Below are 67468 nucleotides of genomic sequence, written 5' to 3' on the forward strand. Positions count from 1 at the left end.
AATTGATCAAAAACTCACATCTGTTCTGAGTTATTAGTAATAGCTGACTGTAACTGACCTAAAGATCTGCTGGATGGTGATATTCCAGGACTGGATGAAGTTAGCCAGCAAATAAATATGCATTCATTTTCATGGAATACGTTTTTAAAAATATCAATTACAGTGTCAGCTCTCTACTGTTTGCAAACAACAGAAGTATTCAAACTACATTCTCTCGCATCTCAGTGAAGTAATAATAAAACAAACTAAAATTATTCCAGAAAAGAGCTTTGCCTATGACATGAGATGGCAGAACAACTTATCTAACATTGCATTTTTTTCTCCTTAACAGGATAAAGATGTTTTGAAGAAAATAAAAGAGAATGCAAAGACCTCAAAAAAGATCTCAGATCTTTTAACCCTACATACCATTCAGCCTCCGGCCCAAACTACCCAATATAAAGAGAGGGTTCAAGTGAGTCTGAGCCAGGAAGCAAGGTCCTGTCCTACTTCAGGGCAGGAAGTAGGGGGCAGCTCCTTTCTAGACTCCTACTCTCAACCTCCATCTACCTGTGTCCAAAAGACCTGCACCCTCTCCCTAAGCACGATCTTCTCAAGTAGTGAGGGATTTACACAGGGAGTGAGAGATGGCATCAAGAGGATTCCTCCACTTCTAGTTCAGGAAAGGAGCCTCGTGCCTTTGGAAAAAACATATGATGGCACATTTTCAGCAGGAAGACAAACAAACTGGAATATGGCATCTAGAAAACATCCGTCTGTGAATGAAGGTGAAGGCATCTCTTCCAAGAACAGCCTGTGCTTTTTCCAGTCAATTCAGGCTAGCGCAGCGGAGGTCAAAGATGTCCGTCAAATCAATTCAAATGAAGATCCACTTCATTCTAAACTAAGCTTGAAAGCAGCAGGACATTCATGCTTGGTTGGAGATGTAGGGCACTTACATTCAAATAGCAACATAGCCAGATGCTCTTTGTGCGAGGACAACCTTTCTGTCAGATCTGAGGACCTTCATGAAACTGAGACCCCTACCAGAGTTGTGCAGGTCACCCTGGAGGAGACAGACACAAGCAGCAGTGATGATGAAGGAAAGCTGGTCATTGAGCTCTAGCGGAGAAGAAGCTCTGGACGTCCACAACATCATCACAATTTAGGTTATGAGCTGGGGTTTAATTAAGGAGATATGGAAATGTTCAGGTTCTGAAACGCCTGGTACTACTGCAGTACTCTGATACTTCAGCTCTTTAAATGTCTGACTAATTATAAATTCATTCAGTTTTATAAGAAAGGACTTGGCTGTGCCAAAGCCCTGAACTTGAGTGGACTGCAATGCCTGGTAACTACTCTTGGGTGTAAAGACATAAACAGTGTTGTAAAAATGGCACTTCAAAAATTCAGAGAATAACCCAGCCAGTGACTGAAGCCCAGGGAGAACAGGTGGTGTGCACTGAAAGCAAAATGATAAGTGTCTATAGATAAGACAGCAGTGTTAACTTTCTTTTTTGTCAAATAAACCTCTGATCTGTTTGATATCAGTTCTGCTAAGCTGAATGTAAACAATATATCAAAGTCACATATTAATGTTTTTGTGGCCTTCCATTCTTTTTGAACTGTGGGATGTTTTCTTATGTTGTCAATAAAGAATTTTATAAAATGCATTTGTAAATCTGCATATACTATCCTAAAGCAGTACTGCCATCCTGCTGAAAACAGCCTTTTTTGTGTGTTGTCAATTCAAACATCATTCTTCCATGGTTTATAATTAAATTGCGGGAACATATCCACAAAATCAAATCTAATTTTAGCAAATAACATCCATTAAGAATTTTCAACATCTGTTTTTTGCATTTAACAGTACCCAGTTTTAAATCTTTTTTCAATTATCAAAATGAAATCAGAACACAAGAAAAAGCTGCAGTCATACAGCTCGTATACTAGTTTTATGTCTATATACAACAATCTCCAAAATATGAATACACAAGTTACTCCAGAGTTGCAGACTCTTTTAATAAACAAATATTTCCTGGAACTGACAAGGACAATAAAATCATTATTTCCTAATGGTTTTGCCTGTAAGAAAACTGCGATTTTTAAAATTAATATTGCCACAAAGAAATTCCCAAACCTGACTCATTCATTTTCATCACTCCAATTGTTGCTTTGCAGTTGTTTTCTTTGTCTTCCTTTTTGGTTTTAATCTTCATTTTGCCTCCCAGCAATTATTCTAACATTATTAAATTTCCTAAATCTCAATCAATACATTTTAAAGACAACTTGATCCTACACGTTATTTTCAAATTATCGGTGGAAATAGATTGTAAGAAGTCCTTTAGGGCTTTCCATATGCATTTAACATACTCATCAACTGTAGTATGCAGTAAATTATTCAGAAAGGAATCACTCGGAGATCATTTTGTCAAAGCACTGGTGGGTTTCATATTTGTTGAGAAATGCATGGTATTTCTTGGCATGGAAAAAGATGACAGATATTGAGTCAAGTGCAAGTGATTACCCTTAACAACAAGATAAAATAACAGAACCAAGGTAAAACATCATACTGTTACTCAAACTTTGGCAACTCTAATGCAATAAACGTGTTTTTTTCACATGCAATTCATATAACATAAGAATGCATATTTTCCAAAAAAACACCAAAGAGGAGCCAAAATTATTTTGGTGCTTCAGGAATCTCCAGCATAATGGGACAGATCACCCTCTGTGGCTGACATTAGAGGCCTTAGATCCACGTGTCCTTGTGCCTGATTAACGCTGTCACCTTGACAACTTTAGAGTTACAATGTGATTGATAACTCCTTGAGAAATTAAATGATCAATAACAAGCAACTGACCCTTTAGCAAGCATAATTTTACATAGTAAAAAACGTTCAAACCTTTGGTACCTCCTTTGTGTTATTGGTAACATCTGTGCTACTGTGAGTTAAATTACAACCTAACTTTACACGCGTCCTGCTTCTAGTTTGAGTTGTTGCCAGTTAATTGGGAAATAAAGAAATCTCATTAATACAGTGAACAATGCTGAACACAAGCCATTCTTCAATCAAGCCAATCCAAGTCAACAACTGAATACAAAGCCAGTGCATTACAGATTCTATAGGCCAAAACACATCTTGAATGTTTTCATAAGAAACTATGTATATCAATGAAGTTGTTAGTGTCTTTTAACAGAATGTACAGTGCCTTGCGAAAGTATTCGGCCCCCTTGAACTTTTCAACCTTTTGCCACATTTCAGGCTTCAAACATAAAGATATAAATTTTTTATTTTATGTGAAGAATCACCAACAAGTGGGACACAATTGTGAAGTGGAACGAAATCTATTGGATTTTTGAAACTTTTTTAACTAATAAAAAAATGAAAAGTGGGCCGTGCAAAATTATTCGGCCCCTTTACTTTCAGTGCAGCAAACTCACACCAGAAGTTCAGCGAGGATCTCTGAATGATCCAATGTTGTCCTAAATGACTGATGGTGATAAATAGAATCCACCTGTGTGTAATCAAGTCTCTGTATAAATGCACCTGCTCTGTGATAGTCTCAAGGTTCTGTTGAAAGCGCAGAGAGCATCATGAAGACCAAGGAACACACCAGGCAGGTCCGTAATACTGTTGTGGAGAAGTTTAAAACCGGATTTGGATACAAAAAGATTTCCCAAGCTTCAAACATCCCAAGGAGCACTGTGCAAGCGATCATCTTGAAATGGAAGGAGTATCAGACCACTACAAATCTACCAAGACCTGGCCGTCCCTCTAAACTTTCAGCTCAGACAAGGAGAAGACTGATCAGAGATGCAGCCAAGAGGCCCATGATCACTCTGGATGAACTGCAGAGAACTACAGCTGAGGTGGGAGAGTCTGTCCATAGGACAACAATCAGTCTTACACTGCACAAATCTGGCCTTTATGGAAGAGTGGCAAGAAGAAAGCCATTTCTCAAAGATATCCATAAAAAGTCTCGTCTAAAGTTTGCCACAAGCCACCTGGGAGACACCCCAAACATGTGGAAGAAGGTGCTCTGGTCAGATGAAACCAAAATCGAACTTTTTGGCCACAATGCAAAACGATATGTTTGGCGTAAAAGCAACACAGCTCATCACCCTCAACACACCATCCCCACTGTCAAACATGGTGGTGGCAGCATCATGGTTTGGGCCTGCTTTTCTTCAGCAGGGACAGGGAAGATGGCTAAAATTGAGGGGAAGATGGATGCAGCCAAATACAGGACCATTCTGGATGAAAACCTGTTGGAGTCTGCAAAAGACCTGAAACTGGGACGGAGATTTATCTTCCAACAAGACAATGATCCCAAACATACAGCAAAATCTACAAAGGAATGGTTCACAAATAAACGTATCCAGGTGTTTGAATGGCCAAGTCAAAGTCCAGACCTGAATCCAATCGAGAATCTGTGGAAAGAGCTGAAAACTGCTGTTCACAAACGCTCTCCATCCAACCTCACTGAGCTCGAGCTGTTTTGCAAGGAAGAATGGGCAAGAATTTCAGTCTCTCGATGTGCAAAACTGATAGAGACATACCCCAAGCGACTTGCAGCTGTAATCGCAGCAAAAGGTGGCTCTACAAAGTATTAACGCAAGGGGGCCGAATAATTTTGCACGCCCCACTTTTCATTTTTTTATTAGTTAAAAAAGTTTCAAAAATCCAATAGATTTCGTTCCACTTCACAATTGTGTCCCACTTGTTGGTGATTCTTCACATAAAATAAAAAAATTATATCTTTATGTTTGAAGCCTGAAATGTGGCAAAAGGTTGAAAAGTTCAAGGGGGCCGAATACTTTCGCAAGGCACTGTAATGTCTGATTTTTCACAGCCAGTCTCACGTGTCTGCTGTGCCCTTGTCCATGTGATTTTATGGTAATCTTTTCCCTTGACGTGATATAACCCTAAGGCAATTGCAGAGAATTGTGAAAGGCAGACAAAAGAAGTCACCTGCAATGTTTTTCTCTGTTTTCCAGACACACATTGTCTGAACACCAGGCACAGGCTTGACCCCCACTGAGAGCGACTGAGATCTGCCAGCCCCATCCAGCTGCATGAGCTCTTCTTTCCCTGAACCTGGGTTTAGGACAAAATTAAAATTGCTGTCTATTGGCAAATGCAATGCACAAGGAAAGCTTTTGATTCCTGAGGCAGGATATTCTTTGTTGTGGGCAAGGTTGCTATATAATATGCATATTCAATATTCAATAAAAAACATGCCCTAATTAAAAACAAGGCACAGGCTCTCTATGATGCCATAAAGGCATTTATTATTTGCACGAATTTAGACCATGTGCTTTTGCCTGTTGTTTTGTTGTTTCAATGCTTCTAATTCCAAGCTTGGAAAGGCAGAGAAAATAACCACGTATACTGTCAACAGAGCCATGGTACACAGCACAGTGCACGAGCGAGCAAAGACATTACTGGCTTTCAGTACAACTGTTAAATGAAGACTAAAAGCTACAGCCAGAGTGAATGTTATCATTAGCACTTCTGTAGGACTACATGACTCCCTGACTTTTCGTTCTGTTAACAACACATACCAGGCAGGACTCGGCCAAAAGGGACAAGTCTGGGGATTTGCAGGGATTGTAAAGGATTAAGGTGGAATTGAATACAGGTGGCAAATGAAATGATGTTGGTGGTGCAGCACCTCTGAAGGTACAACATGGCAAGGGTTATTGTAATAGGTTGGATATCATTTCTGTGGGTGGTCCTGTATTTTTATTATAGGCATTGACGGACTTTGCTCTTGAGGATCATATCAGTTTCACATGGAATAATAAATCCACTTATTAAAAATTTACAGGTTTGATGGGATTTTATGCCTTTAACCTTAGAAAACTGTTTAGTCGCTTCGGAAGGTAGCAGAGTGCACCAGTGGCTGAGGATCTGGAGACTCTGGAAGGCTGTGGATTTAATAATGAACTTGTATTTATACAGAGCTTTTCCTTGAGAAGGCTGAAAGGCGAGAACTCACTGCATCAATAATAATATAATGGTCCTGAGGAAAGAGTACTAATGATGCAGTAGCCCAAATTTACTGCATAATCTACCTAGAAAAAGAACTGCAGGCCAACAAAATTTTTAAATTTCACAAAGAAATGACTTATTAAAATTGTCATTAGACATTTTTCCCCATTATCAAAGACCTTTATTGAAATTAACACATGGACTGTAGATGAAGATAAAAGGTTATATATATATTATTTTATCTGAAATATTTAATTTTATATTAAGCCATGTCCTACTTTGTTCTACTTTGTTATGAGTCCAAGGCCAAAACAAGCAGTGTAGCAGACAGCTGATGGGTCTGATGATGGATTATCGATTGTATCACCAACCCATTTTCTTACCTCTTTATCCAATGCAGGTCGTGGGGAAGCCAAAGCATATCCCAGCAATCAACAGGCTGGAGGCGAGGGTACAACCTGGACGGTATACCACTCAGTCTGCTTATTGTGAATTAGACTCTGCATTATCAAAGTCATTCAGGAAGTACCCACACCAGAGCCTGTTTTCCCCAAAGCCAAACAATCTACCTCCATGTCTTTGAACAGTGGGAGTGAACCAGAGCACCTGGCAGAAACCCAGGCACACATGGGGAGAACATACAAACTCCACACAAATGGCTCTCCAGGAAATGAACCAGCCCAATGCCAACCACTGCACCGCTGTGCTGGCCTATCAATTGTATAATGTTTTCAAATATTCAGCCTAATGTCTCCTGTACACAGAATTCAAGACAAACCTCCTCCTCACAAATAATTACACTTGACATCCCATCTATTAATGCAAGTTTATATTGGCAACATTTGTTTTCTTGTGCTCTATAGCATTTGGAAAATTTGATTTTTTTTCATAAATTTGTATATGCATTTTTGTTGCAAGTGATAATGTGACACAGAATAGAACTTTGCACCTGTTACACTTTTCTGACTTTTAATTCTGTTCATCTTGCTTCTGAAGTGCAAAGAAAAAAGTAACTTCACTAGCAATCATGAGAACTAGCCAAGCCTTAAGGCTTACGCATGCAGGTCTGGAGCTTGGTTTTTGAACATTTTTCATAAAAAATTCTTTACTTTGACAATATTGCTTTGCGGAGGTAAGCATAAAGGATTACAGAAAACATTTGTGACAACTGAATATACTAGACAAATGATTTACAGAGTCTCAAAACTTGAAAAATAATTTGATTTTCAAAGTAACCACCTAGACATCCCGGCATCCTTATGAAAAATATGAAATGCGAGCCCTCAGTTCCTGGCATGTATGATCTCTTGACAACCCTAATCACAGAACATGATTTGTGAACCCTCCCAGGAAAACATGAAACAATGCTCTGTACATTAAACTTCAGCTGCAGCCAGTGTACATTAATGTGGCTCATTAATGGGATCTAATACGAGAGTTCAAAAAGGGGGGAAATGGGCTATTATAGTTGAGCATACACATACAGATTTTTCAACTTTTTAAAAATGTATTTATTTTTCTCATTTGGGTGCATTTTATTGGGTCATGGGGTTCACAGTCTTTTAAATGTTTGAAGGTACCATATACTCATAGCTCCTCATAGGTCTCAAATGTCATAGGTCCCTTAGGAGTTTTTGAGGTCTTGTTGAAAAAGAAAGCAACTGACACAAAAATGTCCATTTAACACAAACCAAACACACAGCAGAGGGCAGGAGCTTTCACAAGGGGTGTCTTTCCTTCCTTAGGGGAAACACATCAAAAAGAGATGGGATCTCAGAGGTCCTGCCCTGCAGTGGCGCAGCAGTCCAGATCAAAATGAGAAACACCCAAGCCTTGGTAGTGTTGCTTTTACCTTACTAGGCTGAATGAGGTTTCATCTAAAATGCCTGGTTTGAGACAGATTATTTAAATTTTTTCAATATCCTTTAAGATTCAGGTATCCAGTACATATTACGTTTCACGATCCACTTTTTCAGATCCCATTTTCAGGAAACTGACGCACAGATCCCATCCAATGAAAACACAGATTTCATCATCAAAATTCAAAAACTTTAAAATCAATGCTAGAAAGACCTTTTCATCCATATAAAGTATAGAGATAGATTCAATAGTCAAAATCTGAGGATCACCCACTAAGTACAGTAGTATGTTAGGCCATTGCACACTAAGAACACCTTGAACACAAAGAGCATATTTCACATGGTTCTGAAATAATTGCAGTGCAATCCCAATCCTTCTAGTAGAGCCAGTTTTCCAGTGTGGTGGTGATAAGGGAAAGTTTGTGAAACTGAACAGCATGCTCCACCAGTGCATGCTGGTAAAATTCACAATTACCAGTTCCAAGTTGGCCAGTGAATCTATTATATGTAAATTGTGTTTAAAGTATCCAGTGGCGACATACAGTACGTGCTCATGGCATTTAGTTACAACTGTCTGAATGCCCAAGAACACTTTTGGAACAAACAAAACAGTCTGAGAAAGGACTTTAGTGGTTGAAACTGCTTGCCACTGGGAGCACAGGCCATAGTGTTATATATTATGTATTAATATATTATTATTATGGTATTATGGTTAATACAAGTCAGTATTTAAGTTGTTCTACCATATGATATTCTCTTCAAGAGAGAATTTTAAGCTAAAGTGAAACGGCAGCTTCTGGGACTGTGTGGGTCTTTCTGAATGATTGACCCGTTGCCTGTACAGTACCTCGCCTGGTCTGGTTAAGCCCTCATCTCTTGCTCATGTCCCCCTTAGCAGATGTGGTGAAAGTAGCCAATATACACATAAGGGAGCCAAGGATAGCAGAGCTGGAATGTGCCTGGTGTCACTCCAGTCCAGAGGGTCTGCGTTCTTGCTTGTCTTGAAAGTGTGTTCAAGGAAACTCTCATTGGAGGAGGCAGATCTTTTAATAAAATATCTAGATCTTTTTTTGATTAGACAGATTATCTGGGCTCACATTCAAATGCAGCACAAAACAAGTGTGTTTTCTGCGAGAAGATCAGTCACCGGTTCTCATACATACTGTACATCTCTATATCATGTGTAATCTTATCCTACCCTTTTTAATCGGAACCAAAACAAACAAACAAACCTGAAATCTTGTGCTATTTTATCTTAAACACACATCAATATTTAAGCTTTTCTACTGTATGCTATTGAAATCATCTTCACCTAAATAAAGTGGAAAAGTATTGTATTGCCAGGTAGCTAGGCAAAACATTAGATCTATTTTATTTAAATATTTAATAAGCAAGATAGGTTATGAACAAGAGGGGTCTATTCAGCCTTTCTTATGTACTTAACAAAATAATCCCACTGAAACACAGATTCAGAACAGGAATAAGAATTAAGTCAACCTAATATATGTTATGTCAGTTCAGCTGTATTTAAACCTACACTTTTTTCTCTATGTAAGCAAGACAGGGAGGTCACTTTCCATGAATAATAAGCTATGATTTACAGTACAAAATACCAGTTGATGGACAGATGCTGATATACTCTATGTGATTGACACAAAGATGGTCAAAACACAAAGATTCAACAAAGTGTTGAAATTTCGTGCTGACAGATGACTGGGTGAGAGAAATGAAAAGCAGGAGCTTGGATTGGGGGGAACCTGCATTTTTAACATTCAACACAAACCTCTCCCTCCCCCTGAACACAGAAAGGGTTTTGGACACTGGAGAGGAAGAGGCAAATTTAAAAGTATAGCAAGACTGATCGCAACAGTTACTTTCGGAAATCCTTTCCTTGCCACAAGAGTGCAGGTTATCACTTGAGGAGTGGTGATGCAGGATCTAAGTCCAATTTCAATGCAGCATGAAAGTGTTTGAATGTCCTCTGTTGTATTTCATACCTAGATGTAAAAGAGCTCCCTGTCCAAACCATCATTTTGCCTGATATATGGGCCTCAGACATCTAAACAGAGGGCCGTGGAACATTCAAGAACAGAAGACTGAAAAGGCTGCATACTTAATCAAAAGAGTGAGAAAAAACATACCATAAACGTCAAAGCCAAATGAGGATTCCTGCAGTAAAATCCAGGATGCCTCAGCTAGAGACCTTCAGAGATGAGAGAAGATATATGGCTAAATGGAAACAGGAGCATTTCCATTCTGAGGAATCTGTATATATTCGTGTTAGATACAGTATCCAAACCAAAAAAGTTCAGTTTCGGTGCTTCTGCAAGGATAGGATTATGTCATAAATATAGTGTTCATGTTCTCAGCTGCTTAACATACAAATAATTTAACACATGATGTGTGCACTGGATAGCTTAAGTTTGGTACAATTATTTTAACAGAGCAAAGATTCTTCTGGATTCCATCTCCTACAACGTTCAACATGATCACATTTGTTGTGATTTCTGCCATCTATTATACATTTTAAAGGTGAGTATTATGAGAAATTAAATTACAAGACTGCATATGTACATTATTACAGCAAACATGGCCAAGACGATGTTCTAACAGTGGTGGTTAAAACCTTAATAGTCTAACATGACCGATAAACAAACGCCAAATTAGTCTATAAATCCCTTAGTAAGTCAAACACTATTATTCAAAATAGTGCATTACGCCAACAATGGTTAACATGCTTAGCATAATTTTCCATCTGTTTTTTTTTACCTTTTGTTTTCTACCCAGCACTGATTGCCAAGACTGCAGATCTAACGGAGAGAGAAGGAACAGCTGGAACTCATTTTATGTGTGTGCCACTCTGACACACAAGAAAGAACGTAAACAAAGACAGAAAGCATTGAAACCAAGAATGCACAAGAGTGAGGATGTGCTCTTTGTATACCAATATCCCGCACCCTAAACCTGTAATTATAATACTAAACGTAGGAAGCTAGATCTTTCATCAATGAACTTTTCCTACTTCTATTCTAAACTAACAACAGTTCTTTAAAGGGCTGTGGGAGTACTGAACAAACTACCTAGTCAATGGCTAGATGAGTTTCTTGAGTCAGTGACCTACAAATGGGCTAGATGGCCTCCTCTCTTTTGTATCCTATCTCATGTTCTTGTATCAAAAAGGTATTGGCTTAATGTGAATTCCCCAGACTTCTGCAATATGGAATTGATTTTTTTTTCAAAAGAATGTTAATGTGGTGCTGACTAAGATAAGGATGGAGGGTTACTATATTTGTCTGCTCTGCCCCTTTGAGATCAGAGTGAATAAGGCATTTCTGCCCTTAGAAGAGATCCTGTTCACAGTGAAAAGAGAAGACAACCAACTCTCTATCCAAAATTTGTCTTCCATATATTCTTTTAAGACTTGTTACCAGGTTGTCATTTTCAACTTTTCTGTGACCCATGAACGGACCAGTGTTGCCCTGTCCTCCTGAGATCTACCCCTCAGAGCTATCAGAAGATAAGCTGAGGCCTGGCTGTCACTGGTATTGGAGAAAGAATTCTGGCACTTGTCACAGGGCCAAATTGGTACTTTTGGATCTCAGCCAGATGCATACTCAGCTGAATCCCATCTCGGCTATCAGACTGCAGAGACATCAAGGTACTGTACACACTTCCAAAGGAATGTCCTCTAAGAAATCTTGGGTTTTATTTTTTTCCTGTTATTCAGTGCCAATTCTCTCGTCTGAAGTGGAGCATGTAAGTGTGTCTGTTATACTGAATTTATCATGCATCTCAGCACTTCCCTGGAGATGTGTCCCTCCTCACAAAGCACACTTTTACCTTTCAATAATGGCAAAAGCAGACCGGTTCTGCGTTCCCAATCTTTTGTGTCTCCCATAGGAGGATATCCACAGGAAGCCTTGTAGTCCAGAAGAAATAAGGCAACAATGTTACTTATTTTGCTCCTTGCATCACACCTCAGGGATATATGGCAGTAAATGCCTGTCACATTAGAATTTCCATCCGGTTTGGTCCTGAGGAAGACTGGGAATGATTTGACACTTTTCTGTAGTATGTCACGATACAATGACAAATCCCATAGTTTCAGCAGGTTTCAAGCAGTTTACTGTACACAGATCTGACTACAATAGGGCACAGTGTGTGTCACTTTGTTAACCTGAGAACAGACAATGAAGGGAATGTCACAGCACAGAACGAAAACACTCTAATCTCATCCATTCCCTCACAGTAACCAGACACTTTGAATAGCTCCTATTTATCCCATTTTCCTAAATACTATAACCTAGTACAATCTTCAATGTATTAGGTTATAGTACTGTGATCCAATATAACCTGCCATCCTGGTTTACCTCATGAATACAGGATTAGGGGCTTCAATTTTTGTTGGGTGTCTAATCATTGCTTTTTACCATCCAATAATCAATAAATGCAGGTAACACCCATGAAACACAGTAGTCTTGGCATGTCAGATTTACACATAATCCCACAATTGGGGTGCTATTGTTTTCTTGCAATACTGCAGACATATGTCACTTACATTTAGTTTTGCTGCATTCACATTAATGATTCAGACTGATGAAGTTTGCTTGCATATTTATTGTCTTACACACCTCTTCCACCAGCTGCATAAGACCAATATGGATCGATTTATTTTATTTCCACAACACAGACTACATAAAGCAATCAGTTGTTTTTTGTCTATTTCATTAGCACCGTCTATTTTTTATTATGCCTGTCTAGGAGAAATTGCCTATTCTTTTCACAAGTTCATCCATCCATCCATTTTAAACCACTTTATCCACTCAGGATCACAGGGGACCAGGAGCCTATCCTGGCAAGCAGGTGGACACCAGTCCATCACAGGGCTCACACTCAGACACTCAGACACTGACATCAGGGCTAATCTTTCAAGGAGCCAATTAATCTGCCAGTATGTGTTTAGACTGTGGGAGGAAACCAGAGCACCTGAAGAAAACCTACAGTATAAGTCATAAGAACATACACAACTCTACACAGATAACAGCCAATGAATTGAACCCAGGACCCCAGTGCTAAGAGGCAGCAATACTAACCTACATAGGTCCAGCTGAGAATAAATATCCACGATAAAAAAATAAATACATAAATATAGCAGATGATAGACTGAAAGCATGCTATTGATTATATATGCTCTTGAGTGTACATATATTTGACATATAAAATGCATATTGGGGTGAAGATTGACTCGTGTCCAATCTTCCATCACTTTTACAAATCCCTGCAATCTTTTCCTCTATAGTGTGCAGACTGATGGGACTTGATGAACTTTACACAACCTATATCAGAAGAGCTGTTTCCACAAGACCACAAGGAAAGGCACTGGGAACAAACCAGACACCCCCATCTCAGTGTGCATCCACAGTGTTGCAAAGGGTCAGGCAGTCAGCCTTTCTGAGAGCTGTGGAGTGTCAGACTGGGCCTTTGCCAGGTTCTGCATTCCTCTGTTCATTCTCAAAGGCAACAGTGCGGAACTCTTCCAAACAATACCTTCTTGAATTAATTAGACAAGCTGCTTTCCTGAGATGACCCTCAGGGGACAGCCTTGTTATTGCAGGTGTCTGTATTCTTCGTTGCCATCGTGCACCTTGCAAAAGGCTACTTTCATAGCACACAGACAAGCAGGAAAGGGGATCCATTGATTATATATGTCAGACTTCACAATGAAGTGATGAAGCCTAATTATACCAGGACAGACTCTGAACCTTTTTGTCTATTGTGTGTCTGTGTCTCTTATTCTTTTAATCTGTTCTGCTTAAAAATAAAGACTTGCTGTATTTACAGAGACACATCTGAACTGACAATCATTCTTAATTAAAAAGGTGTTAGTATAAAGTTAGAATCATCTAAGTCTGTATTCTGTATGTATGGTTTCTAGTTGACTATTGGTCTACTTTGAATTTGATCATCTCCATGATTTGAGGAAACATGATGCATTCAACTCTTGTCAGAAGACAGAAGTAGTTGTAATGATATAAGACATCCCATAAGGCTTATACAGACATGGAACAAAACTGTATCTTTTAAGAAAGGAAAATAGCTTAGCTGGTATTTTGAAGCATTTGTTCACACACTGTATAAACATTCTCTTCAATGGCACATGCAAGACTTGGTATAAAAATGAATTATAATAATGGATAAAAAGAGTTTATTCTTTAATTTCTGGTCCCATTGGAATGAATTTTCTTTTATCTAATGAAACAATTAAAGATGTGCCTCTAATAAAGAACTTCAACTAAAAGTCCATATCTATTTCCCCAGCCTGGAGGCCTGCTCTTTTGGCATAGCAAAGGGGACACAAATTCAAATCCTGGCAGCTCATCTGAGTGTATTTTGAGCTAAAATAATGTCCAGAAAAAAAGAATCAACGCATCCAAAAATTAACACTGATCTTCGTGAAATACTCAATTACTCAATTAGAAACAAGGGATGATCCCAAAAAGAAAACAAATCACACAAAACCTACTTATTTTATGAGTATCTTTCTCCATAACATCACTCACTCATTGTCATACCCCAGCACATCAGTCATTGTCCAGTAGGCAAAGATTAAATACTGCAGTTTTAGTGTCATGCACGACCTCAAGTTCTTCAGGCTCAAACCATGTCATTTCCCTGCGAAGCCATCTGTTACCAAAACTGTAATGCATTGCAAAAGTGCTTTGCTTTTTCCTGTGCCCGAACAAGGTGGAGGAAGAAATGTCTTTGACTTTTGTATTTGAATACTGCTGTATTACCTCTGGCATCTCACATCAGCATTAGCATGAAGTGCAGAAAATGTGCAAGAGTAATAGAGTATAGCACCCCAGGTATGAAACCAAAATACTGCTTCTGGCTTTCCATTAACACGTAATTCTCTACCTGACCAATCCAGCACCAGAGGGTGCAACATGTATCAAATCTCTCTTTCTGGCTTGTATCCCATATGTTGTCTGGCAATTGAGATATACTTTAATCTATGTTTTCGATTACACTAAAAATACCATGGCTCTAAACAAGTACCTCCGATTTACATTCCCAAAGAAGAATGTCTGGACTGCTTTGAGTAGTTCAAAGTAGTGGTCTCTTGAATGGAGTGCCTTCAGAGCTGGGCTACAGCAGGGGAACAATGGCAATTTTTCAGATTAATTTTTTAACATACTCTAAAAGAAAAAAAGTGGACATTGCAAAACTAGTGAACCTGCAATAAGACTAGATAAAAACTCCGACCTGCAATAAAAGTTGAATGATGTTTTTAGTTGCTCTGGATGTTAATCACTCAGATCAGTGAAAGCTGCTCATTAAAGTAATAACATGTTCTCAAATATCTGTGACAGGATATTTAAAATGGCACTCAAGCTTCTTCAAGCAATAAAGCAATCTGTTACAAAGGAACCTGGCTGTTCTGCTATTATAGCCTCAAGATCCGTGTAGCAACTGCTCTGCACTATTTTTGTATTATGTAAATGGCTCTTTAATTTACTGTACAAATCTACTTAACCTTTTACATTTAGTGATTACATTTATTTTTCTGACAGAACCTTATGTTATCTAATATTTATAAACATATTATTCGTGGTTTGATCCACCTCATGCAATTACTTTTAATTTTTCCTAAAGTTGAGAAAGATGACATACTTCAGTTTTAAAGAGCTCAAGATGTGTAGCTTTAGACAGGGCGAACCTCTTGAGAACTAGTGTCCCTAAGTGGATTGCATTAATCTTTCCAGAGCCTTCTGGAATTTTTCTCTTTACAGTCGAACTTTAGCTCTCTCTGTTTTCATTGCTGTAAAAACTGCACTTCATCTCAAGAACATATAGATCAGAGAGCGCAATGCGCTATAAACTGGAGAAGAAAAGTTAATGGGCAGTTTGCCATCATCTGCAAGTAATTACAAAGTTTACGACAACTTGACTGCTGCCAGTGATTAGCTTAATTTAAACAGGGAACAGGAAAGAGGGGCAATGAAATCAGACTTCATGATTTTAACAACTCTTGTGGAAGACTAGAGCAAATTTCACAATGAAAAGATGAGACCCAGGTTCTCCACCATGAACGATCAGCTCCAAACATCGGACGAACTGAAGCCCCGACATACTAGCCTAAGTGTGCCATTCAAGCACTTCCATTCCCAACTGTTCGGATGGAAAAAACGAAAAAGGTCTTTCTTCCACTTGCCACAAATCAAATCAAATCAAAAAATCAAATCAAATCAAATCAAATCCTGTAACTCTAAGCGGAGCTCTGGCATGAGATCAACAGCCCACTAGAAAATGTAGACCTGAAAATACATCACATTCTCCCCACAGTTCTAGAAATATTGCAAACTGTACACAGGAGAATGTTTGAATATGCATTTGAAAATGATTGCTTGAAATACTTAAACAGCTATTATTTCAGGACCTGTCAAGAATGTATAATGTTGCTTAATTGAAAGCACACTCAGAGTGGTATGTCTAGATACTAGCTATATGACATGTACTGTAGATGATTTGTAGATTATTTATTAGTGTTCTGGGTATCGTTTCAGTACTAAAATCCAATGTTAGGAAGACCATTTGTCCTACAACTATTTGACCATTGATTAGTATGTAGAAAGTAAAAAAAAGGATAATTTATCTTCAAAACACACCCATATCCACAGATCCTTTAAATGAATTTCAACATATATGTTGGCCAAAGCTGCATTTTTTAAAATGTACCCCACCCAGTTTGGTTTCTGTGATTGCTCGGGAGAAAATAAGATACATGCACATATTCCTCCAACACACACACCTGCACAACCATTCATCATCTAACACATTGCAAGGTTCTGATGAGAGAGATAGTGAGTGGCACATCTCTCACTAGTGTCAATAGAAGCCTTAAGACTCCTAGTAAGTCACAGGAGGGTTTTGCAGAAAGGCATGGAAACTTTACTTGGAGTATCCAAACCCTAACCAACCTGCTGGTTGATAAATCCTGGTTAGAGTCATCTACATCCCCCAGGATTCACAATACCTTGGTCACAGTACTCAACTCAAGTTAGAAATGTTTGCAGATTGTGAGAAATATCGAAATATTTTGGGATTCTTTTACGAGAGGGCCTGAAATGTGATTCTCGTCAAGAACTGCACACATTAAAATTACAGTCCTTGAAACTGCTGGCAAAAAATGAGTCACATTCCTTTGGGACCTGTCACATATGATTCATCAACAGGGAACTATAATCCCGCAAATGATTCAAACAAGTATAAAAATTAAAACTGCAGACAGTGTCAATCTTCTGGAACATGAGAAAGTTGTTGCTTTCCAGCATCTAAGTTTGGCAAATTGCTTTCATATGATCTTGTGATCTGAATTGACATGGTGTATGCCATGGTCTGTTCTTTGTCAAAGTAGTTAGCAAATCGTCTGTGCTAGAAATACCGTATGTTTTAATTCTTCATTTCTTATTATGTGGGAATATGCTTAAAGAATCCATAAAAAATGTCTTTTGATTATTCTAACTCCACTGAGAATATTTGCTGGGTCACAGAGTCACAAAGGCAATGGCACAGAAATTTAAGGCAGCTTTTCTGCTCTTAACAATTCAGACAGGAAACAAAGCAAATCTGGGACTAATGCATTTCCCTGTCTACATTGTATAATGTTTAGCTTTATGATTGATCTTATGTGTGTCAGCTGAGTCAATATGAATGTCTTATTGGAACAATCCACCCATCTGTTATCCAAAGTCATCTGTCCATAGATGGTCACAATTAATTGGAGTCTAACCTAACCAACACAGGGCGCAAAGTATCACAGGACACATACAATGCCAATTGAGAGTTGTCAATTAACGAACACCAGCAATGCACCTGAGAACACCCATTCAGACAACATGCAAACTCTGCACAGAAGGTTTTACTGCTTGGAACTGAGCCCAGATGCCAAGAACTTTGAAGCAGCAGTGTAAAACACCAAACTACTATCCTGATCAAACAGTAACAATAAAACATTTATTTCTATTTTATTTCTATTTCACAGCTAAAAGTGTAACAAGACAAGATCGAGCTTGAGGCAGCCATGCAACATGACCATGTCTTGATGTAAATATGTCTGATCTTTTCCTTTACTTCATTATCTTTATGACTGGATCGGAATGTTCTACCTGGATAATACAGGCAAAAATCTTTCACTCCTTCACAAGAAAAACACCCAGAGGAAAAGGCTTAGCTTTTTGGAAGTTACACTACTAGCTCCGATAACATTTCCCATTTTTAGCCAATAAATGTCATTATCCTTTCTCTCCTTTTTTTTCTAAGGCACCTTTCTTTTCAGCTCTGGCTGAAACTAGTCTCAACCTGCCTGAAAAAGGATATGAGCACATTTCTTGAAAATGCTTGATCAATAGTTCCCAAAGCAGCTACCGACCTTCATAACCATTTGAAATATCTAAATAACTTTAAAAAGAAATTTCTCAGAGATTGGAATATGTGATTCAAATTCTTCATTTGAAACTAAAAACTCCATTTCAAGATTTCATCTTCTGGTGGATAAATGCTTAGCAACAAAATGTGGTCTTCTTCAAGGTGAGCAATTACTCAATAATCCTGTACTGTTCCACCTCTGACTTCATCATTTACTGTACACTTCCAGCAGTTGTTCCCAGCAGTTCTATTACGGACAGGAATTTTGCACTTATATTTATATAAAAATGTAAGTTGGAAACATAAGGGATGGTGCATTGGCTCTGTGGTTAAGGATCTGCGCCTGTGGCTGGAAGGTTCATATGCTGTGGCCGGCAGAGGACTCCTACTCCATTGGGCCCCTGAGCAAGGCACTTAACCCCAACTGCACCAGGGGTGCTGTATAACCGGCTGACCCTACTCTCTCACCCCAAGCTTCTCTCCCTGTCTTTGTGACTCATGGAGAGCAAGTTGGGATATGTGGAAAGATAAATCCCTAATACAATAAATTGTTATATGGCCAATAAAGCGATCTTATCTTAAATAAAAAATATTTGTTTTGGATTTTAGTCTGGACTGCTTGCTATCACTGTTGAAAATGATTTTAGTCTGGAGTTATATTTTGTGCTCTTCTTTGTGTCACTTGACAATATTTTTAAAGCATCTTGAGAGGGGAATGGTCCTCAAGACACTAAGAACTGTAAAAAAAAACATCTCAAAGAATGGCTTAAGTTTATTTAAAAGACACCGATGAAAAAGTAACAATTTTGAATGCTAATCTGACACTCACTGTTTCCAGTTGAACCAGAAATACTGAATCGACAGAATGCAAGATCAGATAAGAGTATATGGTGTTAGCAAATCAACTATAAAGGTCAGAGCTAAGATAACTAACATTTTGTATATTAATGAAATAAACCAAAATGGCAGAAGTTTAAAAATTGGAGGAATATAGTCTCCAGCTATTTAACATGTATTAAATCTGCAATAAGCCTTGTTTTTGAAATATGAAATCAAACAGAATCTGTTCGGTGAGTTTTTGGGTGTCATCTTTATAAAGAGGAAAATTAAAACCATATCCACAAATGTACCTTATAGAAGGCACATTTTAGCATTAAAAAACAATTTTAGCAGTCTCAAAAATAATTATCAACTTTGGATTTAAGTTTTTATATTAAACTTATGACATGATTTAAAATAGTCAAAATGTGATAGACAAATCTTTTGTCTACACAAGACTCAAAGTGATTGTTGTTGGCTTACACATCACTTTATCTTTAAAATATTTGAATACATTTATCATCTAATGGCTTTTCCCGTAAAATGCCAACTCTAGGATGATTCCTACACTTAATAAGATCTTTTTGATAAACAAATAGTAAACTAAAGTAAACTCCTCATTTAGCAGGTACCATCCATGCACAGCAAGAATCAAATATTCAACACCTGTGTCCCTGTGTAACGAATGGTTGAGCTGAAACTAAAAATGAAGCATCAATATTAAGCTGCTGTAGCTCAAAAATCATTTACCTAATTAACCCCAAATTCAATTTCCAGATTAAAAACTCACAGCGATAGTTCAGCATGACATTAATTCTATTACATACCCTCCATTCCATACCCTACTACCTTTGCCACCTTCTTTTACTTATTATTTCATAATAGAATAATTTGTTTGTGGTGCATGGTTTTCACAATAATAAAATATATACATTATTAAGTAAATATACGTCTTACTGATTATTTCTTCACACCTGTTCTACTTTACACAGGCACTCAAAACTGCCTGCTGTTTTAATTTTTTTAATTAAAAGTAACCGGAAGGAAAAGCACAAGGTGAATTTACACTGCAAAACAAATAATCAAGACTCTATTACAAGTGCACATTCCCACAGATAAAAACTGCCAAACAAAAAAAAAGCATGTTTTTGGCAGGTGGTTGACTAATACACTTGCACAAAAAGTCTGAAGACAAAACCAAGAGCTGTCTTAGCAGTTTCATTTCCTCAGATTGGCTTTTCCTAGACTCTTCTACTGCACTCATGTCTTCGTTCAGAAAATAGAAGAGATTAATGTTTTATGAAGTGCTGCTGCTAAATTATTAAGGGAGAAGTACAATGGTCTTTTGATACTGTTGTCATACTTCAGTGTTATTCAAAATAAACATGGCCTGTGCCATCATCTTTTTAACACATCTTAAAAACTGACCCATAATCCTCTGATAACAAGATCAGAAAAGCCAGTTTTTCTTCACACAGATGTGGCACCATGGACCTGATTTTATCAGTCAATTGAAATAATGTCTCGTTGAAAATTGCACCCAGGGCAGGCAGAGAAACAAAGGAAGCATTTCACAAAGTATAATCTCTGTAAAGTAATAGACTTATGTTTTGACGTTTAAATGTAGTATTGTGTCAAAACAAAGTCTCTTCTCCCATGCTGTAGAGTACCACCAAACTTATTTGGAAAAGAAAAGATTCTTTAGGGTCTAAACAGTGAGAGATACTTAGTTCAAAGAAATTAGGTTTTGAATTTCTTTCATACCAGATATAGTACATGAAAAGCTGTTGTAAAACCAAAATCCAAAATAAAAATGCGAGGCATCACAAATGAGTACGTGATCTGCCCACAGGAAAATTACTGGTCTATATAAACCTCTCAAAGGGTAATATACTGTATAATATATGATGTTTCACAAGAGCATAAAAAGGTTACGACTGAGATGTGGCCATACATATATCTGTTTTTCAGAATGATTTTATGCATATGACTAGTGCTCAGTGAGACCATGACCCCATAAACATTGTTTAGTTTGGATTAATTTCTTTTCTGGATCAACATTGAATGGGATTTTAAATCCAAGCCTCCTGTTCCCATGCTATACAAGGTGACTCCTGAAGCTGCTCCCTCAATGTGAAACCAGGGTGGTGCGTGCAAAGGCCACTGTTTGTTTTCCTGAACTGTTTTCTTTTAAAATAAAGGAAGTGCCAGCAATACCAGTGTTAGGTAAAACAGGATCACTGCTACAATACATATCAATGGGATCTTTGAAGATCAGCTATTTTTCCCAAACCGTCCTCGAGTTTAATTCACACTCCCGATAGAAACAGACAAAAACATAACTTAAAGAGGGGTTATGGATTAGATCTTGTGCCTTGCTTAAAAAATGTTGAACAGCAATCATGATTCATTTGAACAGAGCAAAATCATATTTGTCAATAACAATTAATTCCCCAGCACGACCCTTGTAATGAATAAATATAAGGAAATATGGACAGCTTTATCAGTAATGAGTTAGAAAGTTAAAACAACATGGTACAGTAAGACTCTAAAATGTAAAAAGTTACATTTCCAGAAAGCATAAAACTACATCGTTCAATTCAAGGACACTGGTTTATTCCTTCGTCAATTACTTGGGAGGAAAACAATATCTGACATCTGCGGACGAAAATGACTAATTTTATTTCAAAGGAGACGTGTCCAGAAAAGCACATCTTGATTTAACAAACAAATATGTGCTTTTCTCCATGGCCAGTAAACTGATAGCATCTCTATGCATGAGGTTGTAATTCTGTGTATGGAGGACTAGGGCTGAACGAATAAATTACATCAGGCAAGAGTTTTTTTTTTCCTTTCTGTTTCCTCTGTGTGAGGTTGATGAAGCCCAGGCGACTCTTGCAGTTCCGTTGGCTTTCTATTTCTTCAGCTTGGTCACATACAGTAATACATCAATGCAATTTGTGTTGTGTTTAACTTTCACTGTGCGGGATTACTCAAGAAAACCAACAGCCAAATCATCTGTACCGGAACATCCCAAAGCTATACAGTTTCAAATTTTCATATGAACTCGGCATCTGTGACCTTTTTACCTCTTACTCCCTTCAGGTCTCTTCTCCACTTAACTGTTTTCGTAATTCCCTGCTGTTTCAGGGAAACAAAATACATGCAACACAAGAACCCCGAATATTTTTATTAGAGGCCCTTGCAATAAACTAAACCGAAAACAGAGAACCTGTTGCACTTTAACATTGACAGAAGCAGCAGAACTTATTACTGGATCAGAGTCACGCCTCAACAAGGAAATCAGTGAAAACCATTCTAATTATTCTAATTGCTGAAAGCTAATAAATATCTGTGGCCAAAAACTTCAAACGTTAGCATTGGTCTTAGGCAAGTGTCTAGCATGAACACCAAGAATGCAAATTCTCGGCATTTAGATGATCTGAGACATACTTTATATTGCATGCTTTTGTTCTGTTTTAATAAAGAAGAAAAACTCTCTGTCTGCTTTCAATCTCTCTAAAATACTTTTTCAAAAACAATAGTTTGGCAATACTTCTAGCACACTCTAACAGTACTGCTGACAAGACATGTTCTGTTGTCTTTCTGTGTGTAGGGTTTTTAATTAGACAGACAAGTGCTTTCTATCCCTTTGAAAACAAATACACACACTAATACATCGATACACAGATTAATCACAAGCTTATTAGTATTAGAGTAAGTGGAGAGTATTAGAGTAAGGCTTCTTTAACAAAGTTTAAAGCAGTTATTTTTTACTTTATATTTTATTATAGTGTCTTCAAAGTGGCTTTTCCAAGTGCTTTACAGTAAGATAAAAAAGAAAATAATGAGAGGAAACAGCAGAATTATACAATTAAAATAAGGGTATGGAATACACTAGGAAAGCAATTGGGCAAACAAAGAAACCAGCTAAATTAAAGCTCTTCTGGGGAACAAGTGTTTGAGTCTCGATTTGAAAGTGGTCAGGGAAGGTGACTATCTGATATCCCTTTGTAATAGAATTCCAAGGCTTTGGGGAAGAGCAGGAGAAGGCCCTGTCTAATATAAAATTTAGACGGTTTTGTGTGACAGGCGGGACACTAGAATTAGATGAGTGAAGGTTGCAAAAAGGGGAGAAGGTAAGTCAGAAAGTCAGAAAGCTACTCATGTGCCAAGCCATGTAGAGCCTTATAGATGAGCATTAGGATTTTGAAGTTGATACAAAAATCTGCCAGGAAGCCAGTGCAAGGACATCAGGATAGGAGTAATGTGATCACGTTAATGTGAACAGCTATTGTTAAAGACAACATTCAGGTATTGCTTGACAAGAAAAATACCAAAGATATTACAGTAAGTTATGAAGGTAGGTTGGAAAATGCTAAAGCTAAATTTACTGAGTCTAAAAGCCCCTTCCTTTCATGACAATTCAGGGTCCCTCTTCATAACTGAAGTCAATTCACAAGCACCAGAGACCACTTTCATTTCCAATTAAACCTACAGTATGAACATTACTACTTAAGAGATGGGCCAGGCAGGTGGCATAATTAGCAGGCTAGGTTTCTTTTTTGCCTGTTTTTATTCCAGAGCAAAATGTTTTGGGAAGTCAAATATGACTTTTCCTCTGAAAGTTTAGATATATTGTCAAGTTCCCCCATTCTTGCTGTTTTGTGACAAAACCTGAATTGCCCGGAGCAAGGAAGGACTGTACAGTCCCCCTCAGATCATTTGATTTGATCTTGTACTAATCCATCAGCACTCAGGGGAAGGACCTATACTATCCAAAAGGCAGTAAGAGCAAGTACTGGGAATATAGAGAAGGCAAGGACGAAATGGTACATGTGTGAAGTCTTGTCAGCCCAAGCGAACTATGGCCCTGCTCTTAGGTCCTGCAATGAAGGGAAGTAAAGTTCAGAGTGTTATATCACTATTATGGTTAACCACGCTCCAAATACCGGCAATGTTTATGCCCCAGTCCAGCAAAGACACAACTGAGAATCAATCACCTTTGATCTAAAATCCTAGGTCAAGAGGGGTGAGCCAGCAGTTCCAAAATGATTCTCTATCAAGATCTTTTGCTGAGACACTGAGGATCTGAGGAAAATGCGTACGCAACAGAGCTGCCATAGACCAGGACAACAGCAATTTTAGTCTTTAATGAAACAATTGGGGGAAATTGCTCCTTTGGTACATCATTCAGTGGGGTTAATGCAGCATACTCCTGGCACATTATTCTCTTCAAATATCTCTGGTATTCAACAGATGGGGAAATGACACTCACAAGGAGAAGAGATGGGAATATTTGAATGTTTACTGTTAGAACAGACAAAAACAATGATCTTATGCTGCACTGTGGAAGCAAAATATTTTGGTATAACTTTAGGAAAAACAGAACAACTATGGCTGAAAAGTCCTATATAAAAAAGGAGCATAATTTAATGTAAAGAAAAAAATCCACTACTGTGGCAACAACTTAAATGTATTTTTTTTTTCAGAACTATTTTCTAGAGAACTGGTTTTAAAATATCGCTCCCCAGTAATTCATTAGTAATGTCCTAACTATGTTTTATAACGGTATAAGACTAAATAAAAGAAGGGACCATTGGCTATACCATCAATGGGAACCAGGGGCAGCAACGGATCCTGACAAGAGAAATGCTTTCTGAACGTTTGTTTTTGTTGTTGTTCTGCCTTATGAGGTGAGAGGTAAGACAGGAATGAAGACCTCGGCCTTCACATCCGACCACACCACAGAAGGGAGTTCTCCCTTGCTCTTTCACAGGATGCTGAGGAATTTCGGTTAAGACAGCAGCAGCCAGGGCAATCACTCTCGCGTGTCACACCAAGTAGCAGAAGGCAGCAGCAGTCACAACCAGCCTCGGAGTCATATTCTCTGTTTGAGTTAATTAACTTCTTCACCTTTCGGATTCCATGGTCTTCATTCCAGGCCTGGCAGCCCAACAAACGGTGGGGCTGAGATTCCTGTCTTGCTGTTATTGCGGGACTCACAACCCTCCAGCTCTTTTCTGTGAGGAGGCACACAGGGAGACTCGCACCTCGTCTCAGGCTGAACACAATTCACTGAACACCGGCACCCCCTGAACTCCCTTGGACTATTCCTATCACTTTTACACACCAGACAGCAGTACTTATCCCAACTGCGGTTCTTATGAAATTCCATCCAAAATATCACCTTTTTTTTTTATTTGTTGGAACCGATGGTTTGTATTTTTTTATATTTCATGCAGTCATGCAAAGGGATCAAAAGGGCAAAAAGACAAACTCTAAGATCTGTTTTGCATGAAGCCACTTTGGGACCATTTTGTCTTTTTTATTACCCATTTAGTGAAATTTCTTTTATACACTGGTACCATGCAGCTCGGTTCACTGTTTATGACACAGTTCCAGCTGAATTTTAAGGTAGATACAAGGTAGAATACAGAAAATACATTTCATAAGTACATGATCATCGTTGTTTACCTATGCAATTACATGTAATTATACACTGCATGTACTGTATATGCCATTTAGTTTATATATAAATGAAAATTCCCCCAATGCTTCGATAAATTTCGATCTGAAATGTACTATAAATTGCACAAAAATGGCAAGTTCTTACTTGCACTCTATAACATGCATCTGTCATTTTTCTACTATTGATGCAAATGGGCAAAAGGTAACTGCAGGTCCCCTTGTATTCTGCAGTCAGAACATTTCTATTTAATGATTTAACCTAGAAATCGTGCTGCATATTCACCCTGGAATACTGAATGTGTGCATTTATGAACTAGTTTATAAAACCTGAAAAGGTCTGGGAGATTCAATCACAAATGAATATGGAGTTAACAAGATGTAGGCTTTACTACAGCTGAAACACTGAAACTTTGGCCCTAATGAGCTGCAAAATGCTGTTTTTAATTAGCTGGTGACACCTCAGTGATGATACATTATTGAGATTTTGTTTACCACAAAAGCTTTCCGGGCATCCCAAAACTAACAGACTAACAATGAATTTTTATTTTCATTGATTTTTAAAATGCCTTCATACATAATGTTTTCTCATAACTAATCTTTGATCTAAAATCTTCAACAGAATTATAAATAATGTTAAATTACTGTATAATGTGTATGTTTTCTGAGTTATTTACACTACCAGGGATCCTATGCTGTGTACTCTATATGTTGTCTGACAGATACAGTACCTTGCTCTCTGGGACTGGATATTAGAAGTCTGCATGATTAGACAAACATGGGACACTTTCTAGTGATCTAAGACTCTCTGGGTTTATTCCTTCACTGATCAGTAAGAAACCAAAGTAAATGAACACAGTGGTCCACACAGCTTCTGTTTCTTAAAACTGTAACAAGCTGTAAAAAGCATTTTCTGATTGGTAAAATGGGTTATTCTTCTTCATGCAAATTTAAATGCCCTTCATATCTCTGCCATGTTAAGGGACTCCTGGTCTTTTGATCCATTTTATACTTCTGGTGTTCATGCATTTTCCTACAAGTGCCCTCCTCTCACCTGGCAGTTTCAATGCCACTGGAACATACCAAGTTTAAGGTAGGCAAGGCAGGAAAGCCTTCCACAGGAAATTTAAAATTTTTCAGGAAGTGTTCACTTAGACAGCAGACTTTCACACTGGAATTCTGACTTTGGAACAGAAAAAAAACATCTGGAAGAACACAAAATCCTCCACGGAGAGTCAGACAGACTGATTAGCAGAATATCCTAGATTAAACTTTCTCTCAAATAAAAAGGCCTTTTGAAAAAAAAAATAACAAGCATTTCTCTGTTCACCCACTAGAGGCAGAATAAGCAGCATAATTCTTCCCCCATCTATTCCTTACAAAACCATCAAAACATATTTTTTCTTCTGATTTGAGATTATGATAATTTCCTAGAAACAAATAGAGAGGATTTATTAAATTGACTGAATGGAAAAAGAAACTACTTTTTTTCTTTTGCATCTGGTGGAGTTTGCCACAGATTCCAGTCACATAACTACACACTCAAGACTGTACTGTTCTGCATGAAGTTATTTTGAGTGATTTGATTTAATGTTTCTGATGTGGGGATAAGAAAATATTTTACTTCTGAACAAAAAATGAAAGGGGCTTTGCTTTCTGTGGCAAACCATTCTCAAGTTTAATTTAGTTCAGTTCAGTGGTCTTTTTTTACATGTGATTAATAACAAAGTCCAGTATATTTCTATTTCTCAACAGAAATGCAGAACGTTCAAAATTTCCCAGTCTAAATGATGCATTAAGCAGCTGGAGGGACTCAAATGAAAACGAACCAACACTTGCATTTCAAATTGATTTTCCTGTCAGAGACCGTAAAATGGCATGGAAGGGGGGCACTTGGTGTACAGGAGGGATTAGGGACCTGAGAAGTAATTTTGCTGGATATTTGTTTATGTATTCATTAAAATGCAACAACGGTATCGAGTCTCAGAGAGTGCCAGACATGTTTTGATTGGCTTAAGGGCAAACAAACAAGTTGGAGAAACAAAATCAAATGTAGCACTTAATTTAAACAAGAAACAAAAACAGAGGTGATCTACCCAAACTCCAGAGGTTTGACAAAATCCTGGGAACACATTTCTTTCACGGCTGTCTCTGTCAACACAGAGCTAATCCTCAGAGATGGAGACTTCAAATTTTGGCTTGCGTTTATAGATTATCCAGTTTAATGTTTTCTGGCCAATTAGGAGCTCCCAATTCCATTTAATCTTTGTCACTGCAAAGTAAACAAGACCTGATGTTGAAGACAGTATCAAATGAACTAAACACCGTGTCTACCACTTCATTCTGGAAGAAACATCTGAGGCTTGTTAAAGCAGGAAGCTAACCCATGTACTGTGATGTACATTAGCACCTACCGGTGTATTCTAATTTTAGGAAAATTAACAATGAGGCTGCTGTATTACACCCGAGGCATACCTGCTGTGTGTTGGCTTTAACCTGATGTTATGTTAGTCCCAGAGGAAGTGGGTTGTGCACTTATGTAATGAATTTGGACAGTATATATAATTTATCATTCTATGTGAAATATGAATAGAATATATAACATGAATGCAAAAATCAAACATTAAAATCAGTAAAATAAGCATATAAATGAGAAAACTTTACATATATAATATGCACAAATACACATAAAATATGCATATAATGTTATACATATTTTATTTTGCATATATAACATTCCTTCTTAATATTACAAATATAGTTCCTTTCCTTTTAAAAATGCAATAACTGCTAGTGATTCCAATACTATTTTGTGTCTTTTATGTTTCGTTGCATTTGTACAGAAATGGAAACACATGGGCACATGTAAAGAAATTTGAAATACATGCACTGTATATCTTAATTTGTATACAGACAAGTCTGAGATTCAAGGATTTTGCATACATTTTATTGTATCTGTTTACTTTTAGGAGGTGTTATTTAGTTAGGACAAAGCAACATTTGTCTAAAATACTGTTTTTAAAGGTGTATAAGAATGAGGTCTCAATACTCATTTGGATATATGTAAGATATGTCCTTTCAAGTGAGACACAGACAGGTCTGTTGAAAAAAATGCAATTATAATAAGACATTGACTCATAACAGATTGTAATTCCTGGCTGGGGTATTGTGGGTTCTGATCCCCAGCTTGGATATTTGTTGTGTCCTCCTAGCAAATAATTTTGCTCCACTCCAACTAGTAACACAAATGAGCACATCACAGTCTTGTCTAAAGGGAAAGGCAAACTTTCAATCTGCTTACCTCTGTGGTCCAGAGTAATCTCCTGCCTGATAAACTGGGCTTTATTGTGGATTTTATGCTAACATTTTAGTTTATGGGGTACATATTTCATTTTGACTTAATAAAGTTATTGGCTCACAAGTAACCAGAAATAAACGCATTCAAATCTGAGAAAGAACTGACTTTTGTTAATAACCATGCAATTAATCACTTGTAGAGATTATTTCCTTGCAGGATATTAAGTCTGTATTAATGCTCTGTTAATCTGTTACAGGTAAAGTACATGTGAATTTGCAGCACTTAAACTAAACCGTTATCAGCTTTACATTTCACTAGCTACATCCCAATAGCTCTAGCTTAGACCTCAAGATTTCACAAAAAACATGAATAAAAAATACTATATAATGAGAATCTCAGCACTAGCTTCAGTGCAAAAATGAATATCTCTGACTCTCTTGAAATTGCTACCTGACATGTACAGCATCTCTGATTTCAGGTGGATCTTCTTTCCAACAATGAAAGGGCTGCAAATGAATCTTAATTTCATTTGAAGTATGTTTCTTACACATATTTCACAAGGTGTTATGTCATGTTGGAAGACAGAAGCTTCATCAATTTTTCCAATGAAATGGCCGTATGAGTCTTGAAGGGTACTAACACAGCAAGTTCTGTTTCCCACCAGGATGTGTAGTACCTGACAGTAAATGCCAGACTTTTCTACATATGCCATTCTTGAAGTATCCTAACAAACCTTGCTGCAAAACACATGCATATGTCCACTCATAATGCAGGCATCCTATCTATTTCTCATGCTCCTGGTCTTCCTGTTAGGTAGAAAGACAGCAATATTTCTCCCAAACAAAGCCTGCAATATACTTAGGTCCCTAGCAAGGTTTAAGTACTACATAGTTACAAATATCTTTTTTAAATGATGTTGTTTTCTAGGCTACAAAAATAAAAGTCTTTAGTTAATGAAGAATACTTACAGACAAGTTTTGTTAATCTTTATAAGGTGTATCGATAGTTGTAATGATGGAAAAATTATTTAAATATCAAACGAAGGTGAATCTCACATTTTTCTTTTTCGCAACGGCTTGTCGTACTTATTATCGACACTTCTTCAACAACAAAAAACCCGCATGCTTCCATATTTAATATCAAAGGCATTCCATTTTCAACACCTCGATATTTTACTTGCACCAAATCGTCTTCTTGCTCCTGAACTCCTGCCTTCCTTGAGGATTGAAACTTAACATACAGTACTGCATCCCCGACTACATTTGTTAAACGCGTTCATAAAGGGACGTCTCCAGCTTCCTACTGTATAGTAAAAAAATATATTTTCAATAGGAGCTATCCTCGGGTCGACACGCAGAACGAATGATTCGATGTATCAGAAAGAAAAGATCCTGCTCTAAAAACCGTCAAATTATCGGTAACCTTTCAGAACGACTGTGTTACAACTTTTCTGAAACTTCACTCTACTTTGAATGCACTCTCCTTCCTTGCTACGGCTCACAGCGATGCGCTTGAACAGAAGACTTTTTTTGTTGTTGTTTTCTCGTTGCTCAGAACTCCTCGAATAAAAATCATTGATCCACTCTCTCGTCCTTAACTGAGACTTAATTACAAGCATGAAAACACCATAACAAAATTAAATAGAACTGTCATCTTATGGCCTTATCGTAGCGAAAAGGGCACGTGCGTATGCATGCGGTACTGCAGCTGTCCAGCGGGTGGTGCTTAGCTTATTTATCAACTTAGCCGTATATAAAGCGTCACGTTCTTATCTTTCTTAACACAGAGAGCGGAATGTTGGCTCCCAGTTACTTCCAATGCATTGCAAGGCGACTTGGGGAAAAGAAATTCAATTCGCAGTTATGCTGGATACTTGACCTCCCGGACTGGATCTAAACAAATGAACAAAAATGTGCGTCTTTCTCGGAACTTAACACTCGACTGATACCAACTCATACCGAGACCTCTCCTGCGTTTGGATTTCTCCCCCCTTTTTAAAAATAAAACAAGCACGAATTGTTGTGTACTTCTTGCATTGGATATAACCATCTGGTATTAGTTTTATTTCATAACCATTTTCTCATTTGGAATTATTGGGTTATGGCTAATGCGTCATTCATGGATCTGGGGGTATGGTTGCTAATTTGTGTAACAGCTGCTTTTGCACAAGGTGAGTTGGTTGCATGTTCTTACTAGAATTCAAGGAAGGACAGAAGGGTGTTATGTTACGTGCTTCTACGGCACATGCTGTATAAAACAATGTTCAGAATTGACACTTAAAATATGTAACTAAAACACAAAGACGTGAACTCTGTCCCCATCCCTAACCTTGTTAAGTCTAAGTAATTTATTCCAAAACTTGTTCAATCATTAACTTGAAATAACTCTTACGAGTGTACCTACACACTTACGTACACCTTATTAAATGGGTCTTTTGAAATGCGGTTAAGATACAACGTTAGTGGTGTTCAGGGGTTTTCTGCTATTTGTTCAAAACGAATTATAGTTGCAGTGCTTCATTGTAACTGCTATGATCGTTAATAATCACATGGAACGCTTTATATTTTATATTGGCTACACACGAAGCTGTGCAACCGCTGTGTGTGGTTTATTTCAAGCTTAATAAAGTTTGCGCTCGCTTCACCCATATGCCGCACCGTCACAGGGAAAATGTTAGTAGCTAAAGTGACAAATGACTTATTAATTATGTATTTTAGGTAGGTAGGTAGTTTATTTCGTCCACACTTCGAGCCTCGTAGTTTAGTGTGTCATCGGTTGACAGCAGATAACAGATTGCGCGTACATCTTTGCACGAACTGGGCTACGGAGGGTAGTTATCTCTAATATTTTTAACAGGGGTTTTCTTTAACTTATTAAATGTTGATATTATTTAAGAAGACAGCTGTAAATCGAAGACGGGACTTCACCGGTTTGACCTATTTGCACTTAGACCAGGTACTGGATATTCATACTGTAAACATTTAATTTAGATCTTAGTTTGGCCACGTCAGTGTAATATGGCTTTATTCCTAGTTATGCCTATTGCGTCTGATACATAAAAACTAAGAGGGCTACTGTCACCAACACGAATTATTTAACATTTTAAAACAGAAAGGGAGATGGCAGATTGAAAACGATTTATCACGTAAAGGTGTCGGACAAGATCATTACGATTAACGACGCATTGCATTAAGCCATGTAAATCATGTCAATAAGTCTAATAAGAATTTGTTTCCCCACGTGGTCATTTTTAAATTGCTCATTTGAATGATTAATTTGCCAGTCAATTTTAATCACAGGCGTGGTGTCGTTCCATTGAGCTCTATGTGTGGGTTTTTACGTTTAGTTGCTGCTACACGTGAAGACAGAGAAAAACGTTTTATTTGAAACTTTGCAGAACGACCAGTCAATAAACAGATATAAGGATATTTACCAGAAAGGGCCCCTTGCATTCAAGCTGAAGAGGCGATAATAATTTGCCGTCAAGGCTATAATAGAATAAAACACAGAATGTGAATTAAGCCAAAAAGTCCACCCTTAACGCTTAAAAGCGTTTTATTGTTGTCAATTACAGCATATGTTTTACTGTACATATGGATAACCAGTTAATCAGACATCTAAGAATGCCCCCTGTAAACTAAATATTGGGAAAAGAAACGTGTGTTTTCCGTTTAGCCGAATGAGAATCCAGTATCATAATTTCATAAAGCCGAAAAAATACAATCCTAGATTATGATTTCGTTCTTAATTATGAGCGCTGCGCTGAGTGCATATATTTTGTTGAATATATTAGCCACATTTCAAATGGCAAACGGTATCAAATGAGATACCTACAGTACATATTTGACAGACTAATTTGTTTAAAATGTATTTGACTAATCTTTTTTTACTGGTGCAATTGAAGGTTCTGCGCCTCTCAAAAGCGAACCCAGCGAAGTGAATTTGTCACTACGGACTGACCCTGAGGCGGCACGCCTGGATGTAGGGGCTACAGGTTCCACCGTGGGACCTAGCTGGAGCTCCGCGGTCTCCGTCAGGAGCGCACCTGGCCAAGGTAGCGGGGAAGCCGAGGGCGCGATCTGTGCGAAGTCAAAACCACGGAGAAGGTCCAAGCGCTGCACATGTTACACTTACAAAGACAAGGAATGCGTCTATTACTGTCATCTGGACATCATCTGGATCAACACACCAGAGTGAGTTGAAAGCATGTTCAGTTGCTTCCCGAGTTTAATCGTGTTAGTAGTGCACCAAAGTTAACTGAAAGCGGAAACATGTTGGAGATAAAAAAAAACATAAAAACTAAACCTTCATTTTAACGTTATCCACTCCTTGGTTACTTGGAAAAACATGTATTGCGCTTTTCTTAAATAATTTGTATTCTCTGCTATCTTATTGTTTTAGAGTGTATTCTCTCCTTATGGTTTGTAGTTACATCTCGTCTGATTGTGACTATTACGGTGGCGAAATACTCTCGTACGTGGTGCGGGACAGTAAACCAAACAACTAAATAATTGTGACACGGATTAGATACAAAACAGGATTAGTTTATTTTACATAAATGTGAATCATTTATCTGATTTTCGTGCTGTTGAAATGCAGCAATTTCATTTGCTGTCATCTAACTCTCCCTTAGCTAGTCTGAACAAGCAGCAGTTAATAGTCAATGAAGAGTATAAATGATGATGTCGATACCTCCCAAAGAAGTCCTAGGTGAAAACTAATGAAGCAAAATCATATTTTGTTTCAAGCGCCTCTGGGGAGTTCTTTAAAAAGATTAAAACATTGTTCCGTTTCAAAGCTGTGCATTCAATAAAAGCTACATACTAGTTATTTGTGGTATGTATGGTATGGTAGTTTATCCAATTATGTAGTTTCTTCCTCAATTGCTGCCGGTTTGACCGGTTTATCGTGATTTTCTTTGTCCTACCGATTTTTTTGTTCATTACGTGTGTGCCTTCATTCGATGTTCATGCCAGTTCACGGATGTGTCTGAGCCTGCATGTGTGCAAGACTATTTGATTAATCAGTGGTTCTTTAAATGATAATGAAATTTGTTTACGAGTGACTTTTCATATTTTTTCATTCGTTCTGTAAATGGACTTGGCTAAAACAAAGGTCTGTTTGCTTGAGATGCAGGACGGTGCCCTCTGGGCAGATTGTGTTGTTCCACTTCCTTGTAAGTGGAGAACAGCAGAGCATGGAGTCCGCATGTTAAATTTGTAACACATTTAGGTGGTGGCATTGTGTAAGTGTAACTGCGGGGTCGAAAACACTGAATAGACATGCACATTTATCACCTAATAAAAAGAGGTGACAATTTATCGCATACTCTAGCGGTCCCTTTCAGCAGTGCAATTTTCTGGGTTTCACAATCCCAGTTCAAAGAGGCGTAGAAGGCGTTTCTTTTGATTAGCTTCACAGACAAAAAATAGTCCATGTGGAGTAAGCAGACATTTTTTTCTATCATTTAACACGCCTCACAGATGGACACACAGGTGTGAATATTTTGTTTTTCTTAGGCAGTGCTAATTTTTAATAACATTTTGGCTCCAAGCTTCGATTGCAAAACAGGATTCAGAAAATTCCTGCGGGGGTGACCTTTCAGGTCATGAGGGAAGCCTTTGATTTACTGCAAAAGACAGTTGTATAGATATTTGAAGCATGTCCTTAGTGACGTATTTATCCTTTTGTTTTTCTTGACAAAGTATTGTCCATTAGCAGGCTTTTTGTGATGAAGTTTCTTGTCCTTTATCCAGTGGGATTAGTGAAATATGTAATCTTGTGCTTTTAAATGGATAAGCTAGTGAGACGAAACACGAAATGACAGCACAAGAAAACCCACAGCAATGTCTGTCTCAGGCATAGCCCCACTCTGAATTATAGTCCTCTGAATGATCCTAGCTGAGAAGGTGATGCACCTGGGCTGAAACTGAAATCTCTGAATTCCACAGTGTGGAACTGTGGTGAATAGTGAGCTGAATAAATCGCACAGTGTGTTGGTACAAAAAAAAAACCTTGGCTTTAAATAGTTCTAATCACTATGGCTGACAAGAAAGACTAAACAAAAAGCACTGAACGAGAAGAAATGTTTCTTAGAATATATTAAGAATTAAATTGCAATATGGAATATGTTAACATTTAAGTGAAAGCTGACCAAGTGCATTCCTGTGTACCATGTTACACTTTGGGGTCTTGCAAAGTACATTTATAAATACACTTAATTATAGAGCAACAAAAATTATGATAACTTCTTCTGACACCGATTGGGTGTTAGTAACTAATTTCTAAAGTTAGCATAAACCATACTCCTAATCTTATCACTATCTCTAAGTCTAGGGTTAGGAGTTAGCAAACCTTTTTAGACCTGTTTTTAACATCTTTACTAGTGTCTACTGCTTATAGATAGTACATACATTAAGTATTACTACACAGGGTACAGTATGTACTCTCTATACTTCATCTTTATAATTGTAATATATGAATATACGTTATGGAGTATATTGAAGTAATATAGCATGTTTTCCAAATAGGTTTTGGCAAAAAGAGCATCAGCTTGACCCACTGTTAAACCCAAGCCGATTCTTTCACTTTTGATCACAGAAGATCAAAATCCTTTGAGAGGTGGATTATGTTTAGCTGTACGTGCTGCTCTCCAAATGATGGACATGTATCAGGAGCTCTCTTTTTTTATTCTCAGATTCTAGTACATACCCCTGCTGCGGAATTTTCTCTTATGTTCCCAGGGGCCTATTTCACATTTCTGTCTTTAATTTACGTTGCCTGAGATCACAGGTATTTTACTTAGAAAGGTCTAAGATTTGAAGCCCCACATCTGCTGAAAAACACAAGATGAGACTGTGAACTGCAAGCGAGTGAATCAATTGCTGTGGAAGGCCATAATTTACCAACTATTGCATTAGAAGGGCCAAGTATCAGATATTAATATCTGAGGCTGCAGCTCTGTGCCTGGCTCCTCCAGTCGTCTGTTTTTACTTCTCCAAGAATCACAGAGCATATAACAAGCATCTTAAGGATGGATTAGCATGAGGGATATACAGTAATTGAGTTATCATGCCTTGTCATCCAGAGTGTGCAGAGCCTACCATCAATCTGGTAGTCAATTTATATTGCACTTTTTAACTGGAATTGGGATTGAAATAACAAATTGGAATTGGCAGTGACTTTTTATTACCTCCTCAGTTGATATTGCCAGTGCTGTAAGGCTTTGCTCAAGGTGACAACTCCTGCACTTCATGTTCAGAATCAGGTCCTGCAGACGTGCTGTTCTGATAGGACTTCCATGGAATCATTCATCCTTGGCCTGCCGCGGGCTCTCCGGTGCTTTACAGGCGAGTCAGTGATGACTGCACCCCTTCCCATTAATGACACTGCAAGGCTGCAAGTCACATGGGTTTAATGCATTTGAATGCACATATCGAGATTCCTTAGACACCATTTTTACTCTCTGTCTGATGGACAAAGGAAAAATCTGATCTCTCAGTCCTTCAAATGACCCAGCTCCATTGGGATTAGATTAGGATACATTTGGCCCAGTGTGCCAACCCACAACTTGATCTGAGTGCAGTGGTTTGCTGTCATAAGACACAGTATGAACCAACATTGTATAGAGTATGGTGGCTTATAATCATGTGATGTTGCCAGACTGCTGTGGTAACTTATAATATGAACTGGTATATTCAGAGTTCTGTGGTTTTGAAGAGGGAGATGCTTCCCCAGTCATTTACAACTTTGACGTGCCTGTTTTGTGATGTATTAATTGCAGAGGTGATTATTCAGAATTACTAAAATTATGTATGATGTGGTCTTCTTTTATTCACGTATTTTCTTAATGCACGGGTGAAGAGAAAAAGTGTCCCAAAATCATTTTTTTAATGATTGGACTACAACATTTTTTTCAGTATTCCTCTAAAATAGAAGACTTAAGACAACAATGTGCTAATGAGATCCAGGAAGCCTAATTCAATAGTTAATCCAACGTTACAGGCATCATTTAAGTTTTTCATTTTCTGTCTGTGAAACACGCCATTTACGGTGTTCAAGTTTCCACAGGTCTTTCCTCCATGCGGCTGTATAACGCTGCCCTGGGCTAGTACTGTTAGCCCTTCATTTGCTCGTCTATGGACAGCATGTTGCTCCATTGTACTTTTTGGACACTCAATCTGTATATACCTATGCACATTTTGCACATATTTTATTGTTTTTACAGTGACTATGATCATATTTTGCTCACACCTATGTATTTATTTTTATTTATTTTATTTTGTATTACTGTACGTATTCTAATTTTTCGTCTATTCTGATGTCTGTTTTTTTTTTGCTTGTCTTGGGATGGACCGCTGTAACACATCAATTTCCCTTCAGGATCAATAAAGTCTTATCCCTCTATCCTTTGCTATCCATAACAGTAAAAAAGATATGACACATGAAAGTTAAAATGATGATCTACTGTGAAAGAAAATATTACATTTTGGTTGGAAAAATAACAGTTGAAGTGCAATTTGAAAACCATTTAAACAATTTTGTTATAGTTTTTATCATAACCTAAACAAATCAAATCTAATTTTTTAAATAATTATATTTCATGAATTATAATATTAAAATAAACCCTTATTTTAGGAAATGCCAAGCAGGCCTAAAATGAAAAACACATGATAGCATTAACTGCTGGTAACCTGGGATTATTCTGTAGTGCTGAATTAAATGGATAACATGTGAGCATCTGCTCCATGAAAGGCTTTATTTCTTTTCAAAAAACGTTTGAAGTTGCTGGTACCAAGATCACATATGATTTTAGTTTCCATGTTCAAATGTGTAAGACATTGTGGAGACAAGACTGAAGTGATTTATTATGGTGAAAATTGAAACTATCTGTAAATTGGAGGTGAATTTTCAGACTTGCTGCAGTAAATCGAAATCTGAAAAATGTATTTCAGATTTTACAGGATTGTTCCACTTATTACTTTGCTTCTGTTCATGACTGTGTCAACACAGGTGTAGAAATGTCGTGTCTTTATAAATATTATAATATATCTGACCACTACCTGCCAAGTATGAAAATGCCATAAAACAATGCCAAGAGAAATGTTGAATAAGTAAGTGTTTCGGCTAAAAAGTAGGGGCAGCATATAACATTTATCTTTAATTTACACTCTTCAAATATTGGATGAATGAGGGGAATTTTCTTGAGACTAAAGTGGTTAAAAAACCCTAGGTTATACCAGAATTTTGAAAAATGAAATATTGTGGGAGAGTTAATCATCTGTAATAATTGCTTTGACTAGAAATTTGTTTGGTGCCTTGCAGTTACTTCTGTGGTTCTGTCCATGGTGCTGATGCATTTCATTTTGAACTGTGTCTGAGCTTTGTAAAACACTGCACAACATGGCCAGACAGACACAAATTAACAAGAAATAGACATTATTTAGTATTTGTTTCTGAGTGTAAATATTTTCAGTGTTAGCCATGTGCTGCTTCTCAAGCTCATCAATTTTAGCAGTTTTGTTTGAAAGTAATACAGAATAACATGACACAGAAAACTGTTATCGTCTCACTTGACACCTTACACTATAACTGGCTGGTTCATCAACAAATTAATTATTGAGGATTAGTCCGGTCAAAACCTCTGTTTGTGGAAAGAGCATTTGCACAATAGGAGCAATTTAATTGGATACATCACAATAAGGACAAGTTCAGGGTTTAATTAACTCCTTTACAAGGAGTGTAAAACTCAAAAGTTTTACTTTTATTGCTGTACAAATCTAGTCTGTCTGATAGGAAAAAAAATCAGGCCAAATTTTTATATGTAAATATGTTTCTGTGAGGAGCAGCTATATTTCTGATGCTCCATTAACAAAAAGGAAAAATAAATATTGCCATGTCAGGTCAAGAGGTTGCATTGCATGGTCTGCCGGTTTTGTCAATGAAGATCACAAGATCTTTCTTGCACATTCCATACTGTCTAGTTTTCAAAGAATGGGGACTATTCTATTCCCTCACATAATTCTCACCATGTGCAAAAAACAGTTCAACAGTCTTACATTACAAATTGAGATGGCAGTTAGAATGAATCCAAATATTTTGCATAAAAAAGAAGAAAGATTAAAAAAAGTAATTTTTGTTTTGATATAGATAAATTGCTGTACTCAAAATTGTGATATACTGTACAGATCACACATGGGCTTCCAAACTTGAAATCATCATTATAATGGTACGTGTATTATGACATCTTTGGTAGACAGATGCAGTCATATACAATCAGTGTGAATTTACTACAGCTTTTTCCTTTGCAGCGGCACTCTCTTCATACCTTAAATTCATGTAATCATCATTTTCCAGAAAACAATTTTCAGCTCCTTTTATGTTAGATGCATTCTGTTCTTAACATAGGGAAATAAATTCTTGGCATGACATGACTGGTTTCTCTCCTATTGTCTCAGAAATTGTATGCATTAGATTATCAGCTGATGACAGATGTTTAAGATGTTTGTCACACAGAACTATGTTGAGTGACGGTTTCTAATTTTCTGTGTTGAAGGGTAAATGTCTTTTACCACTGCACCTTCACACTCCCTCGTCATGTTCTGTGTGCCCTTTACAGGTTCAGAACATTCTGTTTGTGCACATCTTGGCTTGCTATTAACCTTTAATGTCAGGACTGTATCTACCATCTGTGTTAACTGTGGGCAGCCCCAGGTTTTCCTTGAGTCAAAAGAAAAAAGAAACAGAAAAGAAAACACAAAATACGACAGTATTCATTGCCTTCCCAATGCCTTGGGTATTCACTCCTAAATTCTGGATGTACAAATCTGAAACTTTCAGTGCTTGGATTGACTTCATGTTGAGTCTGCATTACATGGACAACCTCACTGAGACAGGGTTACTTCACTGTTAAAGGGCATCAAAACTGTTTGCTTTTCTTTCACAAAGATGATTAAGGGAAAAATCTGCTTCTCCATTATCTCATTAGTGTGATTATTATTTCATCCTAACCCCCTCTGAGACTTGTAAGAGGAAGAAAGTTTAGGTTTGCTTGCCTTTTTTCCCCACCTTTTATTTTCATAATAAAAGTGAGTTTTTTCCAGCGCTTTCCAGACTACAACTTTTATGAATGTTATGTTTTTGCTCCAAGTCTCTCTAGCACAGGGCTTTCTTCAGGGTGTTGCTAAAAAACAATGTAATTAAGTACTTCTGCTCTGAAGTAAAATGTACATTAATCTTGTAAATCACATTTGGTTTCAAAAGCTTTGTAAAGACCGCAGCAGTTTTTTTCAGGGTTAAGGTAACAACTTGACATACAGTACTTGTACTGCATGCTGAAAAACTGTTTCCAAAAATAAACCTTGTATTTGAAGAAATCTAAGCAGTCACACCTAATTTATATTATTAATTTGACAGACACTTGTATTCTATTCATATTATTCGTTTTTTTACTTCATATTATTCATTTTTATTTCAAATCTAAAAAATAAACATGAATCCCCAAAAATGTGAAAGTCTTCAAAACTGTTCAGTATTTAAGACCTCTTGAACAACCATGGATTCATACAGTAACAATAATGTCTCCGTCCTGTGTGCAGTGATGCTGTGTTTGTCCAGCAATGAGCCAACTGCTAGATGTGCTTCAAGTTAAAAAGAAACATGTTCTTTATAACTTTCAAAAAATCCGCATGTAACACACTTGTGTCACCTTTAGATCTCCTTTAGACCAGTAGCTACAGAGGCTAGACCACTGCTTAGAAACAGAAGGAACCATTACTTAGGAGAAATCTGCTATTTTCACAGCTTCAAAGTATAATTCTGATATAATTTCAATCATTTGAAATGTACAGTCAAATAATTGTATTATCCTTTTACATACCGTGCAAAGCTTTAAGTAATTATTTCAAATAAATGTTATTTATTGTCTGTGTAATATTATGTAACAAAACTGCCCACTTGATTTTCCTTGGCTGCGAATACAGACTTTAAATCACATTCTTCAAAATCTGTGTGAGTGTTAAAACAAGAAAAGCGATTCAAGAACCTTCACAAAATACTAAAAAGAGTACAGCAGTTGTATTATGCCTGGTTAATTTCCCATTTCCTGAAAAACAGAGGTCTTCAAAAGCTTGAAACATTTTTGACACTCTGCCAAGCTACACTGCTGGTCACTGATGTAGTGTATAATGTTAAGGTGATGATGAATATAAAGCGCATGGATATGACTTCCTCTCATTGGTACCTTTTCTTACAATGAGGAATTTCTTAAAATCTCCTTACAGGTCCCTCAGTAAGACATTAGTGACAGCTGTGTTTCACAATATGCAGTACTGTACTGTTGGTTGTCTCCTGAAATGGTTACTTCAGACCCATGCTTCTGTATGTAATAGTCAGACATTTTTGTGTGATTATAGTAGATTTAAGTAGTGTAAGAACATGTCAGACTTTAGTGAATAGCCATTGAATATGATATTTTAGAGCTTTATGCTGTGTTTTGCATAGCTCAATGCAGATTGGGTGACGTTGGTATTTAGCCTCCAGGTAAATCCATGGAACAGTAAATAGGACAGTAAAGAGTAATGAGTGGTACTTGCCTTCTACAAGCAGCAAGTCCAGACCTGCCATTTAGTAAATCAGCCCTTCTTTTCCATTAAACTTTGGAAAGACTGAAATGCGCTAATAATGTTTGAGTCTTAAAGGTGAAAATAGCATTACTAATTATAAAATTATTTCAGAAGGTTCCAGATCAATGACTGTTAATTAATTGGGATTGTCTTTATGTACTGTATAAGATATTTACAGCGTTCTGAAAACATGAACGCACAAGTATACCCAAAGTGAAAACTTTTTAAATTAGACATGCTTAATGGCATGTCAGTTCTCTTTAGAGAAAATAAGGATTAAAGTGTTTGACTGAAATCCAGCCACTAATATGCCGATACCACTATAATGTAGCTTTATAAAATATCTAGTTACCCTATTTATTTATTATTCAGGATACTCTGATGATGACACCAAGCCATTCGACCTTCAATATTTGTCATCTTTCTGAATGTGTGTCACAACAGTCAGCCTAGGCTTCAAAGTTGTCAGTGCCTTTGCCTCCACTACAAGTCCAAGAAATGTAGTGCATCCATTAATAGCCCTGTTAAAAACACGATTTCCTCTGCTATAATTTGTTTTCCTTCCATTACGTGGGAATAATCTGAAGAAAGCTGAACAGCTACGTTATTTTAATAAATGTACTTAATACAGTATTGTGTATCCTTGTACTGAAAGCCTTTTCTTATGTATTGCACTGAGGTTTTCATTTTAAATTTTTTAAAACCAAACTGTGTTGTTCAGAAATATAAACCATGCCACGGCTTGTTAAGAGGTTAATTTTAATTGCATTCAATGATATAAAAGCCTTCCAGATACTACTTTTAAAACTGAAATTGAATTGTTTTTCTTGGCATCTTATCTGGCCTTTTGCAAGGAAAACTTTTGGTTCAAATTTAAATTATTTTAAATAGAAAATATTGCTTATGAGGAAACAAGGTAGGACTCAAGAATACACTCAACTGTTTTACAAGTCTGTAGGCAGTATGTGAAAGGACTGGGTGTTGGAAAAAGGTTTTCTGGCTCTCCTATTCTGTAATGGATAAAAGAACACACTATTGGAAGCTTCTGAGCTCTGTTAAGAATTGTATTTAACCTGAAGCTTGTGAAACAGGGCAAAGCTCAAGTCCACATTCAATACCTCTGACCCTGTAAGTGTTATTACTGTGCACTGAGGGTAATCTCAGAACCTTTGGGTTTTGAAGCACTCTTTGAGTCTTGTTGTGCTGTTGAGACATGTGATATATGTATATAATGAAACTTAAAAACATGAGCCCGGATTCATGATAAATTTAAGTTAATTTTGTTCAGTTATATTTGGCTGTGGTATCACTTCAGCATTTGTTTCTCCTTAGATTCTCCCAAGTAACCTGATCCCATTGAGTCTGTAAAACAACTTCCAGACCAACGATACTCAGGGAAGTTTTTTTCTCAGGTACTCAATTGAGTTTAGTCCAGTGACCCAGCCGGGTGTGCGCGGAATTGATACCAGAGTGAGGCTTTTGCTCTTTGAACTAGTCTCAAAATGTGGCCAAAATGACGTAGTGCCACAAGATTGCCATTGACAACAAGCCAACTCCTGATCTTGGCATCGCTGGCCTCCAAACTGGTATACTACTACAAGCACCAAAATGAAGTCATTCCCTTACCTAGATGTTTGCAGTTGCCCCTGTATAAAGTTTCTGAGCATGAGTTCAGGGATCTTCCATAGTGCCCTATTACATCAGCAGAGTGTGCACAAGCTGGGATTTTCTGGGTCCTGGTTGATCTTTGGTGGTTCTTGTTAATCGGTGGCACTGCTAGAAATGAGTGAAGGTGGGTGGACCACCCTGAATACCTGAGCAGCTTTCCTATTATCATGCACATTCCCTCCGGGCCTCCGAACCACTGATCCGTGAAAATGCAGGGTCACTGAAACCAGCAAACCTGCGTGCCTTGTATGCATGCAAAACTCCAAATCTTTGCTCGCGCTCACAGGCAGTTTTTTAATGCACACATGCGGTCACTATTTCTGTCATTTTGTATATCTGCTACTAGAAGACATGGTGATGTGCAGCCCTTGTCTCTCGTCATACCGTCATCTTCATGTGCTTTGCATAATTCATAGCACAAATACTTGCTGCTTTTCTAAAGTCCTTCAATGTACAAGAAAAACTGACTCAGAATAATGTAGTTGAGACTGATTACAAAACAGTATGTAAGGTAACCCACAATCGCAGAGCGGGTTTCAGTAATGGAAATTCCTCGTTTCAAGCCTTGGAGATCTGTGTATCTTGCTCCACACTGTTTTATAATGGGAAAACATTGACACGGACAATTTAAAATAATTAAACCTAACCATTGAGGTCAGAGTGAGTACAAGGGAGGAGCAGATGGTATGTTTAAAGAGAGCTCCCTATTTTTAGGTTGCAGAAGGTGATTTAAATTGCACAATAGAAATGTAGACATTCATATTTTAAAACAGCTGAACACCTTCCTGTTAAGTGATGAAAGCTGTGTGAGCATCTGTGCTGAACAGACATCAAAGTGAGCCATACTTCAATGTATTTTGTTTTACTATCAAACTTTGAAGCTTACCAGGCTCCATTTTTATTCTTGGTACTGATTGTGTGTTCTGAGGAATGAGTTTAGTTTTGTGTGGTTGATTTATATCTGGTGTTTCAACTGCTCAGCAATGAACTGCAACATGTGATTGCAGGTGAATAAATACTGCAGCCAGGTACTGGCAGTAGCTGAGAGGGATCTGTCGGCTTAATTAACATTGCTGTCAACAATCAAAAGTCAGGCTGTGCAATGGCAGTGAGTGAAGCTCTTTGAAAACAGAGTTCCACAGTTTCACCCTCATGCTGTGAAAGACTGTACTCTCTGTGAACAGATTATAAAATTAATTTTGGGTAAATTCATACTGGATATGAAACAAACTAAATATGATCTGGCCCCATGCCAGATCTGATATTTGATGTGTAAATATGTGATGGAAAGCAGACCGCTTCTTTGTAACCCAGCTTGATCTCCACCCACTTCCCTAAGATTTATAAACAACTGGGCAATCATGACAGAACGGTGTATAATGAGCAACAGAATATTCTCAAATCTCAGATCTTCTCTGCAGTCATTCAGGGTCTAAAATGTGCTGATGTCAGAATCGTTTGAATAACTGCATTATACACTGAGCATCAGGAAATACTGTACTTATCACTGGGCATGTATGTTTTTATAAAAAGTATAAGGAGTTTGATTATTGATTGACTTTTTATGTGAGAGGCTTTGGTTGTGGCAAATTGTAAGCATTAAATCGTCTCTTAGTTAATTAGGCATAGCGAGAGGGTGCCTGAAAACCAAGAAAGAAAAACCGAAATGACTAAGTCAGCTAGGTGAACTCGTTGGCAGAAGAGCCAAATATTCTTTGGCAAGGCTTTGTATAGGAACGTCAGCCAGTGTGGTGCAGATATGCAGCGCATTATACTAATTGTTGTGTATAACAGACAGATTGATGGGGAAGTTCAAGTGTAATTAAAGTCAGAGTGGGAGGCACTACAGAACTCCATTTGTAATGATTGCTGGTGGCCTGACTGCTCAACACTACTCTGACAGTCCTGAAGACTCACTCATTGCCCTGCTTGCCGTTTCATCCTGCAGTGACAGAATTCCAGGAGGTTAATTCTTGTCCTCCTTGCATAGGAATAGGCCAATTAGCCCTATTAAACATTTGAGTGATAAACTGGGACTATATGTGGGATTTAGGGGCCAGAGACCCATGAACACAACAGCATCTGTAACCTGATTCAGAGAATGCATTAAAAATGTACAGCTTGGATTGCTCCCGCACACAATTCGTTTTAGTGACAGCTGTGATTTTCACTGTAGAGCCCCTGTTGATCAAACCTGCTGTCGACAAGCGTATCGGAAAAACGCATTTACTTATTTCATGTCAGTTCGAGAAAATGGCAGGTCTCTTGTTAAAAACTGTTTTAGTCATTTTCCTGATAAATTAAAAACAAATCTGAAACTTTCATTTGAATCTTGGAATACTAAGTCAAAATCCAAGATCCATACTAAAAGGAGATATTATCTGTATTATGATGGCAGAGCAGAGAATTTTATTCTACACCATTTGCATTTATTAAGCTTGAATTTCATTTTGATTACTGTATGTTTTACTGATATATCCAATTTCTTGCCAAATTTACCTATGCTAGATAAGATCACATGACAACTTAAATTTTATTAAAAGATTATTTCAGGCTAGATTGTGAAACAATAAGAGTTACTTAGTCAGGGGCTGAAAAACCATGGTAGAAGACAACTGCCCTTTTCACTTAGCACTGAAGCAGCTCTTACAAGATCTTGGAAAGTCTGGTCTGGAAGGTGTGTATCTACTCTATATGTTTGTTGTGTTCCTTTACAGCTTATTTGACTATAATGTTGATTTTTAATTTCTCAAACTGAATAACTAAAAACCCATTTTCATTAACATTGGTTTTTAAAAAAAAAAAATTGTTATGTTTTTACCAGTTGAAAAAAAAAAACCTTGAAGATTGTTATAAATTATAAAAAATGAGAACCTGTCACATTTTATTTATGCTGTATGTCTCAGTGTTGCTTCAGCAGGGCTCAGATATGTTCCTAATTCTTCAGCTCCCCTGCTGGATTTAAATCCTTCAAACACTCTCCTCAGCGGTTGGTCTTCCTGTGGTTTTAAAACCTGTTTTAGTGTCATTATAGTAGAAGTGTGCAAATCACACATTTCCACTAAGAGCCATGACATTGAAAGGAAAATGAAAATGAGCATATTTTTCTCCTTGGCATTTTTGTTTTATGAAATAAAACTACAGACATCTGTCCTTGTAAGGAAAAATATATTTTGGTTGATTAACAGGGTCGCTTTAAAACTAGAATATTCTTAACGGGTAGAAATACTTTTGGAAAACTTGAAAGGGGAAGCATAATTTTAAAGGATTTTCTTTTGCCTTAAGAGAAAAGCCTTTGATGAATGCCAGCTGCCTGGACTCACACATGGAGGTACAAATGCACAACTATAAAAACTCCAGTCAAAAGAGAAACGATATATGTTGATAACAAGAACACGCCATGAACAAGAAATAGAAGTTCGAGTAGAAGTACTTATGTGATGTGAGGAATGATGATGTTAGTGTCCACATTATGTCTCTTCACTGTTGTTTTCCAAATGCTTTTCCCCCCTTTGACTCACTCTCTTTGCTCTCCCCAGGCGTACAGTTCCCTACGGACTCTCCAGCTACCGAGGTTCACGGCGAGCGAGGCGCGCGGCCGAGCTTGCACACGACACTGCCCAGGGCCCGGCGGGCTCTCTCCGCTGCTACTGCGTGGACCAGAGCGACCCGGAATGTGACGTCTTCTGCAGCAGGGGGTGAGGCGTGCCTCTTGTCTCTGGCGAGGATGTGAACCAAGAGTGAAAGCAAACACTTAAGGAGGTGTTGGTTTCGGGGCATCATAATAGTAAAGGTTCTGTAGGTGCTTAGAGGTGTGTTTGGGGATTTTAAATTTTCAGTTGAATTACGACTGAGAAACGGTGGTAATTTCAGTCAATGACATACAGCAAGTAACTTACTCAAACTGGTAATCATGACCTGAGGGCCAATGACCAATCAAATCCTACAGGAGGCCTGAATGAATGGGAGTTGGGCACAGAGATTGATGCTAGATCGGTTGATGTATTGAAACTTGAAATTGCCAATTATCTTTTACATTATTCTCATCCAATATGGAACAGATAATGAGTGGTAATCCACTTTCCACTGCAGCTTTGTACTGCACATGGGGAATGAGGACTTGTGCATGCACTTTCCTGGGACGCCCATATCAGGAGTGAATGGGCACCCATTCGTATCGGCCATTCACAATGAGAGTGAAAGCAAATGGCTATGTTGGTGTTGGTCTCGGGGCGTCACAGTAGTAATGGTTCTGTAGATACCTAGAGGTGTGAGATGTATAGCAAGAGTGTTTCACTACTTGACACTATGAGTTCTGTGGTGTAGTTGGCCTCTCGCTGAAATCTCTTTAAGCTCCTGGGCATCTGACAGGTCCCATGATTCTCTGCTGCGAACGCAGTGCTAGCCAACTAAAACTCACCTGACCCCGGCAGTGTTTGGCCACCACTTAGGAGAATTCCACTCACAGACTCGAACAGCACTTCCTGCTATTGAAGGCTGAAAGGCAGGGACTCGCAAAAAGAAATGAATTTAAAGTCACTTGGAAGGCCTGATAGATGTTTGTTTTTCCAAGTTTTCTTTGGTGTTTTACTTGGTCCATGTTTCCCTAGAACATAAAATGTCTAAGCTAAAAAAGAAAAATACGTTTGAATTAAGAACCTGTCTTTTTAATGGTAATGGAGATCATATAGTTGTGAAGGAATAAGGGTTTTAAACTAACCAGGGAGCTGAAGAAAGGAAAACGATGAATTTATCTGAAGTTTTCATCTCCTTCCCATGCTCCTCTGCTGTAGTCACAACTCATCTGTTCACCAGAGCATTAATGCTTCAATGATAAATTAGTCATCTTATTACTGAGGAATAAATCAGGTCACCCAGTCTCATAATCTGTAGTGAGCTGGCCATGAAAATACAGTAGTTTTTGTATTGGCAATTTTCCCTAGCATGACTTTGATAGATTCTTCATAGCGTTGTAGAGCTATGACTGATAAGAACAGTTCCTTATAGGTTAAATTTTCCAAAATAAACATGATAGATATACATCATTTACAATAAGGAAGAAATGTGGATGTCATGTGTTTTTATGCATTTTTGTTCTTCCTGTCAGTGTTAAAGAAAAAGAGAGCTGTGGAGATTAAAACGTTGCAGCTGAACTAGCAGTCTGTATGTTTTAATAATAAATACCTACATTCATACAGTTATTACAAACGCTTTCAGTCTCTTTCAGGATTATGGGAACTTTCAACAGGTCATCTTTGAATCGATTTATAGCGCATTCTAAGAGGTTTTGATCACTCTACAGGAGAATTTGTTGAAAGAGTATTTCATAAATGCGAAGGAAACGGAAGATGTTTTCTTGTTTTTAAAAACGCCCCCAGCCTTTGAAAAGACTAATGTGAGCCTTTTTTTTTCTACCAGACAGAGGTCTCCCTGACAGAAGACAATGTGAAGGCCACTGCATACATGGACTCCACTAGACCTGGGTGACACCTCACACATTTTTCTTCATAATGTATTCTTTACAAAATTAAAACAGTCTCTAGGCGGCACAGACTGGTTGAAAAGAAGACAAAAGGGATCATTGTAGAACTCCCTGACATTGGATTTGTAATGCTGCAAATCTCCTGGATTACCAAAGACATAATGAAATAAGAAAGAGGTAAGGAACTCTGGAAAGTTTATTTAAAAAAAGAAATTCAAATATTTCAAGCAAAGCAAAGACTGGTTGAGAAAGACACAATATTGTTTTAACATCAGTTCTGTTGACGCAGAGACCTGTGGATTAATCAGCAGACAAAAGAGAAAACAGGATTTTTCCGTTGTCTCCTACACAGATAGCAGAAGTGGCACATGTGTGGTCACACCAGCATGATATTTTTGGATGTATCAAGAGAAGATCTTATGAAGGGGCACAAAATGCCATTATGACACATTCAGCAACAATGAAACTATAAACCTCAATGGATTATTCATAGATCTTTGAAAGAACTTGCAAGGAAATGAGCAATATACTGTCCCAGTTTTTAACAGTACTATTCATATTGTCTTTGTGGATTTTTCTACTGTGGAAAGTCTCAACATTTTAGATTGCAATCAACCCAAAGTTGACTAACTTTTCATTGAAGCAAATGATATCAAAGCTCATACTGTGTTGAGGTTGTTTCCAATTTTCTTTCATTACAACGTGAAAATAATGCCATAAACCTTTGTTTCAACACCAACATGCGGTTGTCATCAGACTGTCTATACTGTCTGGAAGTATAGTCCACACAAATAGCCTTATTCATTCACAATAATTGATGAGTTGGAGTTTTGATCATATTTAAAGTGCATTGGATTTAACTATGGGAGAGAGTTCCAAACACAATTGCAAAACACACCCGAGTCAAGGTCTGTTGTTAAGACAAAGACCAAGAGGAACTCAGAATGTATGAGAGAAATATTTGCCTGAAAGCCTAATTTCCTCTTGTCACATATAAGTACATATTTACTGTATATAAATGAAAGTATTAAAACTAGTTGAATATTTGATTCTAGAAACAGCCTAGTAATAATTTAGAGAATGAAAAATTGTATTGTTTTGTACAAAATAAAGGTCCCTTAAAATTACATATAAATAATACCCAATAATAAATGTGCATTTACTTTGAATATGTTTGCAATAATTTTACATTTGGCACATATATATATGAAGTGTATTATTCCTAATATAAGAAAGTATGCTTAGCATGTACCATAACTGTTATAGCATATAACTGTTAATTCTTACATAGGTTTTTTTTATCATCTCAAGGGCTTGTTCAAAATCATATTCTTCAAAAGGTTTAATGCATTATGAGTGGGAAATAGTTACAGTAAAATGAAAAAGTAATCGGTTTATGCCATGCTGAAAAGATAAGAAAGAAAACAACATTTCGGCAGTGGAGCCTTCATCAGGTGTCATGATCATTATTAAAAATAAAATATACTCATCTAAGCTGGATTCTGATGATTCATAGCTGATTTCTGAAATTGCTTAAAAGGGTTGAACACAGACCAACCACAGGATCAGAATCCCAGTCTTCCTTAATTCATACATCACTGAGGAGAGGTCTATCAAACGGTGTTCCACAGGGAATCTGGTAACTCTCCGAAGTGCCATGTGAATGAAGTGAGTAGTTTTTTATAAATGTGGCTCTCTGGATGCCAAATAAGGTATACAGACTAACTATTTAAGACATTGAACTTTCTGTGTGAAATATTTTGCTTTTATGTTCTAAACACATTTTACAGAATTTATGTCTATCAGAAAAGAAAGCTAAGAAACGGATTAAATTATTTTTCTGGTCTGCTTTGCATTGACTCATTGTGTGGAGACCCATGATACTAGCCAGTAAGATGTTTAAGCCTGATAATTACAGGTATGCTTTGAACAGAAAGTAGATAGCAGAAAGGAACCAAATTTAGCCCAGCCCGTGGAAGATTTATTCCTTTGCTGTAAAAGGTGTTTGAGACAGGATATGCCTACGTACATCAAAGGAATTGGAAACAGATCGTAATGTAAAGTTGTGAAGAAGCATTAAGACAATTTCCTGGGCTGTGAACTCAACATGAATTGTTACAATTTGCACTCTACACAAGACCGAAAACATCTGCTGGTTTTTAAAAAAAAATTTCCTCCGAAATCAAAAGCCAATAGCCTTTGGAGGTAATGTATCGAAGTCCTGTGAGCTTGTTACTTTATCATTTCCAAAACATTGAAATATTAGATGCAGAAGAAAGACAAAGCTAGGTTAAAGTTGAAAATGTGCAAATGACATCTAGAGACTAGAAAATTTAAGCTACAGAAACTACTTCTCAAACATCTCTGTTAATGCAGTGAAGTATAGCAGGAAACCCAAATGACACTGGATATAAAAAGAAGCAAAGGACCACTTGCAGCCACTGCAGCAGTTTCTTCTGAAAGGTGTTTTACAAAGCTTTCCACCTTCTGTTAATTCAAATAATACCAAACACCTAACACTCAGAGTATTGGCTCATCTGTGAAAGTTCAGGCTGCTATAAAAAAAAAAACATCCTCCATTGTTCCTGCTCATATACTGTATCTCACAGTAGAGCCTTCAGTACATGGGTTTCATAACACTACATACAGTAGATTCTTCATTTGAAAAGTATTTTGTAAATAAAACTATAGAAATGAACAGTACACAGGTGCATACTGCATGACACAAGAGCACTATTGTCTCTGTGCATGTGTAAGGATATTAACATTCCTTTATTAGCTGTACAGAAACATTTTATAAAAACTTAAAGGTCACCAGTCCTCAATGGTAGCAGGGTCCTATGGTTTTCACTCCACTTAACCCTTTAATTATATAGTTGAACCCATTTAAACTTTTACCCAGATTTGTAGCTGGTCGTGATCTAAAGACATTTACTCTATGAAACGTCCTGGACTGGGTCCCTGAGACATAGACAGGCAAAAATGCAGTGCTGTAGTTCCACAATGTTAATGTAACAGCATTAAGAGACTGTAAGAGACTGATATTTTACCACTAATAGTTTTGTCATATATTCAATTTGAGATTGTCAGTTATGGGTTTATATTACAGTTTAAAATAAATTATATTTTGTGAACCTGTGTTACTGCAATGACTCTTTAATTAGCAGGGAACTATGTAAGAATTTTATAATGACCCCCTAATGTGCACTATTTAGCTACATCCCCTCATAAGCAGAAACATCTGGGAGGTTTAAAAATTAAAGTGGCTCTTTTTAAACATATTGGGATAGACTTCATGTAGAGACATAAACACAAGGAAAGTACTTATAAGCTTTGTTTTCACTGATCGAATTAGATGTTTATATCTGAGAACAAATGTGTATATTAATATAATGATAATAATAAACTTTATTTTATATAGCGCCTTTAAAGGTGGCTTCTCAAAGCGCTTTACAGGATGACAATAACAATAAATAAGAAGACTACAACAATAAATACGAAGAATACACAAGATAAGACACAATTACAGCAATACAACAATAACAATAGAGGAGACTGTGGAAGGTGGTATTAAGAAGAGCAGAGGGGCGAAGAATGGAACCAGTTAAGTAAAGGCTTTTCTGAAGAAGAAGGTTTTGAGTCTGGATTTGAAGGAGTTTAGAGAAGGTGACTCTCTGATATCCTTGGGTAAAGAGTTCCAGAGCTTGGGGGCATAGCAGGAGAAGGCCCTGTCGCCCATACAATGTAGACGGGCTTGGGGGATAGTAAGGAGGGCAGAATTTGAAGAGCGGAGGTTGCAAGGTGAGGAGTAGGGCAATAATAGTTCAGACAGGTATTGAGGTACCAAGCCATGTAGAGCCTTATAGGTGTAAGGTGTAGGAATAAGTCTCTTAGCATCCCTTGTAAAAGTTATGACTCTTAAATATATATACTTCAAGTAGGTAAAGTTAAGCATAAAAAACTATGCCACACTAAACACACATATGTGCTGCACTGAAGAGGGTTTATTTTAAACATCATAAATTGCATCCCTTCTTCTAAGATGCTGCAGGAAAAAACAAAATTGACAGATGCTGCAAAATAAGACTACAGAAGTCTACAGAAGGATAGCTGGGGACTGGCTTTAATGCAGTGTATGTTCACATTCTTTAAAGCATCTGATTTTGTAAACAACTAACAAAAGCACAAAGAATCTTTGTTGTTACTCCTTCTTTTAAAGGGAATTAAACAACATACTACAGGGTATGAAGATAAGAGATTAACAAGGGTGGTACATTTCAGTAAAGCACAAATATTATTGAAATGTCACTGCATTAAAAATGACAAAGTACTTTAAAGCATTAGAGACAAGGCAGAAAAGTACAGAAAGGTGTGCAAGGCATTGCACAATTAAAATAAACAATGCTGAAGCAAACTCATTTGCAAGGATAGTAAATACCATGAAAAACGATCATGCAAATATACTGTGCTAAACATTAGTCACAGAAATATTCAGAGGTGTGTGTGACTAAGCATCACACAAGGTCTGATAAGAACAGAAACCTACTGTACACCTGAGACAGGTGCATTAGGGTTAGATGAAAAACAACAGGACTCCATTTTAGAAAAGTCTTTTAGATACAGACTGGGGAAAATGATTCAGAGTGGAAGGTATGGCTCCCGCTGGGATGTTTTGTTTATTTGTTTGTTTTTTAAAACTGCACAACAAAGCAAGATTAATGGGATTTCTTCTTACCTTTAATTACAATCTCCCCTTTAGGGAAACAGATGACAAGCCTCAATCAAGGAACTCAATATAAAACTACCTCAGGTTTCTACAGTGGTTATGTGCACAGTGTTAACTGTCTTCATACAGAATAAAGATTAAGCAGTATATAAAATCCTGTACTTTTTATAAAAAATGTTTTGTATTTAAAAAAAAACTCTAAATAAAACATTTATGCTTTTGCAGACACTGATGTCCTGCTTCCTTTCAAAAGTGTTTATCATAGCAGAGGTATGAAATTATGAAATAAATATTTTGCATGGGCACTATTCTTGTCATGCTTTTTTTACATGTCTTTTTACAGGGAAGGACTGGGTTGCCTAAGAGAACCTATAACAAAATCAAATCATGATGAACTGCACTCCCTATCCTAGAACCATGGAATTTATTATATATTGTACCAGAACCTCAAAATGATGGTCTGCCAACAGTTTAAAGTCCTCTTTATATAATATAATATGACTAATTTTAGCATACAGTAAGGTTTACTCCTGGGTAAAATACCAAAGATGTATTATTACATAAAAAACTCAAGAACTCTAAATAACAGCATTCTAAAATTTAAAAAAGTTTTAAAAACTCAATGTAAACAGTTGTACGTATTTTCTTCACATTTATACCTGTATGTTGTAAATATGTTATAAATAATTCAAAACAATTTACAACATGTCATTGTATGATATTATAGAACACCCAGTTCTCACAGAATCACCTCTGATCATCCCAGACATCAATTTTGGGGTCTCTTGGAAAATAACTTTTGGGTGCATCACAGCAAATAACTTTGAGATTACATTTAGGAATAACAAATCACGGAGGAGTTTTTATTTCTGCTTATATCACTGTTACAGGTTTATAATCCGGCAGGACAACATAAATTGTTTTGTATTTATCAAATAAAAATGATAATTTTAGAGTTTGTCACTGGAAAATGCTAATACATTAATTCAGGTCTTGTATCCAAAACTAAAAACATGAGAGGGTTACTAATACATCTTGTAATCATCTTAGTTTGTGTCTCTCCACTCCACTATGTTTGCTGCTGCCTATAATTCTCTATCAGCATAATAAAGCAAAATTGTTGGATGAACAAAGCTGAGCTGTAAAATGTTTAAAGCAAAAGTTTTAGAAAAGCTCACAAAAAGTATAAACCTACCAATAATTCTTTAATCCTTTTGACAGCATGCATACTTTTGTCAAATGTATTCTTTGAAAAATGTCTTACACCTGTTAATGTTTGATTTCTCCCTGTGGCATTGTGATAATTAGATGTTTATAAAGCCAATTAAAATCGGTAAAAGGTTTTACAAGTTATTCTCACAGCAGGAAGCAAAATGCTAAAAAGTACACTATCCAGACATTTTCCAGTGTCGCAGTTTGCCACAACAAAATGTTTTTCACAGTTTCCTTTCCATGCAGGCATTTATAGTAAGTGCACCTTACTATAAGATCCCAGATTTAAAAAGCATCACAGTAATGTGAGAGAAATTCTCTGCTTCTTCAGTATGTTCAATGAACAGATATAAATGAATTTCATGCTTTAGTTATTAACTGGTGGTTTAAAGTTGGCCTCTAAAAATACAAGTCAGTTGTTAGCTAAAGAATCTTACCTGGAGAAGGTTATGTATTGAGATATAAACAAAATTTGACAAATCTACAGTAATTAGTCTGGGTTTATATTATATAAGCCTCTTCTCTGCCTGGCATTTCTACATTGAGAGATTTTAGATCTGCTTGTCCTCTCGTACATGTGTGAGCACAACAAGGTTAAACAAACAACTCTTTCTATATTTTCCATGATGGTTCACAGTATTCACAGTTTCTAATTAAATGATGTAATCTATTGTAATCTTAGTTGAATGCGGTTTCTAGGGAATACACACATGTAAATGTTATCAGGAAATCAGTACTCTTATGCTTTGTTTTTATTTGCCCAGGAACTATATTAAATGGTTCCCTATTTCTTTCTACAAGCTGCAGGACCACATATGACAAGTCATACTGATCTGAGAACTTCAGGATAAAATTACTTTCTGGATATGCAGATTTTAAAAGCTGAAAAGGAGTAAGAGCTGAGGTCCTTGATGAGACATCTCTACTACTGTAGCCTTGGAGAGGGCAGTGTTAGCTGCACTGGACAGCAGGTCTGACAAAAGAGGAGCTCACTGTGAGGATTCATAGGTTCCCAAAGAGAAACGCAGATAACAGGAGGAAGATGGGGATCCTGTACTGTTTTCCTGAACTCTTGTGAATGCACCATGTTTGACTGGCTGAATCACAGTCACTGTAGACACTTAAGCAGCCATGCTGCCCAGAACAGGAAGGCCTTAGTTTGACAAACATTCACATAGCGACACACATTATACAGACACCACATAGTGCTGAAGAAACTCCTTTCACCCAATCACTTTACAACAGCATCAACTTTGACAACAACTGAAAAAGAAGTGGAGGAGAACACTTTCAGCTCTCAAAGCCTTCGCAGTCCTCCTGGTGAAGCAACTATGAGTGTTTTAATCTTACAAGGAGTAAATACCCAACCAAAACAGTATACTTTCACCTCCTTTAAGCCGTCTGGTTTTATCCAAGTACATTAAGAACAGGGCTGGCAAATGACAGCTGGTTTTGAGGCACTATAAGTAATTACAATGTGGGTAACCCACTCATTTCAGTCCACAGCTTTCTGAACAGCTGCCCAGCTTTCTGACCTCACTATTTACACTAACTTGATACTTAAAAGGGAAAAAAGCTGATTCTCTGTGGTCCTGTTCTGGCACTGAACCCAACTGATTTCTTGAACATATTAACAATGTTCTGTTCTGTCCTGCCATGAAAGGACTGGAAATGTGAGGCAGACATTCTCACATACTGTATAGAGCTGCATATGCAAACAGAAGAAGCAAAGTAGGTGTTTTGCTGGGCTCTGAGAAGCTGTATTCTGATAACCATGCAAATAGTTTTCTGTATGCTGTCATGCACCTGGGAACCTTTAGAAGACAGCTTTACCTTCTGGCCATGATTTAAGTGTGTTTAATTTCCAGAGGCTTTCCTGCTCTATACGCTTTAATTAAGATTGGTATGTCAAAGCAGCATGCAGCAAAATTTCATGAAACTTTCCTTTTAAGCACAAAGATCAGGTATTGCTTTGTCCTGGAATTCATCGTACTTGGACCAATCCAGGAAGAATATAATCACTGTGTTTTGCTTTTGTTATATTAAAACAAATAAAAAATGGAATCAAAAATCCATGATTGATTATGGCTGTATGAAATCCACGCTATGGCTGTCTTAGGCTTGTAGCTTAGGACTGGAATGATCCATCATAAGTAGTTTTAGAGGGCCTCTAGGAGTGGTTGTTGGAAGTTTGGTGAATTAATAAATATGAATTTCTATTAACAGAATTACCATTTATTTCTGGGCAGGCTACATGTCTAAAACCCATACCTTTACTAGTAAATCCTTAATAATAGAAACACACATCCATTCATTCATTTTCTGCTTTATCCAATACAGGGTCACAGGGAAGCCAAATCCAGCCTCAGCAACAATGTGCGTGCGGCAGGCTATATCCTGGATGGGACGTCAGTCCATCACAGGGCACACACAGAACCAGACAAACACAGACACTCACACCAGGGTCAGTCTTCCCAGAACCCAGTTAACCCTACCTGTGTGTCATTGGACTATGGGAGGAAACCACAACACTCAGCGTAAACCCATGCAAACTCCTTTCAGATCCTGGGTCTGGAATTGAATCCAGGACCCCAATGTTGCAATGCTGCAATGCAACTGCATCACTATATCGCATTTGGATAAAATTAATATTTTATAATAAAATGTCCACGAACAATAGGTTGCATTTGAAGGACAGATCAGCTTCCACCAACAATGCAATATTCTACAGTCTGCCAGACATTCACAGAAGGTGATGTGCACTGATGCCACAATCACCTTCCACTTTACCCTCATCCTTACTGACATGACATGTCACCTCAATCTTGGGAGAACATTTGGAGTAGTAGTAGGCAGTTCTAGGACATGTGGATTTCTACTGTGATCCCACAGTAGTAGTGTTTTCACTCCACCAGAAAGGTTTTTTATTATTAAATATGCATTTTTCCCTTAACATGACAGTTACTGGCTCCTTCACAAACTCAAGGAACATACATGGGAAAAATTAAGGGCAAATATTGCTAAGTCATTGATACAACTGGCCACAGCTCATCGGGAACAAAGTGTTGAGCTCCAACACCAACACCTGTTTAAAAAACCAAAACTATCAGTCACCTGTAACAAATGCAGGGAAAAGTTTTTAAAAAAAGAAAAACATTTTAAATATCTGCAGGCACATGATTGAAGGCTTCCTGATGCTCAGGATGCTTTGTGGTCAAGTCACTGACCCCTCAAGAACAGGAAGATGGATGGGTCTGAGGTCTGTGTGTGTTCTGCATGACACCAAAGTATGAATTAGACTCTGCGAACTGTAGCTACTACCCCCTTATGCATACTAACTGCCAGCTGGGATCAGGTTCTTAAAGACTTTTTTTTACTGATGTCTTAGATCCTGCTGCACTTCACAAATACTTAAGTGCCATCAAGCGCAATTTCATTTTTTTTTCACCTGTCTTGAATCCTTACAATGCTGAGTGTGAGCTTATTCTCAAGTGGTTTCCTCTTAGAGGTCGCTGTTCCAGCAAAACTATTTTTCGATATAAAAACTTTTTTTTACCTATTTTTGTCACTTAAAACGCACTCCTTTAGAATACAGTCATCTGAAGAAATAAGTTTTGAAATTGGCAATATTTTTACTTGGGGGGGTTTACGGGCTAAAACAAAGATTTTTTTTTTCAGTTATTAACAGTAAATGACGAAGTAAATTGTTTTAGCAGTAAAAAGGATGAACCCTTAGGTCATGACTGGTGTATTAAAGAAATATTTCACTTAAGTGTTCAGCAAGGAAGAAATTAACAACATGCCTCAGGCATGAAAGACTCTGTGTATATTCAAAAAATATTAGCATAGAGGCAGAAGTGTTACAGGTACAGTATGAAGGGCCCTTAACATAAACAAGGGTGATAGAGTTCGAACAATTACATTTAAGGGAATATGGCATGTTATTCTTAGGTTGCTAGCAAAATTCTTCAATCATTCAAGACGGGAGCAATGTCCATTTTCTGGGAAATAGCTAAAGTTGCACCCATCCATAAAAAGAGCAGACAAACCAAGTAATTATAGACCAATAAGTCTTACTACTACTACATATAAATATATGAAACACTAATTAGAAATAAACTATATGGAAATAGGATGCAAGAGACTAATCAACATGGATTTAGAAAAAAGATGGTTTTGTTGAATAAACTTGCTATAGATTTTCAAACCAGTGTTTATGTAGACCTATATTCATCTTCTAGTCAATGCTGGGAAGCAATGCAAAATATAAATAGAACACTAGAATATGTAGTTAAAATAATTGAATTTAAATACAGCAATGTTATGATAAGATTTCACAATGCACTGGTAGAACCTCATTTAGAGTATTTTCCAATGTGGTCAACATGATACAAAAAAGATACTGCAGCCCAGGAATCCACAGAAGAGTAATCAGATACATTCCCAGACTCACAAGAATGTCCAAATCTAACAGACTAAAAGCAATAAAGAGTTTTTAGTCTTGTGCAGAGAAGAGTGCGAGGGAAGCTAATTCAAATATTCACAATTCTAAAGGGATTTGACAAAGTCAGGCTTCAGAATCAAGAGTGAGACACAAACGAAGGGTCACAATCAGAAAGGAAGTGGATTTAAAACAGAAGTTTTTAAAACAGAAAACTTCTAAAACATGTTTTTACAAAAACACAAGAACTTTTCATGATGTTATTAGAAACAGAGGTTTGAAATCACTCAATGTTTTTTTTTTTTTTTACAGTGACAGTGTTTAACCTACATGGCATCACCAGGCTTGAGGCAACTGTTTATAAAAACTGCTGCTGCAGCTGGTGGTGCAAAAGTGTCTGCAGCACAATCTTCACACGATTTTGTTTTCGTTTTTCTTTAATTATTGAACAATTGAACAATTGTGTGGGGGTAACACCTCAAACCTCCATTGTGACCACTTGTTATCATTGAGTCCCCAGATAGAACTGGGAGTTGATTGACCAGATATAGACCCCAGCTATGACACCACAACCTCCCATTCCCTGATGTGAGACAAGATCCTTCTTGGAGTCTAATTATCTGCCAAAAATACTAAAGAGAATACATCCAGCAAACACCTTGAGGTCATATCACTTTTAAATATACTGTTCTCCATATGTCCACACAGGCCAATACCATATTCTACCTTAGCAAGAATGGAACCTTTGCACAAATAATGTGAGTGTGTTCCTGATCAAGTTCTCTTGTGCAAGTAGAACAACTTTGCATTTAAGAGCTGGGATCATGCAGGAAGGTATGTCCTTTTAGGACGAGTACCACATTATGGTGACCATATTTCCTGTAATGTGATCAATGCACCTGAACGCTACATGCCACATTGCATTCTCACAATGATGCTTAGTAGGTTTTCTAAGATGTGTGTAAACCATGACCTGGTGTATGCACTTTCTGGTAACTTTTTAAAAATGAGATCCCATTTATCCAACACCATTTTACAGGACATAATTAATTCAGATACAATAGAAGATCACCACGCTGAACTGCTGGCTCCAAGGCAAGCATTTAGTGGATATGAGCTTGCCTGTTCAAAGAGCCGTCCTACACACTTAGAGATACTGTTAGTATTCTGACGTTAAAATGCAAGCTTATTACAGCATCTGCTGCCACATCTCGCATATTTCAAATCGTATTTTTGATGTCTTTATTACCTGTGCCATGGGCTATATAAAAGTTTGAATCTGTCACTGTGATCAATGTTTAATGTGAAAATACTGTAAAGGATGTCCCAATATTATCTTCTTTATCTCCAGTGCACATTAATCACAAAGGCTAAACTGGACTGCACATTCCACTCCTTATTCCTTATCACCTTCTCAGTGTGAATTCCTTTAAGACAAAGTTTGTTATTTTTTGAAACACTCAGGTGTCAAGATATGATCAGCAGAAAGAAATATTTATACAGCATGTTCCTGCTTGATACATGTATGTCGCTTTAGGATAAATACAATTACTTGCATAACTCTTTTTGTATGTTTGTTCTTTAAGTGCCTTATGAGCTTTGACAACACCTATTATTTATTTTAAAAAATCTTAAAGGATGAAATGCATGTAATGATTAAAATAACTGTTTTATATGGAAAATAAATAAACTAAAACAACTCTTTAATGACTCATAAAACCTGGGAATGTTAAACTGTGTTAGTTTAATACTTTTTCCCCACTCATCTTACATTTTAGTGTGATTTTTCCACTACTATTTTAGAACAATGAGAAGGACATTAGGAGCAGTGGTGCTGTATGTCTTAATTATGAGTAAAATTAATTTAGAATCCTAAATGCATTTAAAATTATAATAAGCAAAAATATCAACTGCTATTTTAAGCATTAATTTTTCAAATTCATTGGTTGGGATATTCTGGTGCGGAGAGAACAGTGCTGTCTACCAATCCACAAGCACCATTCGTACCAGCAAACACGTTCAAAGAGAGTAAAATAAAAGAAACAGGCAAAAAAGTACAAATTCTGCTGATCATTCCTTCAGAACATATACCAAATATCAAACCTTTCCCTCTAAGAGCTATCTGCAAACATGTACAAGTGCAGCTGTCAGTATTTCCCGAGCTGAGGCTTTGTTAGAGGCATGCATTGCCTTAGGGATGCCAAAGCATTGCTGGGCATAACTGACCTCAGATGGTTCCTCGATAAACATCTGGCAAACACATTGAACATAACAGCTTGTGAGCAGGCAGTATCAAGATACAACAGCCCTCAAGTTCAAGACCTGTGCATTTTTGTTTTCACCACACTGCCATAGTAATCATCACATTTCCCAGCCATGGTAATCTCATCATTACAATCTGTTTAGACTAGAAAAAGTGGTCTAACTTGAGACAACTTTGCAACAATGTAGAAAATTGTTACATACCTATTTAATTTTGGGACTGTGCGTGTAACACTATGACATATTGTAAATGCATATACATGCTGTACAGCACATGTGAATACATAAAATAAATACTAATACATGGCAATAGATTTCACCCTCCTCTCATCCTTAATGATTCCAGTTAATTAATTCCACTTTTGAAGTAGGGATTCAGTTTACCTGTCTTGGGATTTAGGGAGTTAATCTCAAAAACAAATTGAGCTTTACTGAAAACAACAGGAACATTATTGTATCCATATTTTACCTCTTTGAAGAGCATCCACATTTTTTATCCAATAATTGCATGCAGTGAATACGTTGGCACAGTTTATTCCCAACTCTCAGTCGGCACCATTTGACTTCCTGCTTTTAGCTATCTGGCTGCATTTTCATTAAGCACATCTTCTCAAGCATTTGGATACTTTTGACTAGGAGAAGGAGGTATTACATTACATTAAGATGGTGGAAGTTATCAAATTTATCAAGATAAAAAGAAATGTTACAAATCATATTAGCAAATAAAATAAATACTTTTTATACCAGCGTTTCCATTAACAAAAATGCTTGACTTTGTCAAGACATATGGAGAACTATGTTTTTTTTTTACCTAAATCTCTAGGGTCTCTCAATGAACGATTTGAGAACGATCTGTCTCATGTCAGCAGTTGCATAATTTCTTCTTGAGCTATGTTATAGATTTAAGAAATATTTATAAGATTGTCTTTTTCCCAATGCATGTTTGTTGTGCTTAATTTAAAAATAAAATTGACTATTGCTGGGCTTATAAAAACTGGACAACTGATCACTGTAGCAGCAATGAGAGGTTGGTCCTGCACTCCTGTATTCATTGACCGTGTGGATATGAGACTCACAGGCCTTGTCTTTATGCATTTTCATCATTAGAAGCACTCGAAGGACTCCATATTTTAACCTTTGCCTGCAAATTGGAGCATAATGTTTGCCTTCTTTAAGGCAGGAATTTCCCTTCTTACAAACTGTGCTGTGCACGTCATGCAGTACTTTCATTATGGACAACTGTGTAGAGACTTATTCAGTCTTTACTTTGATCTGGATAGTGTTATAAAAAGCAAAGGGGGCTATGCATGATGGCATTAAAAGTACCTTAAATTAAGACAGCCTGATATCTAAAAATGTATTAAATTGTTTTATTAAAAACTAAAAGAATAAGGGAAAAAACTTATTTCAGCCCCCTTTGTTTAACATTTTTCAAGCATTTAACAGAAGGATGTTGCAGACTTTCTTTTTTAAATACTAGTTGAAGGTCTGATGTACAGTACATCAAACAATTTGGGTTTTCACTGCACCTGGGCTAGTTTTCAGCAAAGACCTAGATTTCTTTATAAAAGAAAAAAAAGTGGTAGATTTAAACTTTATACTGTTACAGAGAGTTGACTACTTTTCATCTACTGAAAATCATCCCCATTTTTAAATTAATCTTACTGTGTAAACGTTTTTCCGATTGATGATGAGTCTGAAGTGTCACAAATTGTTTAGTTAAAGCCAAGGTGTTTTTGGTAGTAAACATCTTGGATAAAATGTCAATACTCCTTTAAAAGTCCTCATCAGCATTCGTAAAATTGAATGTAACTTAGGGCAGCACGATGGTGGTCAGCACTGCTGCCTCACAGCTCTGGTGCCCTGGGTTAAATTCCAGACCTGGAGTGTCTGGAACTATCTGTGTGGAGTTTGCACGTTTTCCACATGTTCACATGGGGTTTCCTAAGGGTGCTCTTGTTTCCTCCCACTGTTCAAAAACATACTGGTGGGTTAACTGGCTATTCAGAAAATTGTCTGTGGTGGGTGTCCTGCTATGGACTGGCATCCTGTCCAGGATGTAGCCAGCCTACACTGGTTGCTTGCTGGGATAGGCTCCAGCTCCCCCACGACCCTGAATTGGATGAAAAGGTTTGAAAATTGATAGATGCAATGTAATTAAATCTAGCCTTGCTCCATCTTCAATTTCTCTACATTTGTAATTCTTTTATTATATATCATACTCTTGTTATCCAAGTGATGAGGTTTTTTAAATACTTTGCATTAAACAGTCATGACCTGTTGGTGATGGCCTGTACGTTTTGTAACTATCAGTCGCTATAACATCATTAGATGTTTCTGACATTCTAATTCTTGTGTGTATTATCGAAGATTTTGATTGGATTTTAGTTCTTAGAGACTTAATTATAAATATTGATACTGAAACCAGCATTACTGATGTTATTCAGCTTGTTAAAAGGACACTCCCTAGCACAAATATTTTTTCAAGAGGTAATTCTGAGTCTCCATCTAAAAACAGAACAGCATGAAGTAGACTACACCACTAATGGTAATAAAAATGAAGACAAAATCTAGTTTGTTGTTTTGCACAATACAGCAATTGAAGTTAGAACAACCCAGCAGTAATGAAAACATGTTCGAAAGGAAAACACAAAAACATTGCTTTTTAAAACAGTTACTGTATTCCAGTGTTCTGAATACTTGTATGAATCACAAACAACTTTAGAATACACATTGTTTGTGGGCTGCAAGAAACAATTGTATGAGATTCTTGAATTAATAAACTACCAAAGAGACTGGAATGGCCTCCTCTCTTTAAGAACTGATGTTATTTTCTTATGACATACAGTAATGAAGAGACCAAAGTGTATTTTTAAGTTTCCTAATTACAGCATTAATAATTATCGCAATAATGCAATAACTACCCAGAATAAAAAAAGAAGTGGCTTGCTTTTTACATTAACACATTCTTTCCATTGAATTTGTATTAGAGTCACTGTAAATCATAATGATGCAAATATATCACAGGGACAAACTAGAGTTTCTTTAAAATAGAAATATTCAGTGAGAAACTATGTTCACAGGGCTTCAGGTTAATTAATTAGTCCAGAATGTAATTTCTAACAGAATGTTTTTTCCTTTGTACCAAGAGCACATGCTCCAGTCCCAAGATTTTTACCTTATGTAAGAAAGGGCTGTTTTTTAATCTGTAACCATGTACTGTATATACTGTAGGTATCAGAAGGTGACAAGATTCCTTCAGGTTTTGATAAGAACATCTTGTGTTTAAAATAACTCATTAAATACATTGGAACCTAGGTATTTATGGAGATTTTAAATCCTTATAAGCCTGTATGAACATTATATGAACATCGCAGTCATCTGATGCTGGTCTTTGTTGAATTCCCAGAATTAACCTTAAAAGGAAAGAAGAAACTGCATTCTGCTCCAGTGCTCCACGATAATGTGTACCTGTTTATATTAGAAACTCCCCTTCACTCTAGGTTTTATTATCTGGTGTGAAGACTTAATTGTGATACATGGGTTTGTTGCCATCTTTATTGTCTAATAAATTTACTTTTTAATATATTGTAAACTTAGTTTTCAGTATTCTTTAATCAGAAATTATTTTTTCTGCCCATTAATGTTTGATATTAAATATACTGCATCTTATTTTCCATATTATGAAAGACGCTACAAATGAAGTGTTAGCAATTTGATATCGGATAGCTTTTATTATTATGTTTTGTTATTATAAATGATCCTTAATTTGATTCCCAGCTGCTATAAAATTAATACGTTTCAGCATTTACAAATTAACATGATAGGTGTTTTACATTTTAGTTCATTCATTGCACCATTCAAAGACTATACAGCTAGAAATGATTGTTTTGACTTAAACTAGTGGACTGTGCAGAAACCACAGAGAAACCCACATGCAACTTAATATTTTTAAGTACTTACAGTACTGGCACCACCTCTGCTGATCAGGGTATGTTTTAGATTAGCTCTTGCTTAGTGCACAGCAGTGTGGTCTGTTAATTTGTATACAAATGCAGTGCTCTGCTGAACCATCATGGTGCTGCTATGTTCATTATAAGTATTACTACTGTGGCTCCTTCAGATTGATCTGTGTGTTTTGTCCTTTTCTTTAGTTTTGGTCTTCAACTAGTGCTCTTTCAATCTGTAGTGAAAATCATGTATGGTTGTTTCTATCTTGTTGTTCTTTGAATTTATACTGATGGAAATAAGAAACGCAACACCTCCTCCTCCCTCCTGTCTGCGTGGAACAGGCTGAAGAGTGACTCATCCGTGAAGAGGACCTGATGCCACTGCTGACGAGTCCATCGCAGCCTCTGTCTGGCTCAAGCCAGTCGGGTGTGACGTCTAGGAGGTGTGAGCAGTGGGCCTCTGACAGGTCACCTGGCTGTAAGGCCTGTCCTGTCACTGGTGCAGGCATTGTGTCTGCCGGCAGTTTCAGCAGCAGTACGAGTGGCAGATCTGAAACGATCTCTCAGATGGATTATTCTGATGTGTCGGTACTGCTCTGGTGTGGTCACTCGAGAGTGACCGGATCTTGGACGGTTATCTGTCCTGCTGGTCTGCTGAAACCTTCTCTGCAGTCGGGACACAGTGGAGCGGCTTATTGCTTCTGGTGACATTTGAGGCATTATGCATCGCATAGAAAACTGACAAAGTGTGGCCTTTTTCTTGCAGGGGCCTAAGCTTTGAATAAAGGCCTTTTTAAAGTTGACCCGATCAGGCGTTGGTCCACCTGGACCTCGTTGGGTAAAAGTGCACCTAACGAGCTTTCATGTGATTGGAATGTTGCTATGCCTCACTGCACAAGTTGTATTGTTGGTGAGAGGCCTAAAAATAAATGGACAACTTTGTGAAAGTATATAAGCTATAACTATAGTATTCTCATTCCAGAAAAATGTTGCGTTTCTTTTTTCCATTAGTATAGTTGGGGCTCTTGCAGCAATAATAGTGGTTTCGGACGTTATTTGTCAATTAATAGTTTTATCTGGAGTGGCATGTGTAACAAACAGTTATTTCCGGACCCTATGCGGACGACACAATCCGACGGAGTGGGGAAACACTAGGGAAACGTCATGCAGGAAAACGGGGCTGAAGACTGGGGGGCGTGTCCAAGGTGCGCTGGTGCACGGGGGAGGTGTGGCCGAGGCGAACAATCCAAAAGAGTAATCCTTAGAGTATCCAAAACACAAGGGTAAGTCCAAAACCAGGAGATCCATCAGAACAAGGAATTAAAACGCGAAGGCCGGGTCGGAACCGGTGGACAGGGAACAGGAACAGGGGTTAAAACCTTAACGGGACCAGGCGCTTCCAGGTCCCGGACTCGCACGATATGGAAATCAGATGCAGAGCCCGGATGAGTGTCAGCGCCTGGCTTTTAAGGTGGGCTGGGAATAGGGAGCAGGTGCATAGAATAAAGTCTTGAGTGAAAGGGCTGGAGCACCCTTAAGGAGGGGGGGACTATAATCGTGACAGCATGGTGGTGCAGTGGTGCGCATCACTGCCTTGCAGCACTGGAGTTCTAGGTTCAATTCCTGGGATACTGTCTGCTTGAAGTATGTAAGTTCTTCTGGTGTTTATCTGGGTGACATAGTGGTAGGTCATTTGGCTTCTGTGAAAAGTGACCCTGGTGTGTCTGTGTGTGCCCTGCAATGGGCTAGTGTCCCATCCAGGTTGTAATCCTGCCTTTCTGCTACATACTGTATGCTCTAGTTTTATTATCCATTAGTGGCAAATAAAACAGTCTTACCAAAAGCAAGCTGGCTGAACAAAAGAGCACCACATACGAAAGCTGTCATCTATTTAATAGATGCTTTGGGAATGCTAGTGTCTAGTACTGCAATCCATTAAAAATAATAGTAAACAGTATTTACAAAAACAAGAAGTGATCCATGAATTGTCCACGTGTGTAGTTTAAATACTGCGGGCGATAATTGCCTTGCTGTAGCAGGCTGGAAATGCTGGCATACTGCAGGGGTGTGATGCAAGAATGTTTCTGTTTAGTTTGCTGGTTAAGTAGCTAGCTCCTGTTTTGGAGCAAAATATGTTCACCTGATTCAGCCCTTTATTTGTGAAGGGACTAGGAAGGACAGGTGTGACGGCCATTGATACCTGCTCATCATTTGAGTGACTTGTGACACAAAATGGGACTGGCTTGTTTCCAAT

General features: G+C 37.4%; 2 protein-coding genes across 4 annotated transcripts in view; both read left to right on the forward strand.

Moving 5' to 3' along the window:
- znf831 (zinc finger protein 831) overlaps nt 1–1648 on the forward strand; it is a 25674-nt gene extending 24026 nt beyond the window's left edge. For all 3 annotated transcript variants that reach the window (XM_015364923.2, XM_015364924.2, XM_015364926.2), the window contains one exon: nt 332–1648. In XM_015364923.2, coding sequence (XP_015220409.2) covers nt 332–1105 — 774 coding nt within the window. In that variant the 3' untranslated portion in view covers nt 1106–1648. The remainder of the gene's footprint in view (nt 1–331) is intronic.
- A 28962-nt stretch (nt 1649–30610) lies between these two features.
- On the forward strand, nt 30611–53597 carry LOC102690764 (endothelin-3). The gene is made up of 4 exons (XM_015364737.2): nt 30611–31020; nt 32755–33043; nt 46681–46839; nt 48560–53597. Exons 1-4 carry the CDS (start codon nt 30951–30953, stop codon nt 48573–48575), a joined length of 534 nt encoding a protein of 177 aa, XP_015220223.2. The 5' UTR covers nt 30611–30950; the 3' UTR covers nt 48576–53597.
- Nucleotides 53598–67468: the final 13871 nt, after the last annotated feature.

This window comes from Lepisosteus oculatus, chromosome 16 (assembly GCF_040954835.1).
Source record: "Lepisosteus oculatus isolate fLepOcu1 chromosome 16, fLepOcu1.hap2, whole genome shotgun sequence".
In the NCBI taxonomy this organism is placed as follows: Eukaryota; Metazoa; Chordata; class Actinopteri; order Semionotiformes; family Lepisosteidae; genus Lepisosteus; species Lepisosteus oculatus.

What these genes read in the sequence shown, in the direction of transcription:
- LOC102690764 (XM_015364737.2), top strand. Translation starts at nt 30,951, where the DNA reads ATGGCTAATGCGTCATTCATGGATCTGGGGGTATGGTTGCTAATTTGT. An exon ending in AACAGCTGCTTTTGCACAAG is followed by an intron (nt 31,021 to 32,754) that starts GTGAGTTGGTTG and finishes GTGCAATTGAAG; the next exon opens with GTTCTGCGCCTCTCAAAAGC. An exon ending in ATCTGGATCAACACACCAGA is followed by an intron (nt 33,044 to 46,680) that starts GTGAGTTGAAAG and finishes TGCTCTCCCCAG; the next exon opens with GCGTACAGTTCCCTACGGAC.